This window comes from Pinus tabuliformis, chromosome 3_2 (genome assembly GCF_031772625.1).
Source record: "Pinus tabuliformis cultivar Carrire ecotype Pingquan chromosome 3_2, CPIR1, whole genome shotgun sequence".
In the NCBI taxonomy this organism is placed as follows: domain Eukaryota; kingdom Viridiplantae; phylum Streptophyta; class Pinopsida; order Pinales; family Pinaceae; genus Pinus; species Pinus tabuliformis.
Window position 1 is genome coordinate 889643745 of NC_142302.1, and position 72089 is coordinate 889715833.

The 72089-nt window shown below is 35.5% G+C and overlaps 1 protein-coding gene across 1 annotated transcript; it reads right to left on the minus strand.

Annotated features, from left to right (window-relative positions):
• Window positions 1–11840: 11840 nt before the first annotated feature.
• Window positions 11841–38755, minus strand: LOC149183478 (uncharacterized). Its single transcript, XM_089414958.1, has 3 exons — window positions 38472–38755; window positions 12750–13095; window positions 11841–12605 (listed from the first exon to the last, which is right to left on the minus strand). Exons 1-3 carry the CDS (start codon window positions 38753–38755, stop codon window positions 11841–11843), a joined length of 1395 nt encoding a protein of 464 aa, XP_089271084.1.
• Window positions 38756–72089: the final 33334 nt, after the last annotated feature.

Consider the following 72089-nt stretch of genomic DNA (forward strand, 5'->3'; position numbering starts at 1 on the left):
CATATATCCCGCCAATATCAGTCAAGGATTCCTAGGCCCAAACAAGAAACATACACTACCAGGATTTACTGCAATCCCACAATATACCAGAATAGGGATCACTAGGCCTATACAAGCATGGATGCCTCCATATCTCTCCACCAAAACCATGAGGAATTTGTTTGTCTCCACCCTCTAGGATTTACCGTATATCCCTCCATTTACCGATTGGGGATTCCTAGGCTCACAAGTGTACACACAACCATGCTTTACACAATCCCACCTTCGTCAATCCAGAGATTCCTAAGCCTTGCAATTTCTCCTTAGATCACCCTACTCAGTTTCGAAACCATTCGATGATCCAACTCAACCAAGTAAGAGAAACCCCATCACACCATGACTATCCGAAAATGGAAAGGCAAGGCTTAAAACCATTATCACACCTAGAAAAACCTATGCCAATGACAACAAGAGAACCAAAAACACACACATGCATGTACCATGCATGCCCAAACTAGCAATGAAATCATACATGTAACTCGATACCTTCAAGTAATCTCGTTGTAGTTGCTTGATCCCGCTCTTCCTTGCTTGATCTTTGCTTCCCTTTTCTTTCTTTTCCTTCCTTTGCCTTCCTTCCTCCAATGCTAGATTACTCCAAGAATGCTCTAAGTGTGCAAGAGTATGAGAGAGTAGAGAGAATAAAGAGAGAGCTCCAAAATTGAACTAACAAAAGGTTGTGAGTTGATCCTTAAAAACCTTTTTATTAGTAAGGCCTCTATTTTCTTCAATTTCCAATAGTTTTCCTTCATTTTCCTCCTCACATGCAACCTGTGACCTTTCACCTTTCTTTTCACCTATTTTTCATTATTTTCATAAATAAAATGCCAATTCATGCCTCTTTCATTTCCAAAGCCATTTCCATTGCCTTTACCAATTTCCTTAGCCATAATAAACCAAATGAACACCCACACTAGGATGTTTTTCTCGACATTCAACTTGGAATAAGTTCCCCATGACCTTGGTGTTATTTTTCCTTTATTAACTTTATTACATGGACATTTGACCTGGGGATGTTACAGGTATTTTTGTTGCAACCATTTTTGTGTAGTGTTTGCTAAGTGGACTACATTGTTAGGTTCCCTTGTGATATTTTTTATAGATTTTGTCATAGTGTTGCTTAAAATGGATGGTAGGGTTTGTGCATCAAGTATTATTGTGTTGATCTTTGTAGAGGAGTTGTTGCCTTTAGCCATATATAATTATGGAAGATGAGGGCTTATTGGACTATGGTAGAGGATCTTTTGAGTTGTATATTTTCGAAGTGCTTAATGAAAATTGTTGTTTATTTGTTTAAAAAATGCTAGTAATATTTTACTTTATGGTGAATGTGGTAGTTTTTTAGGATCATTAGGTTTTGGGTTTTTTGTTGCTTTGTCAATTGTGGTTTTACATTAGCGATTTCAACCACAAATAGACATATGTATGTCCTAATAAAATACTAGCCATGATTTTTCAATCACCAGGCTTGAAGCCAATTAAGGAAATATCGAGTGCTTTTGCTAGCTTGATAATTTTAATTAATGCAAATCATTTTGCATAATTGTTTGATGGAAACCCATGCTATGTGGAGGAAAAAACCTTCTTATTCACATTTTTTCCTCCATATTACTCCTCGCCCATCATACCTACTAGGTTTGAGTCTCTTCTTACTACATTCTAAGAGCACTTACATGGTTGTTATGGAATCACAGTCTCAGTTAAGCTGAGTAAGCATCAATACTACCACTTATAAGCAACAGGTGAATAGTGCTGACTTTCCCTAATCTAATCATAATTGAACATATCGTTTCTATCGTTCCTACTCTTTCCCACACCTGGCCTAACCTTGATATTCAATAAGTTGCCTTCCTTGCACTAGGAAGCGCAAGCCCCTCCGGGACCTTCACTCACACGCTCACACTCACAAACTAACGCTAGGTTCGGGAACAGCTAGTTTCGTAAACATAAAGCTAGTAAAGTATGGTGGGGCTAGTAAAGCCGAGAAGATCGGTATGAAACGCTAGGTTTGGATCCACTTTAATACTCTTACTACATTCTAAAAATTTATGATGTTGAAACAATGTTATTAGTGGTACATTAAATAATATCTCTAAGATATCTTTTTCAACCAAATAAAATTTCCTTATAATTTTATGGTTCCATTTAGCATATCTATATCATTAATATTTTGTTATATGAAATTCTTCCTACTATCTATTAATTATCACCATTAGAAAATGTATCATAATTAATCTTGATTAATACATTTATACATAACATATTTCCATTTATCTAGACTTTTGCAATATACAAGTAATGAGTGTAGTAATAGTAATTTGATGTTGCTATAAAAATAAGACAAAGATATCTTAGTTATTTAGACTTTTGCAATATACAAGTAATGAGTGTAGTAATAGTAATTTGATGTTGCTATAAAAATAAGACAAAGATATCTTAGAGTGTACTAGACCTTTTTCATTAGACATTTATCAATTAGCTATATGCATTAGATTGAAGCAAGCTCTCTAATTGTTCTTTCCAACAAGTAACTCTTTTTAAAGATGTTTTCAATTTACTAAGTTAATATTTGTGAGTGGAATTGTAATCACAAAAATAGTGTCTAAGGGATTTCCCTTTTAAAGTGAATTAATGTTTTGCTTGAACATTAAACTATATTGTTTTGAAGTATTGTAAAATGCTTTGTTCATATAGGTATTACACGTGCTTAGATGGGGTGTGACTTTTTGTTTCTGGTCAATATTAATAAGGTATTAAAACCAAGTGTTTCCGCGTCTCTTTAATGATCGTTTACACATTGACTTAGAAAAGTTAGGTTAATTGCAAATAAGGACCAAGTTTCTTTATGCATATTAGGTAGAATGTTTACATTTTACATATAATTGTTTATTGAGAAAGAATATTTTGTTTTTCCATCAGAACATTGAATGTATTGATTTTTGGTCAGTTAATTGGAGAATTAATTATATTGATCTAATTTATATGATTAGTCTGAATTATATGAAAAATAAAAATAAAAATATATAATATCATTTTAATTGTTTGATTATAAGAGAAATAGGTATCCATATCCATAAAATGTGCTTGAATCTCCAAACTCATATTTTCATTTGATGTGTTGGCGCTCAATTAAAGATTAATAATTAGTACATGAAATTATATCGAAATTTGTGGTCTAAAACACTGAATTTTATTGATTATGTTATAATTTGTATTCATTTTCGTTTATGTTACCATTTTTTTTATATTTTAATGCAATTTTAGTTTTACTAAATTTTCATTTATATGGTAGTTCAACGTATTTTTTTGAAGATTTTTTTGTCTGTGTAGTTGATTGTTTGTAAGTCATTGTATTTCTTTATATGATTGAATATTCAAAACACCAATTACAAAGACAAGAAAGGAATTTACCATGATAAGTTTAGGACAATGTATGAAGTACTAAGCATGTTATTGCTTAGTGCTATTGGTTTGGATGAAATTTAGGTATTGATTATAGATTTTTTATTTTATTTTATTTTAATTTTTTATTTGATTTTTTTAATAATTAATAGAAGAGTTTTTAATGAAAATATTTTATTGTTTATTTTCTCTTTGTTATTACATAAAAAATGATCACTTAGCTATAATTAATTAGGTGAATTATAATATGTTATTTATTATGGGTTTTTACACATTAAAACTCACTTTATAGCCTAAAGAACTATTTTTCCTAAGTTATATTTGTTAATTAATTTACTTACATGAGAATAACCTATAAGTTCATTAATTTTATGTTATTCTCATATTTTTACTTATTAAAGTGAAACAATTCAAAATATTTTTCACTCGCAATCTCTTTCCATAGGAATAATTCAATAAATTGTTTATTTATTGATTATTCCTTAATCTTTTATTGATTATTGATTAATTAAATCATTATTCATAAACTATTTCTAATGTATTTTACCATTTCACCTAAAAATGATTTAATAAACTGATTTGTTTATTAATTATCTCTTATCATTTTACCCATTTCTATTAATTAACTCAATAACTATTTTTTTGAGTTAGTTATCTAAATAAAGATTATTGGTCATTTATTTGATTTTTTCCTCTCACAAAAGATAATAAAATACCGAAATTGGTCAAATCTTGATTTGGTCCAACTAATATTTTATTATACCACATCAATTCTAACCCAACATTTTATTATAAATAGCGAGGTTTTCTCTTCTCATTCTACATGACCGTTATCATCGTCAAATCTTTGAACTTGTGAAATTTGAGTGTTCTCCACTAAACCTCACCATCATCTTTCCATTTTTCTATTGTGTGTGGATTGGTAAACCAACTTTTGGAGAGATGAAGTAATCATAGTTTTGTAAAGGATATTAAGAACCCTCCCAAGGAGGCGGCCCCTTCAGCCATCATAACAAGGAGCTTCTTCATAGGTATTATCATTGAATAAAAAATATTTTATCTTTGGGCAATGAAGTCTTGTAATCTTTATATGTTTTAGATCTATTGTTTGTTGTTTGGTTTATGTTATTTTTATTGTTTTATGCATATATGAGTATATCACATGAATGGTTACTACTTCTAGGGTTTAAACCCTCCCAATTATTGTTATCTTACTAGCCATCATAGGAAAAATTGTCTTTCCTAACCCTTATGCAGTAAAACTGCTAACAAATGGTGAATCCACTAGGGAGATAAACACTGGTGGCTTTTTGCAAGTTGTTTCTCCCCCTTTCTATTTTTAGTAACTTTCCATATGTGGTGATAGGTCACAAGTATCTAGAGTGCAACATATGGAAAACTACAAGTAGACCTCAAAAACAAAAACCCTAGGAAGTCAACCCAGGTTTTAAACTCAAACCTACATTATTCAACACATTATCTGCTCCATAACTATGTTAGTCAACACGTCTTTTTCCAATGTTGTTATGTAACCAAATCACAAAAAGATAGAAAAGATATATCAATGACTTCAAAATCAGCCTCTTCGAAGGGGAAACCTCCTTTACATTAAACAAATGAACAATTCTTGGATGATTCAAATGAAAAAACTCCTTTCTATATATAGGAGTCTAAGGGGTCATAATATAATCAGAGCCGACATAAAAATAATAATGTGAGGGCACAACAATAACAATAGTGGGCTTCTATGGGGCACAATAATAGCAATATGGAGACAACATGGGCAAAACAATAACAATAAGGGCTACAATGACAATAATAATATGGGAATACACTAGTATTATAGGGACCTAGCATGCCCCTCTCCAAAAAAGTGCTGTCCTCAATGCTTGAGTAGTTATGGATCCTTCTGTATAAAATTCTCATCCTCCCATGTGGAATCTTCAGCGGGTAAGTTCTTCCACTTGATGAGATACTCTGAAATTGATTGATTTTGTAGCTGTCGAGTTCTTGTTTTTGTGACTGCTTCAGAAACCAATATGATTTTTCCTTCCTCGTCAAGTTATGGCAATATTGATTGAACTAGGAGTTTGTCACCTATAACCTTCTTTAAGCATGAAACATGGAAAACTGGGTGCACTCAGGAAGATGCAAGAAGCTCCAATTTGTATGCCATAGTAACAATCTTTTGCAACACCTTGTACAGACCATAATACTTTGGTGATAATTTATTATCCTTCTTAGCTTGCTTGAGGGACATTTGTTTGTATGGTTGTAGTCATGGAAATACCCAGTCACCTAAATCAAAGCTTCTTTCACTGTGATGTTGATTTGCTTGTTGTTTCATTCTATTTTGTGACAAAATGAGGTTATCCTTTAAGAGTTGAAGAACTTCTTGTCGATGCTCGATATTATCTTCCATTGCTTAAACCTTATATTTTCTCTTAAAGATGATGTGATGGACGATGGATGATATCCATAAAGTTCCATAAATGGGGTCATTTTTGCTGCAGTATGGAAGTGTTATACCACCATTCAGCCAAAGGCAGCCACTTGACCCATTGTGTCTGGTTGCATATCAAATGTTATGCAACCAACTCACAAAAATATAGAAAAGATAGATGAATGACTTCAAAATAAGCCTCTTCGAGGGGGAAACCTCCTTTACATTACACAAATGAACAATTTTTGGATGATTCAAATGAAAAAAAAACCTCTTTTCTATATATAGGAGTCTAAGAGGTCACAATATAATTAGAGTCGACATAATAATAATAATGTAAGGGCACAACAATAACAATAATGAGCTTTTATGGGGCACAATAATAACAATATGGGGACAAAATTACTAATGGGGGAATACACTAGTATTATTGGGACCTAACAAATGCACTCCCATGTTCTTTTTCTGCATTGGCAAAAATTTTCAAAATGTATAGTTTTTTCTTGTTTTTTCCAACTTTTTCTTGGCTAGAGGGTTCTGGGTTCCCTCTTATTTATAATCAATTAGTAGACTTGATATATTAACCTTATAAACCCTAGGATGAAGAAATAAACCCCTTGATGCCTTCTAGTAATTCTCCACCAAATTGGGTTGGGGGTTTGAATTGGTAGTTTACTGTCATAAGCTTGAAAACCCCTCTATCACCACTATTATTACATATTTGAGGACTTGTTTCCTCATTAGATGTCGAGATTAAAATTCCCCTTGTTGACTAGTATTGATTTCCCATTGTTTAGCTCTCTTAAACCTCCATCTTTGGTAGATCTATTTAAGGCTTGTTTGTAGCCCTAAAACCTTTATTCCAAGCTATAACCTCTACATAAAGTTAGTTGGTACAAAAAATCTGATTTCACATTTATCCTTGATTTATTTTCCAACATTTAAATCATCCATTTTGCCCATTTTTAGCCTCTCTCTCTTTGCACTAAAGTCTCTAAAGAATATGTAGTGAATTTTTTTTAGTGAATCAATGGTTTCTGTTTTATTAAAATAATTTATTTACTGTTATTTCAATGCAAAGTCATTTACTTTCAAGTTGTATCACACATACACTTGCACACAACTAGACACCACTAAGTAAAAAATGCTCAGTTCAAGACCCCAAATTGAGCCTTTAGATCATTCAGGAACTTGATTTTTTGGAAGACCATCTTGAAATGTAGTTTAGGACTTGTTTGAGGTGTATTTGATCTTCTAGGATAGAGTCTTTTTCTTTGATAGGACAATATTACTTGAATTAGATTAGCATTAGATATTAGTTAGAAAGCCACATTACACCACTACATGTAGTTTTTTTCTTGTTGATTGTTGATTATATTCAATTTTTCATCCCGTTAACCTTTTAGATTCATACCTATCCTGACACCGTAGTGCTCATTTAGTGCCATTCATAGAGATTAAGAGGTTTTCACCCTCACTTTCCTCTAGGACACCCTCTTTTACATGTTAGACAAGTTAGGGTTCCTCAATCCACCTTCAGATTCCAACTCATTTGAGTCTTCTAGTAGTTCCTCTTCTTGTGAATCAATCCAACCCCCACCGACTACCATGGTTGCTACCAACCTCAGTGATAATGTTGATTCCGCCATGGGAGCCAATAGCAGAGGAAATTCCAGTACTAATATCGATTATAATGTGGTTCCTAATCCCATAACCAATAAAGGAGCATCTGCCGAAACAACTTTTGCTCAACCATTTCTCCCTTTGATGGCTAGCTTGAACCTACCAAATTTGAGCCATCTCATTAATGATCCTCTCATCCATGATTTTAAATCACCCCCAATTCTAACCAAACTTCCCTTTGATATCCCCAAGTTTGAGGGGAACTTAGGAGAAGATACTACCAACCATATCCGATTTTTCTACATGTGCTTCTCATCCAACTCCATAATGAAAGAATCGATCTACCTCCATCTGTTTCAATGTAAAATTATTAGTGTTACAGAAAAATGATATGTCAACCAACCCTGTGGTACTTATCGAGTGTTCACCACCATCTTAAATGCCTCCCTTTCTTATTTTCAATTACCTTTCCATTACGATACAAATATAGATATTTTAACTACATGTCACCAAATCACCACCACTAACATCACTAATCAAGATCAAGAGTGGTGTAAATGACGAAGCTTGTGAAAAGTTCTAGAGCACAAAGACTGCTTTTCATGGATTTATTTTTTAAAATCACTCCTTCCTCCCATTGCTAAGGATGTTGCTTCAACATTCCCTCGAACCAAGAAAGAGGCCATTCATAAGACCATGCAATATGACTTGATCTATTCCCATTCAAGATATTTATAACAAAGTTACAAATGAGTTTAGAACTTTGCTCCATCATCAAAGAAGACTAATCATGGTTTTCCTTAGTAGAACAATCCATAATTAGTCGTTCCACGAAAATACCTAAAAGCCCCATACTGTTTTCTAATGCTCCTTCCTTGGTTTTGAAATATATTTTATCAATACTCCCACTACATGTGTAGTTTTTATTCTGATACAAACCATTGTATACACCAAATTTTGGCCCCACTAGCATATGGAACATGGGATATGTCCTCTCCCCCTTCCTATGTTTTTGGACATTTATATGCAAATAACTTTAAACCTATAGGAATAGGGACATTTACTGTTTACTTTCCTACATATTAAACCTCTACAATATTTTTTTTAACAAAATCGACTTTTGTATTAAAATCTGGGAAAAAAAAAAAAAAACCGGGAACTTGAATTCCTGAGATACATGAAGAGATGAGGTGGCTCAAGATCAGAGGAGTTACAAAAAGAAATTTTCTCCTTAGTCTTGCTTGTTCTGACTTTGAGACAGTCTAAACTGAGATAAACTCTAACAAATTGAAACAATAAAAACTGACATTTGCATAGCATTTCTAAATTATGTTAACGAGAACGGGGAGGCAGTCCACATTGTGTGCCGCTGATTACAGAATGGGGCGACAGGGATCAGCAGCTGAGCTCGGGCGAAGGATGAGGTAATAGACACGTCCAGGTCACGTTGAAGCCAGGATCCTATGCGAAACAGAGACAAGAGGGATCGGTTCTGGAAAGGATGAATAGATTTAGTCAGAATGAGCAGAGTAATAAATGAAACGGATCTAAGCCACATCCCAGTGCTGATAATGATCCTGTTGCAAGCTTGGAAAATTTGAAACCATTTCCACTTGATAGGGTTGTTCGAATTGATGCTGAGTGAATTGGTTGGATTCATGGCAAAGGCTGCAGAGACTCCTCAGCATTGCAAAGCAGACTACCCATTGTCCTGTCGCAAGCCTTGTTGGCGTGCCTATCTGCTTACTTGTTGAAAGAGTGGAGGATGTGATGAAACTGCAGATTTCCCATTGTCTGATGCAAGAGTTGGCAGCGCTGAATGACCTGTTGTAGGAGAGCATTCGATGATATTTTCTTTTGAGCCATTAAACTAATTACTACCGAAGAATCTCCAAAGACTTTTGTTGATCTTATACCAAGTCAGATGAGTTGTTTTAGCCCTTGATATAGGGCCAACGCTTCTACCCTGTTGTTGGAGATATTCCCTAAACCCCATTCATAGTAGAGGATGCAGTCCCCATTGGCATTGGAGATCAAGCCTCCTGCTCTTGCGATTCCTGGGTTTGACTTGGATGCTCCATCGAAGAAAAGGTAGAAATTGTTGCATTTTTGTAGCCAAATTGTGAACTCCTCCTATTTGAACCTTATCTTCCAACTGTGGGTTTCCTGACTACGTTGTTCTCTCATTATATTGCCATTCTGAGTGCTATGGTTTTTGTCCAGGACATAGCTGATGAAGCTCCTTTCTTCAACATTGTACACAGTTGCATCAATGTTGCTATGTGTTTTGACAGAAATCGTTTCAAGGGCTAGAGTCTTTGCCTTGCTGCAGGAAAATCTTGAAGTCGAGTTCTTATCCTTAAAGATTTTTCGATTTCTAACTAGCCAGATACTCCATAACATGGTGTATGGGAGAGTGTTCCAGACCCTCTGCACTAAGTTGCTCTTCTTATTTTTCCAAGGACAGTTCTTTTTCCAATATTGTATCACTTCACCTATGGAATGCTGGGAAATCCAAGGGAAATTATCAATGGGGTACAATTCTTTCCAGCAGTCAATAGCAAAAGAACAGTCTACAAAGAGGTGTTGCATAGATTCTTCCGCAGCGTAGCAGTTGGGGCAGCGAGATGGACTGTTGATACCCCTCTTTTGTAAATTCTCTACTGTTAGGATTTTCCCTTTTAGCAGGGTCCAGATAAAAAATTTAATTTTTGGGAGAGCCTCTGACTTCCACACCATTCTCTAGTGATTCCATATTGGCATAGGGAAAGTGCAGTAGCAGATGTGCCGGTGGGCTACTTGAACTGTGTAATCTGAGCCAGTTGGGTCCCATCGAAAGCCATCCATCTCATTCTTTTTTACGGGAGCTTTGCTGTGGAGGAGAGACTGCAGAAAGGAAAGGCTAGGATTGAGAGCAATGGGAACATCAGGGAAAGACCATCCAAGCCAGAGGTGGGATAGAGGATCCCAGCTAGAAATTTGATCCAGATAATGGATACCCTTGCTGTTAAGAAAAGAGAGAATAGGAATGGTTTCTTCATGACTATTTATTGGTTGTTGTCCCAGAATTTTATCAGCTCCAATCTTAATACTGACTCCTCCCTTGGGCACTTTGGATATATTCTGGGCAATGAACGGAATAGCTTTTTTACATAAGCGCCAGATTTTTGAAGAATCTCTATTGGGTATAGCAAAATCTAGCAATTGTTGTCTCGGGCAGTTCAAATATTTGGTTTCCATAACCCTTTTCCACCATGTAGAAGAGCCAGTGATGAGCCTCCAAACAATCTTCCCTCCAAAGGCAAGGTTTAGAAATTTGGGGGATCTAACGCCGAGACCTCCTATGTCCTGGGTTTGAATGACTTGTTTCCAACTGACTAAATTGAATTTCTTTTTATCGATTTTCCCTCCTTGCCAAAGGAAGTGACGGAGGATTACTTCCATTTTGTTATGAAAGGAAGTTGGGGCTTGATATAGAGAGAATCGATAAAGGGGGAGAGAAGAAATACCAGATTTAAGGAGGATGAGACGGCCTGCTGGGTTGAGCCAAACTGAACCCCACTGTTGTACTTTCCGCTTCACCTTGTCAATGATGATATCCCAAGTTCTTGCCTTCAGAGGTCCTAGGCTCACAGGCATGCCCAAATAGGAGAAATGCGTCCACTCGAGGTTGCAAGGGACTCCAAAAATATTTGCGATATTATGGATGACCTGATTTGTTGCATTCCATCCAAATATACAACTTTTTAACTGGTTAACCAAACCTCCTGAGTACCCCATAAATTTGTCGAGAAGAGTCTTGAACCTCCTTGCTATAGTGGTGGAGGCTCCTCCAATTAGCAAGGTGTCATCAGTGAACTGAGAGTGATTGATATTCTTGACTCCATTCCCAAATTTGATTCCAGTGATGAGGCCCACTCTTCTGTTGTAGTCCAGAGCTTGACTAAAGGATTCAGCCATAAGGATAAATAGATACGGGGAAAGGGGGCAACCCTGTCTGAGACCCCGGGAGGACTGAAAGGCTTCACCTGGTCTACCATTAACCAAGGGGGAAATCCAAGGCCCAGAGATGCAAGCAGTGATGAGGCTAATGAAGGGCAACTCAAAACCCATCTTTTTTAAAACAGCTATAAGGAAAGAGTGTCTAACTCTGTCAAAGGCGTTGGCAAGGTCGAGTTTAAGGATAAACCCTTTCTCCTTCCTAGAGAGGCTCGAGTGAATGGCTTCTTGAACTAAAAGAATGGAGTCAGTAATTTGTCTGTTGGCCAAGAACCCTCCTTGGTTGTCCGAAATCAAAGAGGGGAGGAGGGGTTTGAGACAAGAGGCAAGGATTTTAGACAAAGTTGAGAGCCAGAAAAGTGGCATTGGTATATCCTCCTATTTTACCCTTTCTCTGAATCCATCTGATAAACTTATTCAAGTCCTTTTTGATTAAACCCCAAAAAGCCCTATAGAAACAAATGGGGAATCCATCAGGCCCGGGAGCCTTATCAGGATTCATAGTCCAGATCGTTCTTCTGATTTCCTCCTCTTCAATTTCCTTTATCAGGCTGTCGTTCATTTCTTTGGTGATTCCCTTGGGCAAGTATTGAAGAAAATCGACATAATCCTCTTCTCCTTTGGTTTCTGTTAGAAGTTCTCTGTAATATTCAGTGGCAGCTCTTCTGATGGCCTCTTGGGTGTTTTGCTGGTTGCCTTCATTGTCCAAAATTGAGCTAACATTGTTCCTGATTTTTCGTGCCATGGCCTGTTTGTGAAAAAAAGTTGTATTTTTGTCACCGCCTTGCAGCCAGAGCTGCCTTGACTTTAGTCTCCATTTTAACTCTTCTTCTCTGTTTATGTGACTCAGCTGTGCGTAGAGTACGCCTTCTTGCTCCTTATTCTGTTGAGAGAGGCCATGAACCTCTATCGTTCTTTGGATGCATTCAAGTTCATTTTTAATTTTCTTTTTGGTCTCTTCAGGTTCTTTGTAATTGGCTCTTGCCCACTCTTTGATGACCTGTTTGGTTCTTCTTAGTTTAGTTTCCCAAATGAAACCTGGTGAGCCTTCAACGTGCTGGTTCCAGGATCCCTGAACAATTTCTCTGACAGTCGGATCCTAATTCCAGAGAGGATTGTATTTAAACGAAATTGGCCCGAGAGGGCAGTGAGTTTCCAGCATGAGTATTATGGGGTAATGATCAGAGGCTGAGGTGGATAAAATGCTAGCGTACCCCACAGAAAAGGAGGAGAGGAACGATACATTAATTAAGAACATGTCCAACCTTTCCATTATGTTGCCAATGCCAAGCCTGCGGTTGCTCCAGGTGTACCTGCGATTTTTTGGTACAACGTCCACAAATTCATGGTCTCGAATGATAGCTTCCAAACGGCCTCTGAAGGGGTCAGGCGAAAAGCAACCTCCCCTTTTCTCATTGGCATGTAAGATCAGGTTAAAATCACCTACCACTATAATATTTGAAGTTGTTTCACCACCGATGCTAGCCTTCCAATCATCCCAACAACTTTCCTTTTCTCTGTAATGGTTGGGGGCGTAAACATTATAGATAACTACAGTTTGATTATCTATTTTATTATCCAGAACCGTTCTGATCCAATGCTGATGTAGATTTACTGATGTGCAGTTCCATTTGCTATGATCCCAAAGGGTGGCAATTCCTCCGGAAGCTCCTCTTGAGTCACTGGTACAGCCTTTGTATTGTTTCTGCTGATCTATTATTCCTCTTATTTCTTACTGCTCTAGCTTTGTCTCCTGAATCAAAATAATTTCTGGCTTTTCACTGTGTATAAGTTCTCTGAGGGCTAAAACTTTGGAGGGGTGCCCTAGACCCCTACTGTTCCAAGACAAAATTTTCATCATTGGGTGTTTGGTTTACGGAGAGGTGCTCGCCTCTCTTGAGTTGTCTCCTTCTCATGTTGCCCCAGGATGAAAGCTTCTATAGGAGTTTGAGTGCCCATGGCTATGTCTTTCTGAGCGTTCTCGTCTCTATGCTGCTTGGCCGATTTTCTACCAGGACCTGATTTCTTGTAAGAGTCGCAGGAGGATCCATGGTCTTTAGACAAGATTCTTGTAAGCCTAGGAAGAGGGGGATCAAGAGAAGCCTGCGAAGGGATGATTAGGGAGGGAGAAGGATCTGAAGGTTCGAAGGGGATCGGGGGCAGCAGAGAGGGATCCTCGGGAGGAGGATCGAGGGAAGATAAAACAAAAAAAGGGTTAGAAGAGGAAGGGAGAGGCAGCTCAGGAGGGGGTTGGGCAGAAAGGGGAGGGGAGGATGAGGAGGGACGCAGAGCAAAGGGAATAGGAGGGTCAGTTTCCAAAGGAGCTTTGGATGTCGGGGCAGGCTTCTTCTTTTTGACAGGTTCCCATTGGCCTTCTTTATCACCGCTCTCTGCATCAACAAGTTTAGAACATCGATTGGAAAAATGGTCGTATTCATGACATACCTTGCATTTAAAAGGAATTTGCTCGTAATCGAGCTGCTGGATATGGCTCCACTCGTCCACTTTCAGTTTTATCGCTTCAGGGAGTCCTTTGCCAAGATCCACTTCGACACAAATCCTCGCACAGGCCTACATGTTCTCTTTCGGTTCGCTACGATCGATGTATTTGCCTACTGCATTCCCGATGGCTCGTACAAATTCATCTCCCCAGCAGTGGAGTGGGAGATGGGGAAGACGAACCCAAACCGGAACAGCACTGGGGACGTCCAGTTCAGGGTCAAAATCTGGAGTCCATTTGTTGAGGTACAGGCCCCTGGAGTCCATGAAATAGGGCCCATTTCTGAAAATTAAATCCTTATCCTCTTTAGATTCGAAGTGGAATGTGAAGTATCCTTTCCCACAAAACCTTATGGAGATCTTCCCTTGAATTTTATCAGTCCAATTTCTTTCAACCCATCTTTGAACGGTTCTAGGAGAAGGCCAGAGGCCTGTGAATTGACCTATGAGGCCTTTTTCAGCCAGAGACAGAGCGGCCATGCGGGGCAAGATTGGGGGTAACTAAACCTCTTGGAGCCCATCCAACTTCTTCATAATTTTGAGAGGGCAGGCCTGGGGCATTGCGGAGGAAGCGGTTTCACCAGGTCTGAGAAAGTGCTTTGTGGATCCATCCCTTCTGAAGGGGGATCCGGAGGGTCCATGGCTGGGGTCGAGGCCCAGGCGGCCGCAAGTAGATCGCAGAGAGTTCAGAGGTGGGCGTGCGCGGGAGCCACATCGATTTTTCTTTTACATGAATTTTAATATACCTCGATTATTAAACCTCTACAATATTGTCTGAACATACTTCCTCTAATTTAACCAAATTTTTCTCTTTTCTCGATCTCTTTTAACTTACATGCCCAACATAAATTTTGTAGCACCGAGATCCAACATGTCAAATTTAGAGGAAAATTAAGCATTCACTTCCATGGTGATTTCCATGTCACTTCCAATCAACAACATATCATCCACATACAAGGCAAAATAATAACACAATCACCAAATAATTTGAAATATACACAATGATTTACTTTGCTCCTAGTGAAGCCAAGTCCTAGTATATAAGTATCAAATTGTTTATACCATATCCTTGGTGATTGGTTTAACCCATACAAGGAACTTTTCAGCCTGCGTACTATCTTTTTGTTTCCTTTCATAACAAAGCCTTATAGATGATTCATGTAGATTTCTTCTTTTAGATCCCTGGGTAGGAATATTTTCTTCGCATCCATCTACTCTACTTCAATATCAAAAGAAACAACAACAATAATAATAATAAAAATCAAATAGAATTTAACTTAGAAACAAGAGAAAATATATCACCAAAATAAATTCCCTCTATTCAAGAATAACCCTTTGCTTCTATCTGAGCTTTGTATTTCTCCATTATTCCTTATGCATTCAACTTGTTTTTAAACACCCATTTGTTTCCAATGGAATTTCTTCCATATAGTAGCTTCACTAAATCTCAAGCCACATTCTTATCTAAGGTTTCAATTTCTTCAACCATGGCCCTCTTCCATGGTATTTCATCCTCTGAATCCGCTATCTCCATAACAATTCTAGGATCATCATTAGTAATAAACAAAGATAATCTAAATGGAAATCAAGTGGAGCATACCTTTTCAGCTACCTTCTTTCGCAAATAATTCTCATCAATACTAGAATATGTGTTTCATTTTTTTATTCCTTTTCTCATGTAGTGTCCGATTCAAGTTCAAAATCTATCTTCTATGGTTCTTTCTCCCTTGGTAGGACTTCTTACTTGACAACATATCTAACTTCTCTAGATACCACATATTTAATATACACAACCTTGCTGTTTCTAGGTTCCAAAGCTTTTAACCTTACAGACCATATTTATATCGAATGAGGACACAATTTTCATCATTCTTATCCAACTTACACCTATTCCCCTTTGGAACATGTACATAAACATCACAACCAAATACCTAAAGATGTTTAAGAGAAGTATTTTTACCAATCCATGCCTTATGTGGAGTCTTGTCATACAAGGATGATGAGGGTGCTCTATTTACTAGATAACATGCAATGTCCACCATCTTTTCCCAGAATTCTCGTCCTAACTTCACACCATTGAGCATGCTCCTTGCTTTCTCCATTAGTGTCTTATTCATCCTTTTTACAACTCCGTTCTTTTACGGTGTGTATGGATTATTCTTCTTCCTTACTATACCGATCTTCTTACATAATTCTTTGAATTCATTCCCACGCAATTCCTCCCCATTTCATGTCCTTGAAAAAATAATTTTATTCTCTGCCCGATTTCCACAAGATCCTCAAAAGATTCAAACTTGTTAGATATTTCAAAGTTCTTCCTGAGGATATAAATCCATGTATTCTCGAGAAGGCATCTATAAATGAGTCATAATACACACATTTTCATAGTGATGAAACCTATGTAGGCCTAATACATCATAGTGTCCCAACTATAATATTTCCTTTGACCTTGTAGAATTGTAGGATAATCTTACCCAATTTTGCTTCCCATATAAATAATGTTCACATAAATCAAAATCCAGAGAGAAAATAGACTACCTTCTACCATAACATTATTATGCAGTACCTGAAGTCCATTCTCTTTGATATGTCCCAGTCGTTGATGCGACAACATGGTCTTTTCTCTAGAAGCTACAAGAGTTTTTCCTTTAACTGCTCCACTCTTAGGAACAATGGAACTATTGCACCCATCACTAATAGTGTTTCCTAACATCTTATACAGAGTCCCAATTCAAACTCCCCTTAGCAATGCCATTTCTCCTTGAAGCATCCTATGTGTATCTTTTGCAAACATTGTTTTTACACATGTATCGCTCATATTGCTTACAAAATTCAAATTTCTAGCTAATCATAGGATATGAAAATTATATACAATTAAGAGACAATGATAAAAATACAACTGCAAACTATATACAACTAAGAGACAATGATAAAAGTAAAGGAGTGTCTATGTATATTAATGAAAGGCCAAAAGCATCGAGTAATATTGTGGGGTTTATAAACAGTACACAACTTGAGGCAACAAATAAACAACCCAATTGCATATTTGAGGGATGTCGAAGGAAATCATGTGTTCGTATGTGCAATAAAATCAATAGTTGCAAGAGAAGAGTTGTTGATCAATTAAAACTTGAATCGAATAGATATAACCATTGATATTATGGGGGCGGTACATAACCTCTCATTAATGATTCTTATGTTTTATGTTTATCATTCAGAAGACAAGAAAGGGCCATTTTTTTTTAGATTTATATAGGCTTTGAGACAACAACTACCTAGTGGTAGCAAATTCAAATATGGTTAATGTATTTCAAATTAAACTTAAATATATAACTTCAGGTTATTCATGGCATGTGGATATTTTCCTCCAAAAATGAGAGGCATGGACCACTTCTTAGCTCCAGCTATGATTAAATATATGAGTTAATGTCTAATGATAACACAAAGGGAAATTTACATGATTCTTTTAGAACTAGTGCTTTGAAGATTTTCATAATATCAGTAGGCATTCTACATTATGGTTGTTTTCACCAAAATCTAATGATACATTTCTTGGTAAGATCATCATTTTTCATTGGTTAAATTTCATTTGAAGGCATAAATGGGTCTAAGTTCCTGAAAATACTATATAGACTCAACAATTCAAATCTTCCATCCCAACAATTTCTGCCCAAGTTTCGAGCTAAACGGTTTGGAAAATACGCCAGGGAAAAGACCAGAACATAGAAAGTTTAGATTAAGCAATATTATTATATTGATAAAATTTTCCTTATGTATCCCCTCCTTTTTCTTATATCCAATTCTCATAGGTTCTAATTCAATAAGCCAAGGATAGTTTTATTCAATTCCTTTATAAATTGCTCCTAAACAAAATGGATTCCCTTTAAAAGGTATTTGATCTCTAGTTTGTATATATCAAACTTGAATTTCTCATCATTGATATAATACTCCACCACCAAATATTTCATTTCATAATCCTTGTTACCCATTATCAAAAGGGGGAGATTAAATATTAGAGTCCCTAAAAAGTACCAATCTCCCCCAAGCCCTGTATATTATATGTTCATTAGGAATTATTCAAACTTTCACATCATTAAGAACTTTATGGTGATTTAGAATTAAAATTAAGCAAAGAGGAAATACAAAAAAAAAAAAATATTTTGTGTAGCGAAGGTATGGAACTTGCAGAGGAAAAAAAAAAAAATCCAAATTTCTCATATAGGATTGAGTACATCTAAAGGCTATCACCAATGAATCAAGATGGATATGGTAAAGAAGAATCATAGATAAGAAAATGAAGATATAGATGTTTTAGAAAGAAACTTTATGTGAAAGTAATACAAGTTATGCACTTCTATGATAGGACTAGCTTCCTTCATGGGCTTGTTTTCTCTATTAGGTATGGAAGATCATGAGAAGATCAAGTAATTATTACATGAATATTCAAAGAAAAGATACTTAAGTGTGAAAAAGGGCATAAGTATCCAAAAATATAAGTATCTCCAAGTGATGAATAGAGGAACCATTCAGTCCAACATTAAGAACATAGCCCTTTAGATCGTTAGCTAATGTTAGAGATAATGGTATTTGGAAGTCACTAAGAACATAATACAAGGCTCTAATAAGTTGGCTAGAATGTTTTCAAAAAATTATCATGTTCATATCTATTTGATTTGATCCATATGCAAAGTGCATAGTTACTTCTACATTTTTCAAGATTTAGTTTCATTTCACTATTAAACCAACAATAATTCATGGATTTGCAGCAAGAAAAAACATGGCATTGGTTGTGAGCAATTTTTTGTTGCATATTTCATGCACTAAAGGCAATTTTTTTCCATATGTACATTGATATAAGAAATTATCTACAAATACTGAAAGTTAGGTTTTAAATGCAATTGAAAATCAACTTTCGGGAGGAAAGGTTCAATGTTATTTAATTTTTTGTTTGAGAAATTGCAAATATTCAAACAATGTGTGAAATAGACTTGTAACATACCCCCTACTATCCCTAGCCTATACCAAAGGTAGAAGGAGGCAATTACTATGTTGAACCAACTCCTAATGTTTTGTGATGGGAATGGGGTCTGAAATTTTTTTCCCCTTTTCCAACTCTCTAGAACCTTAAACAAACATCAACATTGTATTTGTCTCATCGAGACCTTTTTAGTGGTATAAAATTTTGCCTTAATTAGGTTTCAGAGACACAAGTTGTGGCCTCTCAAAGGTTTAATTGTAAACCCCTATTGACTCATCCTAGTCAAATTTGCTTGAAAATCGACCCTACTGAATCATTGTTGTCAACTTCGCTTGACAACTGACCCTGTCAACTCATTTTGGTTGACTTCGCTCGATGACCGGCTCTACCAACTCATCCTGGTCAACTTACCTTGATTAAAACGACCAGCCAAATGACCCAAACTAGTTGACTTATCTCGACTAATAAGACCATTCAAACAACCCAAACCAATCAAATTACCTTGACTAACAAGACTAGTCGAACAACCCAAACCAGTCAACTTGCCTCAACTAAATAAGACGAGTTGAACCAGTTGAATTACCTAGACTAAGCAAGACCAATCAAAATGACTCAAACTAGCCATGTGGTCTACACGTGATGCCCATGTGTCATTCTACACCATCACCATTACATAGTAAAGGGTATTCCAACCGAGTGGTACGTTGATGTGGCATGTAATGTTGCCATCTACCTATGCGATATATATAGGTGTATGCATTAATATGGTTAGGGTCCCCTATTCTAACACTAACCATAATATAATATGGTTCACATATTTAATTTAACATGGGTCCCCACCCCACTCAATCCAACGGTGGAGGTGTATGTTGCATATCAATGGCAAGGGCGCAATGCAGACCCTCCCCCCTTCTTGGTTTTGGAACATGGTTTCATTTTCTACATTCGACGACTTCCATATTCATGATGTCACCTTGATAAATTCATCAATATAGGTTTAGTGAGTACCTCCCCCTCCTCTCCACAGACATCACGGGCGGATTTGGATTTCATATGCATCGTGAGATAACTAGCCCATCGCAATCATCGATGCACACCAATGTCGGGGGTCCTAGCCCCTAGTCCCAACTCTTGGCATTAGTGCTTGGTTATATCACTTCATTATATTGGTTATGGGCTTATAAATGGGCCTCCTCTCTTAGTGCTCGGTTATAGCATTCCACCATATGGTTATGGACCGTGGGTTGTGGGCTTAATCCCATTCTTCAAAATTTCCATTTTCTAGTTGCATGATGTCTATATGTATGGAGACACACACACACACAAATATAATAGTTAGTTGTGGTGCCAAACCCCAATGTCTCTCTGGTGCTTAATGAATGACAAGAATTTCACTCATATGCATATAATTCTATCTATAAAACCCTACACACTCATATATATCTATATCTATATATATATATATATAATGCTACCTCTGCTCTCGTGGAACCACCACCCCTCTAGGGGTCCACCTTGATATGATGCTACCGTGGCTAATGCCACATCACTAGAGAAAAGGGCCCCACATTGAGAGAGAGAGAGAGAGAGTTGATTTCATCCCTCACCATGAGGAAACACCTTGTGCACATAGCTACAGTCCTAGATTCCCAATCTTTGACCTCGAATGGACCCGACCTCTCTGATCTTTCTTGGGTCTCGACAAGGTGATCCCAACCAACTTTGCTATTGGGCATAAACCCTATGATGAGCCTCCAAAATAGGTATAATTGAAGGTCCATTTAACAATCATTTTTCATATTTAACCTTTTCTTTTGCACTTGATAATGTATTTTTCAATTTTAATACGTTCTTAGGAGGGTTAAGCGATAATTTATATATCTTGTGTACCTAATGCATTAAATGTGGAGGAAGATTTATTTACTGACTATGCAGAAGCTCACCTGAATCTTTCTGAACTTGGGTATTGTTTGTTAAAATTCCATCCACTTGACTTAATTCCTTATATTTCCACTGTTAATATTCTAACTTCTTTGCTTTATTTTCTCTCGATTTGATGATGCATAGATCCATACCTATGGGAGAGACAAATCCTTGCATGATAACTTTGTTTTGTATTTGATCTAATATTTTTTTATCATAAAGTCACATAGAAGTTAGTGTTATGCGCCCTAGTAATACTTGAACCTATATATTTTTGAAAGCATCGATGTTATTTTCAGTGAACATTGAATACATCACTTTGGAATCTAGTTATGTTCTATCATGCACATATTTTAATCGAATGCTTCATTCCTGTTAAAAACTGTAGCCCAAAGCTTAGCATGTGAAAATCAATATAATTGTATTGTGTTTTTCTTTCATTTTTGAATTTAAAATGTTGTTTGATTGAAACTTATATATATTAAATTTCAAACAATTAATGTATTTTAAATGATGCCCTATAGACCCCTTGAAGGAATAATTTTCTCTCATAAGTGTCTAACTCCCTTTGTTGTTTGAATAAAAATGACTTTAGACTGATAATCGATTATCTATTGGGCGATGAAATTCTAGAGTTTCATTGCTTCTTTTTCTTTTCACCTTTTAGGACATTTTGTGTACAAACTCTTATAAAGTTACGTGCCTTGCACAGGGAAATAATTTCCCTAATAAGCATGACTTGGGATCTTGGTCAAACTCTTTTGATTCCTAATGAACAAATGGAAATTTTAGACCTATAAACAATTGGTTGATATTCAACAACCTATAAACTATCACATTACTTGTAGCGGGAAGGAGGTAATAAATTAGGAAAGTATTCCCCCTTCCAAATTTTTTCCTCTCCATTTCTAGAGTCCACACTATACCATGTTACCTATCTTTGAATATGTTTTCTTCAAGTGACAATTTTGGTGCCTATAATTTAGAGTTAAAATTATTAAAAACTCACATTTTACTATCATTCATATTTTTTAGATTGACTTTCCATTTCATCTCTAATCTCTTCGCTAAGTAGATTTGCATATGCCCTATATGTTGAAAATTGTAACTAGGTTCGGTCTTCATAATTATCTTTTTACTTGTAGCAATGTATATTTCATGAAAAACAAAAAAGGAAGAAAAAGAAAAAATATTATTATTATTATTATTTTGGTCAAGCATGTTCTTCATGTTTTTAGGGTTTATTGAGTCGAGAAGAATTTTTTTCATGTGTCAAATTTCCATTTGGACAATTTGTAACAAAAGAAAAGTATTATTTTTTCATCTAGAAAAGTCTTTTTGCCCCCAAGACCAAGTCGGCCCTTCCAAGGAGAAATCGACCTAGAAGAGTCCTAATTCGACCACCTGCATGGCTATATAAAGGAAGAGATTTCATATTCATTTGCACACTTGACACACAAGTTCGATCTCTGAGCGAGAGAAGTAAAAAGAAGTGTGTTGAGGAAGAGAGAGAAAGCCAAGCAAGAAAGGAAAATTCTGAATTTTTTATTTTTTCTTCTCACTCGTGTGAGTTTCTGGGGTAAATGTATGAACTGCAGGTCTAGAAATTATAGGGCTAAATTTTAGATATGAGTTACAAGGTCGAAATTTTGAGTTGGACCAGATTTGGTGAAGTTTGACTATTGTTGACGTTGTAGAATTTGACTTGTTTGAGGAAGGTTTTGTTCGAGGGATGACTTGGTGCTTGAGGAGGTCTTGGTCTTGGTCTTGGTCTTTGGGTATCAAATGTCTCACTTTGATCTAATTCTATAAGAGAGAATAATTTACTAGATTTTCCCCTTGGAGGGGTTTTGCCCTGGCTTGGAGCCTATATCTTGTGTTCTTTGTGTTCTTGTGATCTTCATGCATTTTATGTTTTGATAATTGTTTGATGAAGAAAATATAATTAAGTAATAAAAGGCCAATAAAATCTCACAAGTGATTATCAAGTAAGAGGAATCAACCCTAATCTACAACTACTTTGATTTCTCAACACTATATTTGTTCGATGCCTTTCTTCTAGGATGATTTTCAATTATGGTAAAGGTAGATATATAGTACTTAGAAATGGAAGTTAGGTTAATTACTTGTTTAGAATGGAGATCTTAGAAGTTAGGGTTGATAGGGTGTTGTTCTCAATTCCTAATTAATTAATTGGGGTCTTGCGATTTCATCATAATCAATCTTCTTGTCAATCTGGTGATTTACAATCAAGTTGCCAGGACTTTCGAAAAACAAGATAGATCATTTCTCCATTACCTTTTTTTTAAATAATCCTACTCATATGTTTTAAGATGACAAAGGTATGAGTATATTGATGCTCACTGTTTTTGGTCTCACAATGATAGGAAGCATCCAACCATTGAAAGAAAAGCATGGTGGGTATGGAAAGTTCATTGAAGGACATTCAATTTCATCAGTTAATCAGGGCCCAATTTCTTCGGTCTTACGATGATAGGTAATTTCAAACCATCTAACGGAAAGTATGGCGAGCATGGAAAGTTCATCAAAGGATGTTTGGTAGCATCAGTCAATCGATGTACCATTTTTTTGGTCTTGCAACACCTAGAGACCTTCCTTCCATTGGTATTGCGACAATATGGAATGACAATTATTAGCGTTGAAAATCCAACAGATGCTTGTGTCAGGAAACACATTTTGTCTCTAATGACACATGTCCATAACCGTCGTCAGAATTTTGACAATTGTAAAAATGTTTATGGCATGATTGTACCTGAAACAATGTTTAGTGATACCTCCTTTTATCATTATAATGACGAAACTTTGTCGCAATAACGACAAATGGTCATCGAAAATTGGCTCAATTTTTACTAGTGTGGAACAATTATTTTCACAAAATGTTAAAAATCCAATATTATTGATGTCAATAGATCTCCATAATTTTTTCAACAATCATCCCAAGGTATTTGGATTAATTCCTAAGGGTATTCCACCTCATCAAGGTCATGAATATGCTATTCAGTTCCAGTTGAGAAGTGTACCAAAGATAAATGAAGAAGGGAAAATCATACTAGAAGCAAAAACAATCCTTGAAACAATAATTAAGTAGTTGAGTAACCTAATCATTTTAGAGTCTAACATTAAACAAAAGAATCTACCAATAGAAGAGATGATGGCATGGGATGATCACTGATTTGCAGAATCATCGACATTTAATCAAGTGTTGAGTACAACACTTGTTTGAATTGGAGGTTCATGTCAAGTGTTATATAAGCCCCATGCTAACCCTAAAACCCCTCATTAAGCCCTAGATATTGAGTTATTACATTTTTATTGGAATCTTTTTATGTATGCTAGAACCCCTCATGGTCCCATTTATTATAATTGTACCCATTTTCTCCCATATATACACTAGGGAAACATAGTCTTATAATCATCAAATATGGCATTGTACATTACATTCATAAAGGATATTTAACCTTCGAAGAGAACTATAATTATTGATTTCTTATCATTTTTAATACATGAGGTTCATAACAACTTATCTCCTCGAGGGGGAAATCTCCTAATGATATAAGCTTGAGTTAAAATGATATTCCACAAATATCATAATAATATTTCCATGTTTAGTAATAATCATTAAGATAACTCTAATTATGCCAGGCGAGGGTAACTCCAGACTTGGCAGAAAAAACTGATTGATATATTTCATTAGGTAACTATTGTTTATATACATGAATGTGATTGATCAGTTCATCTTCTTGATGACTGTTCACATTCCGGGTACACCCAACCGCCGAGGATTAGGTGTCAACAATTCCCCCCCTTAATCTGAAGGGATGTTGGTGAGTCCAAGCATCGTTCTGAATCTTTCAAGCTTTTCTCTTCCAAGCGCTTTGGTGAAGATGTCTGCAATTTGCTCATTTGTGGAACAATGACGGAGATGGATTGTTTTGGCCTCAACATGATGTCGGATCAGATGATATTTAGTATTGATGTGCTTAGTACGATCATGGAACTTTGGGTTCTTGGCCAACTTTATTGCAGAGGTGTTATCAATCATGAGTGGAGTTGATTGTACTTGTTTTACCTGCAAATCTTCAAGAATTTTCCTGAGCCACACAATTTCTTTCGTTGCTTCAGCTGCTGCCACGTATTCTGCTTCTGTTGTGGAATCTGCTGGAACTGATTGTTTGCGTGATCTCCAGGAGACAGCTCCTGATCCAAGACTCATAGCATATCCTGAAGTAGATACCCTAGTTTCTTTGTCTCCATCGAAGTCTGAATCAGAGTATCCAATCAAGCTGAAGTCGTCCACCTGTGTATACTTGATTCCAAGGTCTTGAGTTCCCTTCAAGTACCTTAGAACTCTTTTTGCAGCAGACCAATGTCCCTCACAAGGCTTTTGCATAAACCTGGAGAGGATTCCAACAACAAATGAAATGTCTGGTCTGGTAGTAGTGAGGTAGATGAGACTTCCTACAAGCTGTCTATACTTTGTTGCATCCTCAAATTCCTTTCCTTCAATAGATGTGAGCTTTAAGTTTTGTTCCATTGGAGTAGAAAGAGGATTGCACTCTGTCATGCCAAATCTGTTTAACAAATCTCCAATGTATTTCTTTTGAGAAAGAAATACGGATTTTGGATGTTGGGTTACTTCAATGCCAAGATAATAATGAACATAGCCCAAATCAGTCATTTCAAAACTTTTTCCTAATTCTTTCTTTATGGATGCAATATAGCTTTCATTGTTCCCTGTCATTAAAAGATCATCTACATATACCACAAGATATACAACTGTTTTGCCAACTTTCTTGACAAATAAAGTTGCATCATCAAGATCAAAATGATTGAAGTTGAGTTTCAGAAGATGCTCTGTTAGTTTTTCATACCAGGCTCGTGGTGCTTGTTTGAGGCCATACAAGGACTTCACAAGTTTGCATACTTTATGTTCATGTCCTTTCACAGCAAATCCTTCAGGCTGGGACATAAAAACATTCTCTTTTAGATCTCCATTCAAGAATGCAGTTTTTACATCCATTTGATGGACTTTCCAACCGTTCTGAGCAGCTAGTGCAAAGAGTGTCCGGATGGTGGCCCATTTCGCTGTGGGGGAAAAAGTTTCCTCATAATCGACCCCTTCCTTCTGTGCAAAACCTTTTGCCACAAGCCTAGCTTTGTGCTTGTCAAGTGAGCCATCAGCTTTGTATTTGTTCTTGTAGACCCACTTGCAGCCAATTGGTTTGGTTCCAAATGGAGGATCAACCAGCTTCCAAGTGCCATTCTTTATGAGGGCATCATACTCCTTTTGCATCGCTTCTTTCCATTCATCATGAGAAGCAGCTTCTTTGAAGAAGGTTGGTTCAAAATCTGTAGACAAGTTCAATTCACAATCATAAGTAACATCTATATCAACAGGTGAATTAGAGTCATCTACATCACCTCCATTTTGTCGGTTTGAATTTCTGGTTCCTGTTTTTCCAATTTCATCAGCATGAACACTTTCAAGTGTCTTTGTCAGCCACTTTGGGGGACCTTTCTGAGATGGTCCAGGCTGCTCTGTTGATTGAGTTGGGACTGAATCAAGATTGAGTCTCCCAATTCTATCAATTACATCACTTAAAGGATCATCCGGTGTTGGATTTTCATGCAGGGGAGATTGTTCTTCAGAAGAAGATTCCACATGTTGATCTAGTACAGGAATCCCCCCTTCAAGATGTGGAATCTGATTATCAAACTCTTGAAATGATTTCGTTTTTGTGAATCTATCCAAGCGATCAAGTTGCCGCTCAACAACACTATCAGATTTGGATGATTCAAGGAAAATGACATCTCTAGATACAACAAACTTTTTATTTACTTCATCATAGAGACGGTATGCTTTAGAGGTGTTTGAATACCCCAGGAAGATACACTTATGACTTCTAGCACCAAGTTTGTTTCTATGTACCTTTGGTATTAAAGCATAACAGGTGGAACCAAAGATCCTGAGATGTTTTACCGAAGGAACATGTCCATACCACAATTCATAAGGAGTCTTGTTTCTTATAGCACTAGATGGACATCTATTCTTTATATATGCAGCACATAGAACAGCATCAGCCCAAAACATTATCTTTACATTTTTGAAGAAAAGCATGGATCATACCATATTCAAGATTGTTCTATTCATTCTTTCTGCTACACCATTCTGTTGGGGATTATAAGGTACAGTTGTTTGATGTTTGATTCCATGTTGGCGAAGATAGTTGTCAAATTCATTTGATGTATATTATTTTCCATTATCAGTGCGAATAGACCCAATATGAGATTGTGCATCATTTTCAATCCATTTATGAAAATTCTTGAATGTTTGAAAAGCATCAGATTTGTTCTTCAATAAATAAACCCAACACATTCTGGTGTAATCATCAATAAATGTCATGATATATTTATTTCCATTTGCAGAAGGAACAGGCATTGGACCACATAAATCTGAATGAATGAGTTCAAGCTTCCTATGTGCTCTTGAATGTGAATCATGAAAAGACTGTTTGCTATGCTTTCCTAGAATGCAAGCATCACATTGCTTATGTTTTCTAGGAATTGTAGGCAAACCAGCAACACCATTTTTCTTCAATAAGCGGAGACTGTCATAGTTTGAATGTCCAAATCTAGCATGCCATAATAAACTTGATGGAAGTGTACCTTCTTCATGATGAGAAATATATGAGAAATGTTGTGCATGAGCAGAGGTTCCTTGCAGTTTGAGAAGTCTTTCTTCTTCTATTCCCCTCATGACAAGTGAGTGGTCAGATGTTTTTCTTACCTCAAGCTTGCCATCAAACATATGAATGGAGTGACCTTGCTGACGGATGTGGACCAAGGACAACAAGTTTTTCTTGAGCTGTGGGAGATATAGAACATGATCCAGAAGAAAGTCTGGAAGACCAGGCAGTTTAAGCCTGATTGTGCCAAGCCCTGATGGCTTGATTTTTGACTGATCTGCAAAGTATACTGCTCCATCAACATTGTCAGTGAAATCTTCAAAAAAATCTTTCCTATGAGTCATATGACAGGTTGCTCCTGAATCAAGCAACCAATCATTTTTCGAAGAAGCAAGTGAGGCATTAAACAAATCTTCATTTACTCCAATGTTACATTGTGCCTCAATATAGTGAGCGGATTCAGGTGCTTTACCTTTGTCTGTATCATCAGTTTTACCTTTCTGCTGGTTTCTTCTCTGCTCAATTTTGTCCCATGGTAGCTTGCATGTAGAAGCATCATGTGATCCATTTCGTTTGCAACGAATGCAATGCAGATCTGCCTTTTCTCCTTGAGAATGTCTGCCCCCCCTGCCTCTGAAATATCTTCCTCTTCCTCTTCGTCCACCTCTTCCTCTTGTAAAGTCTTGAGTAGGATGCTTTTCTTTATGAGCAAGGCACACAGTCTCTTCAGAAGATTCAGGAACTGTCTTCTTTCCAAAGGCTTTTTCTCTTTCAGCAAACTTTTTCACAAGAGAGTCAAAGGTTATATCTTTAAGATTTCCATTTGCTTGTAAAGACTCAAGATAATTGGAGTAGGTAGGATAGAGTGCCTTGAGAAAAGCAATAAGAGGGATATCCAGCACAACCTTAGTGGATTTAATATCATGCATTATAGACTTTACTTCAGATGCAAGAGCAAGAGGATCATTATTTTTCAGTTCAAGAGTGAAGAGTTTAATCATGAGCTGAACAACTTCAAGTGCAGAATGTGAGTCATAGAGTTCTTTCAGCTTTTGTAAAGCTTCAAAGGCAGTTGAATAAGATGAAATATCACGACTTACTTCTTCATTTACAGATGCTGCGATCAATGCATAGGCTTTGATGTTCTTGTTTTCCCAAATGACAAGCTCCTTATCTGATGTAGGCTGCACAGGGTCTTTGTCTTCTTCTCCGACACATACTCCTTTCCACAACTCATTGTAGATGAGGGTGTGTTTTACCATCCGGGACCATTCAGGATAGTTCTCCTTGCCAGTGAGAACTATTCCTACCATAGAAATGATTGAATGCATTCTGTAAAAAATTACTTCTGCTGATAAAAAAATTTCCTTACGTTACAGCCTTCAAATCCCTCTAATGTTTGCTAGAAGCATCAGCATTTCATTGTACATATCACTTCAATATATCATGCAATACTACTATGTTTTGAAAAAAATGCGCAAGGGATCACTTCAATATATCACTTCAATGTATTAATATATCACTTCAATATATCAATATATCATGCAATACTACTTTGAAAGCAGCGCAATATATAAACGCTTTGAATGATATAAATGTTTTGAATGATACTGCACAATACTCAACACTATGAACAAACGTTTTGAATGGTATACACTGCGCACAGCCTTGATTGCTTTGAAAGACTGCTTATGCAATACTTTGACTCACAGCATTACCATTCGGACATTCGCTTGGCTCTAGGCTCCACGACTTTCACGCCGCCTCTTCGGCTCTGCGAAGTGGATCAAATGCTCCACAACTTTATGACGCAGAAAATCGCAGGACAGATTCAATTGTAGAAGAAACGCACGGCCTCCACCGTGGCTATCCACGGTGATTTCTGACGATGAAGATGCAACTTCATTGATCTGATGGGTTTCCACCTCCAGAAAACGATCTGGCTCCTCTCCTTCGGAAAATGGACTGCAAGACTGGCAATCGTTCCTTCAGAAAGTAGACAATGTTATTCACGAAATTTCTTGAGTCCGACTGCTAAACAGTCTTGAATCTTGATGTCTCTCACACCCGCCATACCCTTCAAAAGCTTGCATTTCCGAAGGAGGGTCCTCTCAGACAGCAGTCGCTTTCCCTTCAACCGCCACAACGGATCTTTGGCATCAAAAGCTCAGTGGACAGATGCGTTAGTGGACAGAGCCCAGAGACGCTGGAACGGTTTTGGATTCTGGGTGAATTCAGGGCAGCGCAGGTGTGGCAGAATGACGGAGCCGTTTGAGGACAGAGCGCTGGCAGAGGCAGATTATTAAGAACAGAAGGGAATAAGGCAGAGGCGTTAACCAACGGATGCAATTACACTAAAACCAGCAGGCAGAAGAAGGGACCTGCGCTCTGATACCATGTCAGGCCAGGGTAACTCCAGACTTGGCAGAAAAAACTGATTGATATATTTCATTAGGTAACTATTGTTTATATACATGAATGTGACTGATCAGTTCATCTTCTTGATGACTGTTCACATTCCGGGTACACCCAACCGCTGAGGATTAGGTGTCAACAAATTATAACAAAATCCTAACTATTATAGGACCTTATGTAGAAATTTCACCTGTAGAACAAACCGATATATGCAGTGTCCTAATCCAATTCATGAGCAACATCAAGTAGGAACATGCATAACTGATCAAGAGAAATAATCACACATAACACAAGATATATCCAGGGGAAAGCACTAGCATAAAACCCCAACCCTGTATTATCAATCAAGTGGAAATCCTCTTCAACATACAAAAAGAATCAGCTCAATAGCTATCCTGCTCTCTCTGTACTCTGATGATCTTCAATCAGAAGATGAAAATCATGGACTACCTAGGCCTCAATATATAGGCCTAAAGTCCTCCAATCTCCTATAATAGATCCTTCTCCATGCAAGGAATACTTACTAGAAATATCCAAGCATCTGATAGTACATTGTCCCACATCTGATCTCAACTGGGTCTCTGACAGAGCTGACATGCAATAGTTATCCATGAGTGAATCCTCAGTTATCTACAATAATAGGTGTCACATGCATGCAAGCATTAACAAACTATTTTTCACTAATTTAACAACTTGCTAAATTAGTCTAACTGGACTTGATTAGTTTAAACTAAGTCAACTGATCCTCTCAATGTAGAACTGAACCTTATCTCCTTTAATCAAGGAATAAATTCCTAAATCAAGAGAGAAAATAAGTGCATGATCTCACAAAGACTTCTAGTTTAATTTTCCATAACTAATTAACTCATGGAGATTAATTAATTAATATTTTAAACTGCTATTAAGACCAAATTCGTTTTTACTTCCTATAGTTAGACCAGGGACTGCTATAAATAGGAAGGGACCCAAAAATGCTATTTTTAGAACTTACTATTTTTAGTAGTTTCACCTCTCACCCAATGTGGCCAATGACCTCACTGGCCAAACTGCTATTTTTAGACATGCTATTTTTAATAGATCTATTTTTAGCACTTTCTAAATTTAGCATTTCTTGTTGCACATTTTTCAACACTCCCTCTCAACAAGAAACGCTTTCTCTCGAACCCGATCTTGTAACTCTGGAATGTTCTGCATGCAACACATCTACCCGGTCCACTTGCTCCAACAACACTTGGAACAAAAACACTCCCAACTGACCACTCTGTTGGGCTAGGAACATACTCTAATGTTGAAGCTCTACTTGCTGCTGACAAGTGCTCCCTCTCTGACATCTGCGCTACTGCAACATCTCCATGCATTTCGCACCATTGCACACCTCTCTGTTCCACCTAGCACAGTGCAAAACACTTGTGCCTCTCGCATTGCTGCAGCCTGCTAGCTATGCGCTGTCCTAGGATTCCCTGCACTATCACTCTCTCTGCCGCTCCATCCGCATCTGTCTCTACCCAATCAGTCAGTTCCTTCTACTCCACATCGGGGCTCTCGTAGCAAGGTCTCATCCAAGAGGTTGGGTACCTCAAGGATCCTACCCCTCCTCCTTGGGACGATCACTCTATATCGCCCCACCTCCTACTAGGAGGTATGGTTGCATGTGATCCCTCTGCCCACCTGGCTCGAGGTTTCCCCCTACTGGAGGTCTCTGCATGAGTAGATGCCTCTACTTGGTCTCCTCTCAGCTTCCCCTGTTGTGGCTTCTCCACAACCTCCTGAAGTTGCTGCACCAATCGTGGCTCCTCCACAATCGTCTGAGACTTCTTCTGGCTCTGCATGTTGAGAGGTAATATACCCTCCCTCTCAACCACCAAGTCTCTAACCTTTGCCTTGCTCCTCAAGGCTTTGCATGCATCTTGTACCTCAAGTGCATACAGGTTCTTGGCTAGCACACCAATCTATTTCCACTTTCCCGCCGTCACGAAATTTTCTAGAAAAGGAGCTGATTTTAAATCAGCAATATCTCCCTCATCTGAACTCTGATTCAGTTGATTTTTTTTTTTTTGGGTATTTTTCCGCAAGGAATCCAAATCTGCTATTTATTTATGAAAATTTTGTACATAAATTTTCAGATCTTCTCTGCAAACTCTCGGCCCAAAACTCAAAACTTTGAAATCTCCTCTCAGTATATTGTTCTTGCTTGATCACCTGTGCTTTGATACCATGTAGAAATTTCACCTATAGAACAAACCAATGTATGCAATGTCCTAAAGCATAATACTTGTTCTACTTCTACAAAACATTAAGCGGAATCGTAATCGAATTCATGAGCAACATCAAGTAGAAACATGCATAACTGATCAAGAGAAATAATCACACATAACACAAGATATATCCAGGGGAAAGCACCAGCATAGAACCCCAACCCTGTATTATCAATCAAGTGGAAATCCTCTTCAACATACAAAAAGAATCAACTCAATAGCTATCATGCTCTCTCTGTACTCTGATGATCTTCAATCAGAAGATGAAAATCATGGACTACCTAGGCCTCAATATATAGGCCAAAAGTCCTCCAATCTCCTATAATAGATCCTTCTCCATGCAAGGAATACTTACTAGAAATATCCAAGCATCTGATAATACATTGTCCCACATCTGATCTCAACTGGGTCTCTGACAGAGCTGACATGCAACAATTATCCATGAGTGAATCCTCAGTTATCTAAAATAATAGTTGTCACATGCATGCAAGCATTAACAAACTATTTTTCACTAATTCAACAACTTGTTAAATTAGTCTAACTGGACTTGATTAGTTTAAACTAAGTCAACTGATCCTCTCAATATAGAACTGAAGCTTATCTCCTTTAATCAAGGAATAAATTCCTAAATCAAGAGAGAAAATAATTGCATGATCTCACAAAGACTTCTAGTTTAATTTTCCATAACAAATTAACTCATGCAGATTAATTAATTAATATTTTAAACTGTTGTTAAGACCAAACTCGTTTTTACTTCCTATAGTTAGACCAGGGACTGCTATAAATAGGAAGGGACCTAGAAATGCTATTTTTAGAACTTTCTATTTTTAGCAATTTCACCTCTCACCCAATGTGGCCAATGACCTCACTGGCCAAACTGCTATTTTTAGACATGTTGTTTTTAGTAGATCTATTTTTATCACTTTCTAAATTTAGCATTTCTTGTTGCACATTTTTCAACACCTTATTTAATAAGGTGCCATTACATTTATTCAAAACTAACTACCATAGAGGTCCTTTTTTAATAATATAGCTGACTTCATCCAACTTACATTGAATGGCCTCCATTATTATTACTCTACTATGGGTCCTTTGATCCCCCATTACACCCCTATGGAGGATCCAACCATTCTTCCTCACTTTGTCCTAGAAATTCCTCTAATACCTATTTTTATGTACCTTAGATATGAAAATATAATAGCATACAAAATATAAAGGATAAGATGGAAAATTCACTCCTTGTTGATATGAAAACCCTTGAGAGAGGGAAACACCTTACAATTAATGTTTAATGGAAGTAATACATACATATTCATTTGTCTCTTTAAGAGGGAAATCTCATAATGAGCTAAACTCCAATTATAATAATCTCCCACAAAACTCATAAGGAGTCCTCCATTCTTATTTATAATTATCAAGATTACTCTAATCGTAAAACCTCATAACTATCTAGTGGACCTTCTCTAATAAGGTTCCATTACATTTAATGAATAGTAACTACCTAAAGGGCCACATTTAATAATATAGTGGACCTAGTCTACCTTAGATTGAATGGCCTCCACTAATATTACTATATTATAGGCCCTTTGGCCACCCATTACACCCCCAAGGAGGATCCCAACATTCCACCCCCCTTAGAAAATAGTTTCCCTTAATTATTTTTCTGAGAAGGTACAACCATATACTAGGGTCCCATGGATGAGAATTGACCACAATGCCTAAGTAAGCAAGAGAACCAAGGCTCCATGTATGAGTGCTAGACACCATGTTGAAGTAGTTCAATAAATTCCGCTTTAAACATAGGTCCCATGTCCAAGTGCTAATGTTGTATTCCCTTTGAATATACCTAAAATCAATGGACAACTAAAATTCAATTCCAAATGTCTATCCTTGTCACGTGGATCCAAATATATAGATCCATCCATATCTAAAAAATCATCCACATAACACACTACCACTGATGAATAAGCAAGTTGAAAACTCATAATCATTGTAAACTCTTGACTTCCCTCCATGATGTTCGGGTGGAGTAGAGTCATAAACTAGAATATGAAAGTAGTTGTCATCCTAGAAGTGACAACAATCCATATATGAATCATCACAAGAATCCTCGAGATCATACTAGGAATATCTTTCTTGATTATATTCTTCCTTGATGCAAGGGTATGTGGACCCAATAATACATGTCTCCTAACATTTAGTGATGATCACTTTCATATATTTGATGTTATAAGACTAATCATAGATATCCTTTTGCAAAAAGATTAGCATATTTCCATTCTTCATGTCCATTAGGGTTATAGAGAAATCTTGTGATGGTTGTAGCAAACTGAGTAATCTAAGGAACCTGTCAAAAGATATGAGTTTTTAGTCCACACATCCCTCACAAAATAAACTAAAAGAATTGATTTTGAATCAACGTTATCTTCACTTCCTGAACTCAAATTCAAATGTATTTTTTATTTTGAACTTGGATTTTTTCTATTAGGAATTCAAGTATTTAGCTTTTTTCTTCAAATTTTACATAGAAGGATATAATAATTGATTTAAGTCTCGTAAACCTCATTTTTTGTTTGAAAACCTGCAAAATAGGTTAAAAAAATGTTCTCCATTTTTTGACACAAGAAAGTGCTTTTATACCAATTATTAAGTACCTTAGATTTAAAAATAGAACTAGAAACAAAACATTCGAGAATAAGATAGAGACTCTCTACACTTTATTAATATGAAAACCCTTAGGGTAGGGTAACACCTTACGATTGATCCATTTATGCAAGGAATCCAATCTTTTGCACTTGTCTCTTTGAGAGGGAATCCTTCTAATGAGCTAAGATTAAATTATAATTATCTTCCACTTATATCATAAGGATTTCTCTATCCTTATTTCTAATTATCAAGGAAATATAATCATAATAAAATCCTAACTCCCTAGTGGACATTTTTTAACGAAGCCCTGCTACATTTATTCAATACCAACTATCACGGTGGGCCTTATTTAGTAATATAGTGGACCTAGTCCACCTTACTTTGATTTCATCAACTTTTATCACTCTTATGGACCCTTTGGCCACCCATTACACCCATAGGGAGGATCCCAAAAAGACCAACATATGGTCCAAGAAGTGCAAACCTAGTGGAAATACATGCAAATAGAAGACGCAATATGAGAACTGACAATGATTTTGCTACAATATACTCACATTTAACCTCGATGACAATCATGTTTCTTTTTAAGAGGGAGGGAAAGTTATCGGCCTACCATAACCTTCCTACTTTAGGCTAACTAGGTGTTTTTTAATTAATATATGTGGCCAAGTTCTTTGAATAAGGTCCATTACATAGTACTAGATAATTAATTAATGCCAAAATAATCCTCCTTATTAAATATGGACCACTAGGTAGTTGGTACTCATTAATTATGGGACCACAAGTAGTTAGGGTTTTACTATTTGAGTATCTATTTGAAGAGTTGGGATGCTATGGATTTTTTTGTCGAGTGTAGTTGTGTTTTGATCTTTTCTCAGTGTTAGGTACCACCACCTTAAGAGTCAAGTGAACAATGTTTTTTTCATTTAAAATATCATTAATACAAGGATTCAATAAGCATATTTTATCTCACTTTTTCTTATATATGATTTTCTACACTTATTATATCTATAAAGATGTGTGTTTCAAGTTGAAGGATTAAGAAACACTACACAAAATGATGATAAATATAAAAATAGCCAAAACCATTGAACACTAGCACAAATTAATTAGAATTATGAAACCCACCCTACTAGTAAATTTACTATTAGATATAATATAAACATACAAATAGTTTTCTTAGCTAAATCCGTGACTAAAAAAAGTAGGAAGGTGTAGAATAATAGTAGGTATTGGTGGAAAAGTAGTAGGTAATAGAACAGTTCCAATACATTAGATGTGAACCCATGAGGATACCAAAGGTTGGAAAGTAGGGTTTGTTCTCCAGTTTAAAGCTTTAAAGTTCCATAGGCATCTCTTGTGACATGGCATATTAGTTGGAGCTATATTAATAACAACATAGAATACGGATGGAAAAAGGACTTTTCCCACACAAAGCACCATTCGTTCGCTCCCACATCTTTCACTAGCACAAAATATTTATTAGTCTTTGGTTTAACCCATTGGCATAGATAGCCATAACACATGATACATGAATTATAGGTTCGTTAAGTTGGCAAACAATTATGACTCTCTTGCCCCATGTTCCTTGTAAATGTACACACTACTATTGTGTGTTTTTGATATTTACAAAGCTAAACCTATACATGTATTCTATTGAAAACTTCTCCATATAACCAATTTTTTCCTCCAAAGACATACACACTTGGAGGACATATCAACTACCAATTTGTTCCCTCAAATGAAACCAACAATTGAAGTAAACATGAGCTACAAGTAAGTAATAGGTGTCTAGCTATATTGAATCATGTGATGGCTAGACACTAACCACACAAATATTGCATCTATTATATCTAGCAATTATAGTCAATGTATTTTAACTATTCTACATTTTTTCTCTTTTCTAGGCATATTTTCTAGTCATTTTTTCCATAAATCCGATAGGGAATTGTTGGAAATGCAAGTTTGAGTTGTGTAGTCTACATAATTCAAGTTCCCCAAGGGCTTTTCAAGGCATTGCATTCATTTATAAATTAAAAATGCAATTTAAACAATGAAAAATTGCAATATCACTAAAATGTGTATCACCAATTCTATCAAAAAAGACATAAATGTAGAACCATTGGACTATGCCATTCTAAATAGGAAAACTTTTGATGCGCCTCACAATTTTTCTCTCTACTAAAGTAATATTTTATGCCATGAGTGGCCTTCATTGACATATCATATTAGTTCTCACATATAATGTTTAGGAGAGAAACAATTATCTATCAAACCTATGATGAATCTTTCAGCACAAAGATAATCATTATCATAAATGTCATAGGGGATAGGTCTCTCTACCCATCACAATTCTCTAATATATAGAAATATATCTTAGATGTTTCCCTAGTCAATTGAAATGCCAATAGTCAAAATATTGAGATAGATAAGATTTGTAGCCTTTAAATTTTTGTTGAGTGACTCTTTAGGTTGTTTGTCTCAAGTGGGGGACTTTCATTTCTTGAATTCATTGACAACCTTTTTCTCTACTCCATGAATAATTACTTCCATCTAATTCAAATATGTGAGAACCAAGAGAATTTCCTTGGCTTTTGTTTGAAGCAAAGGCATTTATTTTCCTAAGGTTGAAATACATGGGCAATTTTGTTTCCAACAGAGCGAGCTTAAGGTTAGCCCAATCAATGCTCAACCATATTCTAGAAACATAGAGTGGTCCAATATCCATGTGCACATGCACTAGTGGTACAAACCTAAAGTAGAAGGAAAATCTATTGAGAAAATGTTTTCCCTTCCCCACCTCCTTTCCATTCATTCACGAGTTGAGGAGGGAAAGGACATTTTTGTAATAATTTTGAGGTATTCCTTTGATATTGCTTCCTTTTTTGTCTTGTTTGAAGCTTTATTGAAGGTAATGTGGCATCATAGGTGAGTATGTTACAACAACAATATCCATATGTTACTTAAATATAAAATAATGTATAGAAATATCCCTCTTTGTAGCTTCAGTGTTATACTCCTCATGTCAGATCAACCACTAACGCCATAAGGGGATGACATAATGCTCTCTAAGTTCTCATTCATTTTTCTCATAATTATTCATGCTTTACTAAAAGTAAATTGATCTCTTGGCATATTATTTATGTTGACACCTAATCCTCAATGGATGGGTGAACTGGAACGTGAACAGTCATCAAGAAGATAAACTGTTCCGTCTCCTTTTTGTATATAAACAATAGTTCTCTAATGAAATAATATATCAGTTTTTCTTCTGCTTATTCTGGAGTTACCCTGGCCTGACATGGTATTAGAGCGCAGGTCCTAGATTCCTTGTAACTCCCATCTCTGTTCTGAGCGCTCCTCTGTCCTGAGCGCTGCATCCGTCCAGAGTATTATTAATTCTCTGCGCATCATTGATTGTCTGCGCCTCATTGATTCTCTGCGCATCATTGATTGTCTGCGCCTCATTGATTCTCTGCGCATCATTGATTGTCTGCGCCTCATTGATTCTCTGCGCATCCGTTTTACCGCCTCTCGATTACCGTTCAATTCTCGACAGCCTGAGAAGCTTGATTTCCCTGAGCGTTCTCCTCGCATCGGTCTGGTTCTCGAATGCATTGATGATCTTCTCAATGGCAATTTTCTCGTTGGTCTCTGCGTTTCTGGCCGAGCAAACAATTCCTATAGACCTCTGCCCACAGATCTGGTGTCCCACTGCGTAAACAATTCCATAGGCGGCCTTCCCAATAGGTTTGTTGCGCCACATCGAATAGTAGCGTTTCCCCTCCACAAAAACTCCGTTAGGCAGATTTTCTTCCGTGGCCATCCTTCCGAATCTGAAACAAATAATCGAATAGCAGACCGAGCAGATGAATCGATACTCGACGTGTATGTGCCTAAAACGGGAGCCGAGGGTCTAATTACTCGATGTGTGTGTCGAGTATAAGGGCTGTGCACGGGAGGATGCTGCAGTAGCAGCAGCCGCAGGGCAATGAAGGTGGACTCGCTCATCTTAAATGTGGGTAGAGCTCCATTATCAGAGGCTATTGTGCTAGCACAAGGCATTGGGCACACTTGCGCCTTTTGAGGGCGATTGTACTTCTATGCCAGTTTCCAAATAAAAGTCATTCGATTGAGCACAGCCTGAGATGGCTTTAGCACCTTGATTCATCTCAACGTGGAGAGGTATTCTTTTTCAAAACTTGTATTCATTGGTTAGTGAAAGGAAGATCGATTCATATCTTCACGTCAGTTTCCAATTAGAATTCATTCAAACCAGGGAGATTCATTTCAATAGGGAGATGTATTCTTTCTCAAGGCATGGTCCTCCTGATGGATTGAAGTCGCTCTGTAATCTGTGAGTCCCTTAAGTTTGAGAATGCCGATATATGACAAGAGAGATGATTTTAATGGCGACTCTGGTATAATGTTATGCTGTTGATTTTTAAATATAAATTTATGATGGTGGTTTTGGTATAGCGTTGAGCAGTTTGTTTACTTCATGATATTACACAGTTTAAATTCTTCAAAGTGTTTATATATATCATTCAAGGCAGTTTTCAAAGCATTCAAAGTTATATCAGTCAGAGTGTTTTATAGTGTTGCATGATAAATTGATATATTGAAGTGATATATTAATACATTGAAGTGATATATTGAAGTGATCCCTTGCGCATTTTTTCAAAACATAGTAGTATTGCAGTGATATGTACAATGAAATGCTGATGCTTTTAGCAAATATCAGAAGGATTTGAAGGCTGTAACGTAAGGATTTTTTTAGCAGAAGTAATTTTTTACAGAATGCATTCAATCATCTCTATGGTAGGAATAGTTCTCACTGGCAAGGAGAACTATTCTGAATGGTATCGAATGGTAAAACAAACCCTCATCTACAATGAGTTGTGGAAAGGAGTGTGTGTCGGAGAAGAAGACAAAGACCATGTGTAGCCTACATCAGATAAAGAACTTGTCATTTGGGAAAACAAGAACAGCAAAGCCTATGCATTGATCGCAGCATCTGTAAATGAAGAAGTAAGTCGTCATATTTCATCCTATTCCACTGCCTTTGAAGCTTTACAAAAGCTGAAAGAACTCTGTGATTCACATTCTGCACTTGAAGTTGTTCAGCTCATGATTAAACTCTTCACTCTTGAACTGAAAAATAATGATCCCCTTGCTCTTGCATCTGAAATAAAGTCTATAATGCATGATATTAAATCCACTAAGGTTGAGCTGGATATCTCTCTTATTGCCTTTCTCAAAGCACTCTATCCTACCTACTCCAATTATCTTGAGTCTTTACAAGAAAATGGAAATCTTAAAGACATAACCTTTGAGTCTCTTGTGAAAAAGTTTGCTGAAAGAGAGAAAGCCTTTGGAAAGAAAACAGTCCCTGAATCTTCTGAAGAGACTGTTTGCCTTGCTCATAAAGAAAAGCATCCTGCTCAAGATTCTACAAGAGGAAGAGGTGGACGAAGAGGAAGAGGAAGATACTTCAAAAGCAGGGGGGGCAGACATTCTCAAGCAGAAAAGGCAGATCTGCATTGCATTCGCTGCAAACGAAATGGATCACATGATGCTTCTACATGCAAGCTACCATGGGACAAAATTGAACAGAGAAGAAACCAGCAGAAAGGTAAAACTGATGACACAGACAAAGGTAAAGAACCTGAATCCGCTCACTATATTGAGGCACAATGTAACATTGGAGTAAATGAAGATTTTTTTAATGCTTCACTTGCTTCTTCGAAAAATGATTGGTTGCTTGATTCAGGAGCAACCTGTCATATGACTCATAGGAAAGATTTTTTTGAAGATTTCACTAACAATGTTGATGGAGCAGTATACTTTGCAGATCATTCAAAAATCAAGCCATCAGGGCTTGGCACAATCAGGCTTAAACTGCCTGGTCTTCCAGACTTTCTTCTAGATCATGTTCTATATCTCCCACAGCTCAAAAGAAACTTGTTGTCCCTGGTCCACATCCGCCAGCAAGGTCACTCCATTCATATGTTTGATGGCAAGCTTGAGGTAAGAAAGGCATCTGACCACTCACTTGTCATGAGGGGTATAGAAGAAGAAAGACTTCTTAAACTGCAAGGAACCTCTGCTCATGCACAACATTTCTCATATATTTCTCATCATGAAGAAGGTACACTTCCGTCAAGTTTATTATGGCATGCTAGATTTGGACATTTAGACTATGATAGTCTCCGCTTGTTGAAGAAAAATGGTGTTGTTGGTTTGCCTACAATTCCTAGAAAACATAAGCAATGTGATGCTTGCATTCTAGGAAAGCATAGCAAACAGTCTTTTCATGATTCACATTCAAGAGCACATAGGAAGCTTGAACTCATTCATTCAGATTTATGTGGTCCAATGCCTGTTCCTTCTGCAAATGGAAATAAATATATCATGACATTTATTGATGATTACACCAGAATGTGGTGGGTTTATTTATTGAAGAACAAATCTGATGCTTTTCAAACATTCAAGAATTTTCATAAGTGGATTGAAAATGATGCACAATCTCATATTGGGTCTATTCGCACTGATAATGGAAAATAATATACATCAAATGAATTTGAAAACTATCTTCGCCAACATGGGATCAAACATCAAACAACTGTACCTTATAATCCCCAACAGAATGGTGTAGCAGAAAGAATGAATAGAACAATCTTGAATATGGTACGATCCATGCTTTTCTTCAAAAATGTAAAGATAATGTTTTGGGCTGATGCTGTTCTATGTGCTGCATATATAAAGAATAGATGTCCATCTAGTGCTATAAGAAACAAGACTCCTTATGAATTTTGGTATGGACATGTTCCTTCGGTAAAACATCTCAGGATTTTTGGTTCCACCTGTTATGCTTTAATACCAAAGGTACATAGAAACAAACTTGGTGCCAGAAGTCGTAAGTGTATCTTCTTGGGGTATTCAAACACCTCTAAAGCATATCGTCTCTATGATGAAGTAAATAAAATGTTTGTTGTATCTAGAGATGTCATTTTTCTTGAATCATCCAAATCTGACAGTGTTGTTGAGCGGCAACTTGATCGCTTGGATAGATTCACAAAAACAAAATCATTTCAAGAGTTTGATAATCAGATTCCACATCTTGAAGGGGGGATTCCTATACTAGATCAACATATGGAATCTTCTTCTGAAGAACAATCTCCCTTGCATGAAACTCCAACACCGGATGATCCTTTAAGTGATGTAATTGATAGAATTGGGAGACTCAATCTTGATTCAGTCCCAACTCAATCAACAGAGCAGCTTGGACCATCTCAGAAAGGTCCCCCAAAGTGGCTGACAAAGACACTTGAAAGTGTTCATCCTGATGAAATTGGAAAAATAGGAACCAGAAATACAAACCGACAAGATGGAGGTGATGTAGATAACTCTAATTCACCTGTTGATATGGATGTTACTTATGATTGTGAATTGAACTTGTCTACAGATTTTGAACCAACTTCCTTCAAAGAAGCTTCTTCTCATGATGAATGGAAAGAAGCGATGCAGAAGGAGTATGATGCCCTCATAAAGAATGGCACTTGGAAGCTGGTTGATCCTCCATTTGGAACCAAACCAATTGGCTGCAAGTGGGTCTACAAGAACAAGTACAAAGCTGATGGCTCACTTGACAAGCACAAAGCTAGGCTTGTGGCAAAAGGTTTTGCACAGAAGGAAGGGGTCGATTATGAGGAAACTTTTGCCCCCACAGCGAAATGGGCCACCATCTGGACACTCTTTGCACTAGCAGCTCAGAACGGTTGGAAAGTCCATCAAATGGATGTAAAAACTGCATTCTTGAATGGAGATCTAAAAGAGAATGTTTTTATGTCCCATCCTGAAGGATTTGCTGTGAAAGGACATGAACACAAAGTATGCAAACTTGTGAAGTCCTTGTATGGCCTCAAACAAGCACCACGAGCCTGGTATGAAAAACTAACTGAGCATCTTCTGAAACTCAACTTCAAACATTTTGATCTTGATGATGCAACTTTATTTGTCAAGAAAGTTGGCAAAACAGTTGTATATCTTGTGGTATACGTAGATGATCTTTTAATGACAGGGAACAATGAAAGCTATATTGCATCCATAAAGAAAGAATTAGGAAAAAGTTTTGAAATGACTGATTTGGGCTATGTTCATTACTATCTTGGCATTGAAGTAACCCAACATCCAAAATCCATATTTCTTTCTCAAAAGAAATACATTGGAGATTTGTTAAACAGATTTGGCATGACAAAGTGCAATCCTCTTTCTACTCCAATGGAACAAAACTTGAAGCTCACATCTATTGAAGGAAAGGAATTTGAGGATGCAACAAAGTATAGACAGCTTGTAGGAAGTCTCATCTACCTCACTACTACCAGACCAGACATTTCATTTGCTGTTGGAATCCTCTCCAGGTTTATGCAAAAGCCTTGTGAGGGACATTGGTCTGCTGCAAAAAGAGTTCTAAGGTACTTGAAGGGAACTCAAGACCTTGGAATCAAGTATACACAGGTGGACGACTTCAACTTGATTGGATACTCTGATTCAGACTTTGATGGACACAAAGAAACTGGGGTATCTACTTCAGGATATGCTATGAGTCTTGGATCAGGAGCTGTCTCCTGGAGATCACGCAAACAATCAGTACCAGCAGATTCCACAACAGAAGCAGAATACGTGGCAGCAGCTGAAGCAACGAAAGAAATTGTGTGGCTCAGGAAAAGTCTTGAAGATTTGCAGGTAAAACAAATACAATCAACTCCACTCATGATTGATAACACCTCTGCAATAAAGTTGGCCAAGAACCCAAAGTTCCATGATCGTACTAAGCACATCAATACTAAATATCATCTGATCCGACATCATGTTGAGGCCAAAACAATCCATCTCCGTCATTGTTCCACAAACGAGCAAATTGCAGACATCTTCACCAAAGCGCTTGGAAGAGAAAAGCTTGAAAGATTCAGAACGATGCTTGGACTCACCAACATCCCTTCAGATTAAGGGGGGGAATGTTGACACCTAATCCTCAACGGATGGGTGAACTGGAACGTGAACAGTCATCAAGAAGATGAACTGTTCCGTCTCCTTTTTGTATATAAACAATAGTTCTCTAATGAAATAATATATCAGTTTTTCTTCTGCTTATTCTGGAGTTACCCTGGCCTGACAATTTATTAAAGGGGCATGTGAGAGCAGTAAAGCTATTCTTTAGGTTTATTGGGAGGAGCTATATAAAGGACTATGCAAAACCCTTCCTATAATGAAAAGTGTTTAGGTCCAAAGGTGTATAGGGGTTAAGCAATATATTGAGAACACTTAGATATGCCAATTTTTCTCATGTACAAAAGTTGATTGGATATGCTAGTTTTTCTTCATTCTCATATAGTGGTAACCCTAAGAAATATGGATTCTAATTCTGGTAGGTCATAAAACAAAAGTATTACTATATTGGGATCTAATGCTCAAATGAAAAGGTAATGGATTATCATCTATCTCTAAAGAATTCAAATGTGTATCAAATAGGAAGCATCATTCTTTTGAAAGAAGATAAAAACTTCTCCATCATCATAAACAACAATTGATATAATAGATCTAAAAGCATGGTAGGTAACACACAAACATTGGTTAGACAAAATTGAACGAAAAGGCCCTTTAACATGGAGTACATTAGAAGTATTATAAGTTTTTACTTAATATAGCGAATTGAGATATGATTTCTAATTTTATTTTTTTAAGACAAATTTCTTGCAATTAACTAGCAACCTAGTTATATAGTTAATTTATATGTTACTTATAAAATTGTTGTACAAAGTAAAAGTAATAAACACTACACAAAACACTAATATAACCTAATTATTTTTCGCATTCTAAAGATGCATCTATTCCGACTAATAATTTTAACGTTATGATTTGTTTTTTTGAATAACTTAACATTGCTTTATTATGAATTTAAATTCTAGTAAGAAAATTACCTAATAAACACTTCAAGCAATAAGGATCTCAAAATTGGTGTCTCACATAAACCTTACATCTTTGAGTTCATCCTCTAAAAAATTACTCTCATAATTCTTCTTAAGTGTTGTTTTAAAAGTGGTCAGACAAATACATATTTTTATCAAAGAAAACAAAACAACGTATCTCAACGCAATAGAACTTATATCTTCAGCTACACTTAATTAAGATACGTGTATGCTACAACTTTTAACCGTGCCTTATAAGGTCAATGTACCATCGTTGCGGGGTTAGTTTCCAATTAACTTATGTATGTTATGTATCTAGGTATGGAAAAACCTATGAAGTAACTTATCGAAGTCTCTAAAAATATTTGATGTAAACACCATTTTTTTATATAAATAAATATAATTGAAAATAAAGTTTCTATTGATTTTTTGTGATGTTTAATTGTTAATTTGGAGAGGAAATGGGAGTTACCCAAAAAAAAATTGTGAATGTGATTTTGAGTGTAATTTATGGCAAGTATGACCTAGTAGGTTTTTCATGTTTTTTTTAAATAGTGAAATTATCGGTTCATTATTTATAAATAGTTATTTGTAATATATAGTTTGTTATGGATTTCAAGTATGTCCTAAAACTGTTTATGTTTGGGTAAGAGCTAGTTTTCCTCGGACGTAAAGAAACGGGTTAATGGCCCAAGACCCAAAGGCATAGGACCACCAATAGGTAGCTAGCTTGCTAGAGATGGTTGTCCTCCATGCTAGTTTGACAACTAAGTTACATTAGATTTTCCCACCTATATATATATATATATATATATATATATATATATAGTTTTGGATGTGGCAAAAATATTAAATGGTCTTTGAAATGTTAAATGTTATAACTATTTTAAGTAAATAAAGAATGGTAAACATATTTAGTGACCATAAATATATAAATTTGAAAATATAAAGAAATTAATTTTAAAAATTCTATCTATTATGGAAATTGCAATATTAACTTGACAACTAAGTTATGTTAGATTTTCCCACCTATATTATATATATATATATATATATATATATTATTTTGGACGTGACAAATGTTGAAGATAATGAAGAATATCCTAGAATAAGTAGAGTTGGTTCACGAAACCTCAGGATAGGAATTAGTTTCTATTTCTTAGGATGTTGTTCTAACTTCCCTAAAACCGTGTTTTCTATTTAATGTGTAATGTGCATGAACAATGTAGAGCGTTTTGTAGAGCCAGACTCTCATTCGTAGAGTTGACCAATGGGTTTTATTTTAATACAAACATTGCCATTTTTATCATGGTATCAGAGCATCAGGGTTGAGGAACCTATACGTTGGCTGGTGGGTGGTTCTTTGAACCGAGATCATAGCAGTTGCGAGGAGGATAGCTACGACAACACCGAGATCATCGTCGGTTTTAAGTGTACCTCTGCGACGATGGCATTGTAGCTCCTTCGCGAATATTTTATTCTTTTTTCGTAGCAGGAATTTCGTGTATAGCTGCGATGACGTCGCAGAAGAGACAGGCATATCTGCGACGATCGTGGAAGCCAACAACACCGATGTGGCTGCGTGCGAAAGCCAAGGCTGTAGCTGTCAGAAAAGCTGCGTGGGGAAGCCAAGAACAAGGCTGGAAGCTGACAATAGAAGGTTGTTTGGAGGCTGAGAAGGAAGCCACGGTGATCAGCGAGTGTGCTGCGAGATCAAACAACATTAAGAATAGTGATCTGTCTCTGTCACAGATTTGAGGTAAATTTAACATCTTTTACCTATCAAATTTTTTTTCTTATAAATCGCCAAGATGAATAACAATATATTTAAAGCATGCATGAACAAGCATAACAAGCTCGATGGTTCCAATCATGCAATTTGGAAGTTCAAGATGCAGACTCAGCTAGAAGCGCAGAGTGCTTGGACGATTGTGAATGGGGATGAGCCGAATCCCACAGCTGGATCAACATCGATCCCAGATTGGGAGAAACGAGAAAGTAGAGCAAGGACAATGTTAAAGATGTCAATGACAGACTACATTATACCGCACATCAGAGAAGGTAAGTCTGCTAACGAGATATGGGGAATTCTGAAGGAATTGTACAAGATCATGAATTCAAATCGTCTTATGTTCCTCAAGAGTAAGATCCTATCCCTGAAGATGGAGGAGAATGAAACAATTGCTTCATTCGTAGCAAGGATCAAGGATCTGAAGAACAAATTGTCAGACATTAGTCATACGGTTGATGATACAGATCCTGTAACCATTACAATGAATGGTGTCACTGATGATTATCAAATGTTCATCACTGGGATAAATGCCAGAGAGAGGATCCCACATTTTGAAGAGCTGACAGGAATACTGATGCAGGAAGAATAAAGAAGATCGTCCCTGAAGCACCAGAGTGCCGATCTCGCATTGATGGCAAAGAAAAACTTGTACAAAGGGAAAGGAGGTCCATAATGGCAAAACAGAGCAAGTTCACAAAAACGGCCAATTCAGACTCAAGGTATGCATCCCGATAGAAACTACTCTGAAACTAAATGTTTTTATTGCGGAAAATTAGGTCATATTACCAGGGAGTGTAGGAAAAAGAAATATCATGAAGAACAACAGAAGCCAAAAAGACATGCAAGTCATCTTGCGAATGGTGATCAGGTGCAGAATTTCAGATTGTTCATGGCAGATCGTGATGAAAATGTTGATGCAGACATCTGGTATGTAGATTCAGGAGCATCAACACACATGACAGGGAATAAGCACTGGCTCGAGGATTTTAAAGAAATCAACGAAGGCGCATAGATTTACCTAGGTGATGACAGAAGTCATCAAATCAAAGGGTGTGGGAAAGTTTATATCATTCTACCTAATGGTAAAATCAAACAAATTTATAATGTTATGTATGTGCCTGGCATAACAAAGAACTTGATTTTTGTATCTATGATTACAGATCAAGATTTGAAAGTTGAATTTTTAAAATCTAACTGTTATATTAAAGATCTGCTAGATGGCATGAAGACAATTGCTACAGGAATCCGAACAGGAGGACTGTACAAGTTGGATGTGAGACCTGCACCAGTTCGAGCATTGACAACAGCAAGCCTGACTACAGAAGAGCTTTGGCATCAAAGATTCGGCCACATCAACTACAATGATTTGTTGTTACTACAAAAGAAGGAAATGGTAAGAGATCTTCCTATGCTAAAGCAAGTACATAATGATTGTGATGCCTGCACATTAGGAAAAATGCATAGAGAAGAATTCCCTGTTCGAGTAGAAAAGAAACATAGGGATATACTTGAATTAGTGCACATAGACCTTTGTGGACCCATGCAGAAAAAATCATTAGGATGTGCACTATATTTTCTACTGTTTATTGATGATTGTACGAAGTTTTCTTGGGTGTATTTCTTAAGTAAGAAGAGCCATACATTCGAATACTTTAAGCAGTTTAAAAATATGATTGAAAGACAAACAGGGAAACAGATAAAAATTCTCCACTCTGATCAAGGGGGAGAATACAGGAAGGATGAGCTTATCAGATATTGTGAAGATCATGGAATTTTGTAGCAGTTTACAGTACCCCATACTCCACAACAGAATGGAGTAACAGAAAGAAAGAATAGAACACTGGTGGAATGTGTTAGAAGTATGCTTAAAGGTAAGAATCTTTCGAATGGTTTTTGGGCTGAAGCAGTGAATACTGCAGTTTATTTGAAAAATAGGAGTCCTACAAAAAGTCTTGAGTCTAAAACTCCTTTTGAAGCATTATATGGATATAAGCCTGCAGTAAAACACTTAAGAATATTTGGATCTAAAGCATTTGCCCACATTCCAAAGGAAGATAGAAGAAAATTAGACTCAAAAGCCATCAGATGTACTTTTATAGGGTATTGTTCATCATATAAAGCATACAGATTATTTAATCCCTCTACTCACAAGATTTTTGTTAGTAGAGATGTTAAATTCCATGAGCAGGATAATGAAGAACCTGATGAGCACTATGAGGAATGGGACATTCCGTACTTTGTGGAAGAAGAAGCAGAGAACAATCAGGGTCAGCAGCAGACAAAGGCAGAGGATAAAGAACGACAGCAACAACAATAGAAGTAGCAACAGGAAGAAATAAATGATGATCAAATAAGGTTTGAAACTACCACCCCACCACTCAAGAGATCAGGTAAGAAAGCTCAAATGCCTGCAAGATATAGGGAAAATGCTTTTATAACTAGTATGATGAATGTGGTTGAACCGTCTAGTTATAAAGAAGAAAATGAATGTAGTGAATGGAAAACAGCCATGGAACATGAATATGATTCAATAATCAGAAATAACACTTGGGATTTGGTTGAACTTCCTAGAGGAAAATAGGCCATAGGTTGTAAATGGTTATATAAACCAAAAATTAATGCAGATGGAACTATAGAAAAACTGAAAGCTAGGTTGGTAGCAAAGGGGTACTCACAAAAAGAAGGGATAGACTATGAAGAAACCTTCACCCCTGTAGCTAAATTGAACACCATCAGAATGTTAATCGCTTTAGCTACTAAGAAACATTGGATGATGCACCAACTAGATGTAAAGTCTGCATTTTTTAATGAAGAACTAAAAGAATAGGTTTATTTAGAGCAACCGGAAGGGTTTGTCCAGAAAGGAAAAGAACATTTAGTTTGTAGATTGAAGAAAGCACTTTATGGACTAAAACAAGCTCCCAAGTCATGGTATGAAAAGATTGATTCATTTTTTCAGCAAGTTGGCTACAATAGACGTAAGAATGACCCTAATCTTTACACCATGAAAGATGAACAAGGGTGCGTAGTGTTGATTTCATTATATGTAGATAATTTGATAATTACAGGTGATGCTACATATCTAATTGATGAAATCAAGCAACAGATGTCACAAATGTTTGAAATGAAGCACCTCGGTGAACTCAGATACTGTTTAGGTCTTGAGATCTGGAGAGATTCAGGTCAAACATTTTTGTCCCAAGCAAAGTATGCCAAAGGCCTGTTAGAAAAGTTTAGGATGGATCAATGTAAGCTTGCACCGGTACCATTGTAGCAGAACATCAAATTGCAATGTGAGGATGGCTCAAAAGCGACGGATGCAACTTGCCATTTTTATCAACAAAAATATTATATGATCTATCTATTATGGAGATTGCAAAATCAACTTACGAAATTATTATTAGACATTTTTCATCTGACTTATAATACGTGTAAATGACATATGTATAATAATAAGCTTTTCATTTCCTATTCAATTTTAATCGAGAATAATATTGCATAATTGTGCAAGTTACATGATCTTGCAATGCAAATATCTAGTCAATGTAAAACTCAATGCAACATATATTCTTTATGGCAACTGGTATAATGAAGTTAGAAAATTAAAATTTATAATAAATTTATTACCATGTAAAACTAATTTTGATAAATTAATTAATTTTAAATATTATTAGAAACCAATTATAAAAATGGTAAGCATCATTTCTTTTGTACAATAAATATATGCTTCGATACCAATTTAAAATTAGATTAATACGAATTAAAAAGTATGTATATTTAATTATTATAAAATAAATTTTGATATAAAATATATTTACACTTTGTTAAATTAAAAAAAAATCTTAACTAAATTAATTAACAATCAACAAATCCCATGCATAATACTCACTTAAAAAGAATAAAACCATGAATAGTAAAACACACACTAAACTTTATACAAACAATAAAAAGTCAACTAACACACCAAATACGAGTATTTAGCCAGTACAATAAAAATGCAAACGTATTTATGACCGACACACCAAAGCCAAATATTTAGTACACCCAAAATCAAATTTATTTCTTTATTTTGTTTGACACTTCCATTGAAAATAGTGTCCATCATTCGATCTACAAAGTGAGAGAGAATCGTCAAAAACACACCACATGACACCTTTAAGAAGCCATATGGCAGGTACATCATGTTTCTCGTTTTTTTCAGCATTTAGGATAAGTGCATCTCTTCTCAAATTCGTTCTATTATTGTGCTGTAAATATGTTTAGGTTACAATATTAATGTTTTGTTTTTATTTTATTTTTATTGTTTGGATAGTTAAAAGTGATTGGAATTTGGGCAAAAAAATGGCTGGAAACTGAATAATTTTTTTTTAAGAAATCTTACAATAGCAGTGTTTGAATTAGGCAGGATTTCGGGCAAAAATTTTCAAGAAATCTTGTAGTAGCAGTGTTTAAATCATGTTTTTTTATGGTGGAAATGGATTCAGCACCATCAAAAACCTTTGGGGCACCCAACATCTTGAAATTTGCCATCTGTAACCTATCCCTGCCGGATTTTATCATAAACCTTGCCAAAATTTCCATTATTTTCAAGGCAAAAAAAACAGTGTGATTAGACTACGCCCCTTTTTTTTAATATACTTTTGATGAAGTCTAATTTCAAAAACAAAATCTTATAATACCTACATACTATTGGCTTGTTATTTGAGATATTGGACAATGACATGTCCAAATTAACGACCAATTTAATGAAAGATAAATACAAAAAAAATAAATTGCAGAAAATAAATAAATAAATTTTGAAGTTACACTTTGTAAAATTGAAGAAAAATATTTGTCATATTTAAAATACAATACATATAAAAATATTTGTCATATTTAAAATACAATACATATGATATGATAGGCAAACTTTTTATTAAATTTAATACCATGGTATTTTATTTTTTTATCTTTTAATTTATTTATTATTTTCAAAATTAATATTATAATTATATTATTTTTTAAATCTATGCATAATTAAAAAAAAAAAAAAACTAATTTTATATACAATTAAAATTAATTATATCATAAATAAATAACACCACAATGCATCCAGATTCCAAACCTTGTGTTTTCATTGCACATTAAAGAACTGCCCCATTTCATCCACAAAGGCACCTCTCAACTTAGAAAAAAGCCAAGATAAAATCTACTGGAAATTCATTCCAGCGCTAACTTGGAAATCTTGTTCATTGACAACAAATAGAATTCATTTCAGCCCCAATATGGAAATGTTGTTCATTGACAACATAGTAATGTATTATGAATATTGCAGTTCCTATCTTGAATGCATATAATTCTATCTATAAAACGCCACACACACACACATACATATATATCTAATGCTACCTCCGCTCTCGTGGCAACATCACCCTTCTAGGGGTCCACCTTGATATGATGCTACCGTGGCTAACACCACATCACTAGATCCAAGGGCTCCACATTGAGAGAGAGAGATTTGAGTTCATCTCTCGCCATGAGGAAACACCTTGCACACATAGCTATGGTCATAGCTTCCCAATCTATGACCTCAAATGGGCCCGACCTCTTTGACCTTGCTTAGGACTCGACCAGGTGATCCCAACCAACTTTGCTATTGAGCCTAAACCCTGTGATGGGCCTCCAAAATAGGTATAATTAAAAGGCCATCTAACAATCCTTTGTCATATTTAACCTTTTCTTCTGCACTTCATAATGTATTTTTCAACTTTAATATGTTCTTAGGAGGGTTAATAGCTAATTTTTATATCGTGTGTGCCTAATGCATTAAATGTAGAGGAAGATTTCTTTCTTGACTATGCAAAGGGTCACCTGAATCTTTCTGAACTTGGGTATTGTTTGTTAAATTTTCATCCACTTGACTTAATTCCTTATATAATTTTCCATAGGTAATATTCTAACTTCTTTTCTTTACTTTCTCTTGGTTCGATGATGCGTAGATCATACCTACGGGAGAGACAATTCCTTGCCTGATAAATTCGTTTTGTATTTGATCTAATCTTTTTTATAATAAAGTCACATATAAGTTAGTGTTATGCGCCCTAGTAATACTTGAACCTACCTATATTTGGAAAGCATCGATGTTATTTTCAATGAACATTGAATACATCATTTTGGAATCTGGTTATGTTCTATCATGTACATATTTTAATCGAATGCTTCATTCTTGTTAAAAATTGTAGCCCAAATCTTAGTATGTGAAAATGTTTTTCTTTCATTTGTGAATTTGAAATGTTGTTTGGTTGATAATTATATATGTTAAATTGGAAACAAGTAAGGTATTTAAAATGATGCCCTAAAGACCCCCTAAGGAATAATTTCTCTCGTAAGTGTCTAACTCCCTTTGTTGTTTGAATAAAAATAACTTTAGACTAATAATCGATTATCTATTGGGTGGTTCCTAATGAACAAATGGAAATCATAGACCTATAAACAATTGGTTGATATTCAACCTCTTATTATCACATTACTTGCAGTGGGAAGGAGGTAAATAAATTAGGAAAATCTCCCCCCTTCCAAATTTTTCCCTTTCCATTTCTAGACTCCACACTATACCATGTTATCTGCCTTTGAATATGTTTTATTCAAGTGACAATTTTGGTGCCTATAATTTAGAGTTAAAATTCTCAAAAATTCACATTTTATTATCATTCATATTTTTTAGATTGACTTTCCATTTCATCTCTAATCTCTTCACTAAGTAGATTTGCATTTGCGCTATATGTTGAAAATTGTAACTACGTTCGGTCTTCATAATTACCTTTGTACTTGTATAAATGTATATTTCATGAAAAAACAAAAAGGAAGAAAAAGAAAATTTTATATTATTATTATTCTAGTCAAGCATGTTCTTCATGCTTTTAGGGTTTATTGAGTCAAGAAGAAATTTTTTCATGTGTCAAAGTCGCATTTGGACAATTTATAACAAAAGAAAAATATTATTTTTGCGTCTAGAAAATTCTTTTTGACCCCTAATACCAAGTCAACCCTTCCAAGGAGAAATCACCCTAGAATAGTCCTAATTCAACCACCTACATGGTTATATAAAGTAACAGACTTCATCCTCATTTGCATACTTGACACACAAGTTCGATCTCTGAGCAAGAGAGGAAGAAAAGAAGCATGAAGGTTGAGGAAGAGAGAGAAAGCCAAGCAAGAAAGGAAATTTTGAATTTTTTTATTTTTTCTTCTCACTCTTGTGAGTTTTTGGGGTTAATGTATGAACTGAAGGGCTGAAAATTGCAAGGCTAAATTTTAGATCTTAGTTGTAGGGTCGAAATTTTGAATTGGACCAGATTTGGTGAAGTTTGACTATCGTTGACGTTGTAGACTTTGACTTGTTTGAGGAATATTTTTTTGGAGGGATGTCTTGGTGCTTGAGGAGGTCTTGGTCTTGGTCTTTGGGTCTTAGATGTCTCACTTTGATCTAATTCTATAAGAAAATAATAATTTTATTACGTTTTCCCCTTGGAGGGATTTTTCCCTGGCTTGGAGAGTATATCTTGTGTTCTTTATGTTCTTGTGATCTTCATGCATTTTATGTTTTGATAATTGCTTGACGAAGAAAATATAATAAAGTAATAAAAGGCCAACGAAATCTTACTAGTAATTATCAATTCATTCCCACGCAATTCCTCCCCATTTCATGTCCTTGAAAAATTAATTTTATTCTCTGCCCGATTTCCACAAGATCCTTAAACTATTCAAACTTGTTAGATATTTAAAACTTCTTCCTAAGGATATAAATCCATGTATTTCTCGAGAAGGAATCTATAAATGAGTCATAATACACACATTTTCATAGTGATGAAACCTATGTAGGCCTAATACATCATAGTTTCCCAACTATAATATTTCCTTGGACCTTGTAGAATTGTAGGATAATCTTACCCAATTTTGCTTCCCATATAAATAATGTTCACATCAATCAAAATCCAGAGAGAAAATAGACTACCTTCTACCATAACATTACTATGCAGTACCTGAAGTCCATTCTCTTCGATATGTCCCAGTCGTTGATGCGACAACATGTTCTTTTCTCTAGAAGCTACAAGAGTTTTTCCTTTAACTGCTCCACTCTTAGGAACAATGGAACTATTGCACCCATCACTAATAGTGTTTCCTAACATCTTATACAGAGTCCCAATTCAAAATCCCCTTAGCAATGCCATTTCTCCTTGAACCATCCTATGTGTATCTTTTGCAAACATTGTTTTTACACATGTATCGCTCATATTGCTTACAAAATTCAAATTTCTAGCTAATCATAGGATATGAAAATTATATACAATTAAGAGACAATGATAAAAATACAACTGCAAACTATATACAACTAAGAGACAATGATAAAAATAAAGGAGTGTCTATGTATATTAATGAAAGGCCAAAAGCATCGAGTAATATTGTGGGGTTTATAAACAGTACACAACTTGAGGCAACAAATAAACAACCCAATTGCATATTTGAGGGATGTCGAAGGAAATCATGTGTTCGTATGTGCAATAAAATCAATAGTTGCAAGAGAAGAGTTGTTGATCAATTAAAACTTGAATCGAATAGATATAACCATTGATATTATGGGGGCGGTACATAACCTCTCATTAATGATTCTTATGTTTTATGTTTATCATTCAGAAGACAAGAAAGGGCCATTTTTTTTAGATTTATATAGGCTTTGAGACAACAACTACCTAGTGGTAGCAAATTCAAATATGGTTAATATATTTCAAATTAAACTTAAATATATAACTTCAGGTTATTCACGGCATGTGGATATTTTCCTCCAAAAATGAGAGGCCTAAGTAACAACAAAATTGGGAGGCATGGACCACTTCTTAACTCCAACTATGATTAAATATATGAGTTAATGTCTAATGATAACACAAAGGGAAATTTACATGATTCTTTTAGAACTAGTGCTTTGAAGATTTTCATAATATCAGTAGGCATTCTACATTGTGGTTGTTTTCACCAAAATCTAATCATACAATTCTTGGTAAGATCATAATTTTTCATTGGTTAAATTGCATTTGAAGGCATAAATGGGTCTAAGTTCCTGAAAATACTATATAGACTCAACAATTCAAATCTTCCATCCCAACAATTTCTGCCCAAGTTTCGAGCTAAACGGTTTGGAAAATACGCCAGGGAAAAGACTAGAACATAGAAAGTTTAGATTAAGCAATATTAATATATTGATAAACTTTTCCTTATGTATCCCCTCCTTTTTCTTATATCCAATTCTCATAGGTTCTAATTCAAGAAGCCAAGGATAGTTTTATTCAATTCCTTTATAAATTGCTCCTAAACAAAATGGATTCCCTTTAAAAGGTATTTGATCTCTAGTTTGTATATATCAAACTTGAATTTCTCATCATTGATATAATACTCCACCACCAAATATTTCATTTCATAATCCTTGTTACCCATTATTAGAAGGGGGGAGATTAAATATTAGAGTCCCTAAAAAGTACCAATCTCCCCCAAGCCCTGTATATTATATGTTCATTAGGAATTATTCAAACTTTCACATCATTAAGAATTTTATGGTGATTTAGCTTTAAAATTAAGCAAAGAGGAAATACAAAAAAAGAAATATCTTGTGTAGCGAAGGTATGGAACTTGCAGAGGGAAAAAAAAAAAAAAAAAATCCAAATTTCTCATATAGGATTGAGTACATCTAAAGGTTATAACCAATGAATCAAGATGGATATGGTAAAGGAGAATCATAGATAAGAAAATGAAGATATAGATGTTTTAGAAAGAAACTTTATGTGAAAGTAATACAAGTTATGCACTTCTATGATAGGACTAGCTTCCTTCATGGGTTTGTTTTTCTCTATTAGGTATGGAAGATCATGAGAAGATCAAGTAATTATTACATGAATATTCAAAGAAAAGATACTTAAGTGTGAAAAAGGGCATAAGTATCCAAAAATATAAGTATCTCCAAGTGATGAATAGAGGAACCATTCAGTCCAACATTAAGAACGTTAGCCCTTTAGATCGTTAGCTAATGCTAGAGATAATGGTATTTGGAAGTCACTAAGAACATAATACAAGGCTCTAATAAGTTGGCTAGAATGTTTTCAAAAAATTATCATGTTCATATCTATTTGATTTGATCCATATGCAAAGTGCATAGTTACTTCTACATTTTTCAAGATTTAGTTTAATTTCACTATTAAACCAACAATAATTCATGGAATTGCAGCAAGAAAAAACATGGCATTGGTTGTGAGCAATTTTTTGTTGCATATTTCATGCACTAAAGGAAATTTTTTTCCATATGTACATTGATATAATAAATTATCTACAAATACTGAAAGTTAGGTTTTAAATGCAATTGAAAATCAGCTTTCGGGAGGAAAGGTTCAATGTTATTTAATTTTTTGTTTGAGAGATTGCAACTATTCAAACAATGTGTGAAATAGACTTGTAACATACCCCCTACTATCCCTAGCCCATACCAAAGGTAGAAGGAGGCAATTACTATGTTGAACCAACTCCTAATGTTTTGTGATGGGAATGGGGTCTGAAATTTTTTTACCCTTTTCCAACTCTCTAGAACCTTAAACAAACATCAACATTGTATTTGTCTCATCGAGACCTTTTTAGTGGTATAAAATTTTGCCTTAATTAGGTTTCAGAGACACAAGTTGTGGCCTCTCAAAGGTTTAATTGTAAACCCCTATCGACTCATCCTAGTCAAATTTGCTTGAAAATTGACCCTACTGAATCATTGTTGTCAACTTCGCTTGACAACTGACCCTGTCAACTCATTTTGGTTGACTTCACTCGATGACCGGCTCTACCAACTCATCCTGGTCAACTTACCTTGATTAAAACGACCAGCCAAATGACCCAAACTAGTTGACTTATCTCGACTAATAAGACCATTCAAACAACCCAAACCAATCAAATTACCTTGACTAACAAGACTAGTCGAACAACCCAAACCAGTCAACTTGCCTCAACTAAATAAGACGAGTTGAACCAGTTGAATTACCTAGAATAAGCAAGACCAATCAAACTCAAACTAGCCATGTGGTCCACACGTGATGCCCATGTGTCATTCTACACCATCACCATTACATAGTAAAGGTTATTCCAACCGAGTGGTATGTTGATGTGGCATGTAATGTTGCCATCTACCTATGCAATATATATAGGTGTATGCATTAATATGGTTAGGGTCCCCTATTCTAACACGAACCATAATATAATATGGTTCACATATTTAATTTAACATGGGTCCCCACCCCACTCAATCCAACGGTGGAGGTGTATGTTGCATATCAATGGCAAGGGCGCAATGCAGACCCTCCCCCCTTCTTGGTTTTGGAACATGGTTTCATTTTCTACATTCGACGACTTCCATATTCATGATGTCACCTTGATAAATTCATCAATATAGGTTTAGTGAGTACCTCCCCCTCCTCTCCACTGACATCACGGGCGGATTTGGATTTCATATGCATCGTGTGATAACTAGCCCATCGCAATCATCAATGTACACCAATGTCGGGGGTCCTAGCCCCTAGTCCCAACTCTTAGCATTAGTGCTTGGTTATATCACTTCATTATATTGGTTATGGGCTTATAAATGGGCCTCCTCTCTTAGTGCTCGGTTATAGCATTCCTCGATATGTATGGAGACACACACACACACACACATATAATAGTTAGTTGTGGTGCCAAACCCCAATGTCTCTCTGGTGCTTAATGAATGACAAGACTTTCACTCATATGCATATAATTCTATCTATAAAACCCTACACACTCATATATATCTCTCTCTCTATATATATATATATATATATATATATATATATATATATAGATATATATATATATATATATAGATATATATATATATATATATATATATATATATATATATATATATATAGATATAGATATAGATATAGATATAGATAATGCTACCTCTGCTCTCGTGGAACCACCACCCCTCTAGGGGTCCACCTCGATATGATGCTACCGTGGCTAATGCCACATCACTAGAGAAAAGGGCCCCACATTGAGAGAGAGAGAGAGAGAGAGAGAGAGAGAGAGAGAGAGAGAGAGTTGATTTCATCCCTCACCATGAGGAAACACCTTGTGCACATAGCTACAGTCCTAGATTCCCAATCTCTGACCTCGAATGGACCCAACCTCTCTAATCTTTCTTGGGACCCGACAAGGTGATCCCAACCAACTTTGCTATTGGGCATAAACCCTATGATGAGCCTCCAAAATAGGTATAATTGAAGGTCCATTTAACAATCATTTTTCATATTTAACCTTTTCTCTGCACTTGATAATGTATTTTTCAATTTTAATACGTTCTTAGGAGGGTTAAGCGATAATTTATATATCTTGTGTACCTAATGCATTAAATGTGGAGGAAGATTTATTTATTGACTATGCAGAAGCTCACCTGAATCTTTCTGAACTTGGGTATTGTTTGTTAAAATTCCATCCACTTGACTTAATGCCTTATATTTCCACTGTTAATATTCTAACTTCTTTGCTTTATTTTCTCTCGGTTCGATGATGCATAGATCCATACCTACGGGAGAGACAATTCCTTGCATGATAACTTTGTTTTGTATTTGATCTAATATTTTTTTATCATAAAGTCACATAGAAGTTAGTGTTATGCGCCCTAGTAATACTTGAACCTACATATTTTTGAAAGCATCGATGTTATTTTCAGTGAACATTGAATACATCACTTTGGAATCTAGTTATGTTCTATCATACACATATTTTAATTGAATGCTTCATTCCTGTTAAAAATTGTAGCCCAAAGCTTAGCATGTGAAAATCAATATAATTGTATTGTGTTTTTCTTTCATTTTTGAATTTAAAATGTTGTTTGATTGAAACTTATATATATTAAATTTCAAACAATTAATGTATTTTAAATGATGACCTATAGACCCCTTGAAGGAATAATTTTCTCTCGTAAGTGTCTAACTCCCTTTGTCGTTTGAATAAAAATGACTTTAGACTGATAATCGATTATCTATTGGGCGATGAAATTCTAGAGTTTCATTGCTTCTTTTCCTTTTCACCTTTTAGGACATTTTGTGTACAAACTCTTATAAAGTTACGTGCCTTGCACAGGGAAATAATTTCCCTAATAAGCATGACTTGGGATCTTGGTAAAACTCTTTTGATTCCTAATGAACAAATGAAAATTTTAGACCTATAAACAATTGGTTGATATTCAACAACCTATAAACTATCACATTACTTGTAGTGGGAAGGAGGTAATAAATTAGGAAAATATTCCCCCTTCCAAATTTTTTCCTCTCCATTTCTAGAGTCCACACTATACCATGTTACCTATCTTTGAATATGTTTTCTTCAAGTGACAATTTTGGTGCCTATAATTTAGAGTTAAAATTATTAAAAACTCACATTTTACTATCATTCATATTTTTTAGATTGACTTTCCATTTCATCTCTAATCTCTTCGCTAAGTAGATTTGCATATTCCCTATATGTTGAAAATTGTAACTAGGTTCGGTCTTCATAATTATCTTTGTACTTGTATCAATGTATATTTCATGAAAAACAAAAAAAGAAGAAAAAGAAAAAATATTATTATTATTATTATTCTGGTCAAGCATGTTCTTCATGTTTTTAGGGTTTATTGAGTCGAGAAGAATTTTTTTCATGTGTCAAAGTTCCATTTGGACAATTTGTAACAAAAGAAAAGTATTATTTTTGCATCTAGAAAAGTCTTTTTGACCCCCAAGACCAAGTCGGCCCTTCCAAGGAGAAATCAACCTAGAAGAGTCCTAATTTGACCACCTGCATGGCTATATAAAGGAAGAGATTTTATACTCATTTGCACACTTGACACACAAGTTCGATCTCTGAGCGAGAGAAGGAAAAAGAAGTGTGTTGAGGAAGAGAGAGAAAGCCAAGCAAGAAAGGAAAATTCTGAATTTTTTATTTTTTCTTCTCACTCGTGTGAGTTTCTGGGGTAAATGTATGAACTGCAGGTCTAGAAATTATAGGGCTAAATTTTAGATATGAGTTGCAGGGTCAAAATTTTTAGTTGGACCAGATTTGGTGAAGTTTGACTATTGTTGACGTTGTAGAATTTGACTTGTTTGAGGAAGGTTTTGTTGGAGGGATGACTTGGTGCTTGAGGAGGTCTTGGTCTTGGTCTTGGTCTTTGGGTATTAAATGTCTCACTTTGATCTAATTCTATAAGAAGAGAATAATTTACTAGGTTTTCCCCTTGGAGGGGTTTTGCCCTGGCTTGGAGCCTATATCTTGTGTTCTTTGTGTTCTTGTGATCTTCATGCATTTTATGTTTTGATAATTGCTTGATGAAGAAAATATAATTAAGTAATAAAAGGCCAATAAAATCTCACAAGTGATTATCAAGTAAGAGGCATCAACCCTAATCTACAACTACTTTGATTTCTCAACACTATATTTGTTTGATGCCTTTCTTCTAGGATGATTTTCAATTATGGTAAAGGTGGATATATAGTACTTAGAAATGGAAGCTAGGTTAATTATTTGTTTAGAATGGAGATCTTAGAAGTTGGGGTTGACAGGGTGTTGTTCTCAATTCCTAATTAATTAATTGGGGTCTTGGGATTTCATCATAATCAATCTTCTTGTCAATCTGGTGGTTTACAATCAAGTTGTCAGGACTTTCGAAAAACAAGATAGATCATTTCTCCATTACTTTTTTTTTAAATAATCCTACTCATATGATTTAAGATGAAAAAGGTATGAGTATATTGATGCTCATTGTTTTTGGTCTCACGATGATAGGAAGCATCCAACCATTGAAAGAAAAGCATGGTGGGTATGGAAAGTTCATCGAAGGACATTCAATTTCATCAGTTAATCAGGGCCCCATTTCTTCGGTCTTACGATGATAGGTATTGTCAAACCATCAAACGGAAAGTATGGCGAGCATGGAAAGTTCATCAAAGGATGTTTGGTAGCATCAGTCAACCGATGTACCATTTTTTTGGTCTTGCAACACCTAGAGACCTTCCTTCCATTGCTATTGCGACAATATGGAATGACAATTATTAGCGTCGAAAATCCAACGGACGCTTGTGTCAGGAAGCACATTTTTTCTCTAATGACACATGTCCATAACCATCGTCAGAATTTTGACAATTGTAAAAATGTTTATGGCATGATTGTACCTGAAACAATGTTTAGTGATACCTCCTTTTATCATTATAATGACGAAACTTTGTCGCAATAACAACAAATGGTCATCGAAAATTGGCTCAATTTTTACTAGTGTGGAACAATTATTTTCACAAAATGTTCAAAATCCAATATTATTGATGTCAATAGATCTCCATAATTTTTTCAACAATCATCCCAAGGTATTTGGATTAATTCCTAAGGGTATTCCACCTCATCAAGGTCATGACTATGCTATTCAGTTCCAGTTGAGAAGTGTACCAAAGATAAATGAAGAAGGGAAAATCATACTAGAAGTAGAAACAATCCTTGAAACAATAATTAAGTAGTCGAGTAACCTAATCATTTTCGAGTCTAACATTAAACAAAAGAATCTACCAATAGAAGAGATGATGGCATGGGATGATCACTGATTTGCAGAATCATCGACATTTAATCAATTGTTGAGTACAACACTTGTTTGAATTGGAGGTTCATGTCAAGTGTTATATAAGCCCCATGCTAACCCTAAAACCCCTCATTAAGCCCTAGATATTGAGTGATTACATTTTTATTGGAATATTTTTATGTATGCTAGAACCCCTCATGGTCCCATTTTATTATAATTGTACCCATTTTCTCCCATATATACACTAGGGAAACATAGTCTTATAATCATCAAATATGGCATTGTACATTACATTCATAAAGGATATTTAACCTTCGAAGAGAACTATAATTATTGATTTCTTATCATTTTTAATACATGAGGTTCATAACAACTTATCTCCTCGAGGGGGAAATCTCCTAATGATATAAGCTCGAGTTAAAATGATATTCCACATATATCATAATAATATTTCCATGTTTAGTAATAATCATTAAGATAACTCTAATTATAACAAAATCCTAACTATTATAGGACCTTATGTAGAAATTTCACTTGTAGAACAAACCGATATATGCAATGTCCTAATCGAATTCATGAGCAACATCAAGTAGAAACATGCATAACTGATCAAGAGAAATAATCACACATAACACAAGATATATCCAGGGGAAAGCACTAGCATAAAACCCCAACCCTGTATTATCAATCAAGTGGAAATCCTCTTCAACATACAAAAAGAATAAGCTCAATAGCTATCCTGCTCTCTCTGTACTCTGATGATCTTCAATCAAAAGATGAAAATCATGGAGTACCTAGGCCTCAATATATAGGCCACAAGTCCTCCAATCTCCTATAATAGATCCTTCTCCATGCAAGGAATACTTACTAGAAATATCCAAGCATCTGATAGTACATTGTCCCACATCTGATCTCAACTGGGTCTCTGACAGAACTGACATGCAATAGTTATCCATGAGTGAATCCTCAGTTATCTAAAATAATAGGTGTCACATGCATGCAAGCATTAACAAACTATTTTTCACTAATTTAAAAACTTGTTAAATTAGTCTAACTGGACTTGATTAGTTTAAACTAAGTCAACTGATCCTCTCAATATAGAACTGAACCTTATCTCCTTTAATCAAGGAATAAATTCCTAAATCAAGAGAGAAAATAAGTGCATGATCTCACAAAGACTTCTAGTTTAATTTTCCATAACTAATTAACTCATGGAGATTAATTAATTAATATTTTAAACTGCTATTAAGACCAAATTCGTTTTTACTTCCTATAGTTAGACCAGGGACTGCTATAAATAGGAAGGGACCCAGAAATGCTATTTTTAGAACTTATTATTTTTAGTAGTTTCACCTCTCACCCAATGTGGCCAATGACCTCACTGGCCAAACTGCTATTTTTAGACATGCTATTTTTAATAGATATATTTTTAGCACTTTCTAAATTTAGCATTTCTTGTTGCACATTTTTCAACACTCCCTCTCAACAAGAAAGGTTTTCTCTCAAACCCGATCCTGTAACTCTGGAATGTTCTGCATGCAACACATCTACCCGGTCCACTTGCTCCAACAACACTTGGAACAAAAACACTCCCAACTGACCACTCTGTTGGGCTAGGAACATACTCTGATGTTGAAGCTCTACCTGCTGCTGACAAGTGCTCCCTCTCTGACATCTGCGCTACTGCAACATCTCCATGCATTTCGCACCATTGCACACCTCTCTGTGCCACCTAGCACTATGCAAAACACTTGTGCCTCTCGCATTGCTGCAACCTGCTAGCTATGCACTGTCCTGGGATTCCCTGCACTATCACTCTCTCTACCGCTCCATCTGCATCTGTCTCTACCCAATCAGTCAGTTCCTTCTACTCCACATCGGGGCTCCCGTAGCAAGGTCTCATCCAAGAGGTTGGGTACCTCAAGGATCCTACCCCTCCTCCTTGGGACGATCACTCTATATCGCCCCACCTCCTACCTGGAGGTATGGTTGCATGTGATCCCTCTGCCCACCTAGCTCGAGGTTTCCCCATACTGGAGGTCTCTGCATGAGTAGATGCCTCTACTTGATCTCCTCTCAGCTTCCCCTGTTGTGGCTGCTCCACAACCTCCTGAAGTTGCTGCACCAATCGTGGCTCCTCCACAATCATTTGAGACTTCTTCTGGCTCTGCATGTTGAGAGGTAATATACCCTCCCTCTCAACCACCAAGTCTCTAACCTTTGCCTTGCTCCTCAAGGCTTTGCATGCATCTTGTACCTCAAGTGCATACAGGTTCTTGGCTAGCACACCAATCTATTTCCACTTTCCCGCCGTCACGAAATTTTCTAGAAAAGGAGCTGATTTCAAATCAGCAATATCTCCCTCATCTGAACTCTGATTCAGTTGATTTTTTTTTTTGGGTATTTTTCCGCAAGGAATCCAAATCTGCTATTTATTTATGAAAATTTTGTACATAAATTTTCAGATCTGCTCTGCAAACTCTCGACCCAAAACTCAAAACTTTGAAATCTCCTCTCAATATACTGTTCTTGCTTGATCACCTGTGCTCTGATACCATATAGAAATTTCACCTGTAGAACAAACCGATGTATGCAATGTCCTAAAGCATAATACTTGTTCTACTTCTACAAAACATTAAGCGGAATCGTAATCGAATTCATGAACAACATCAAGTAGAAACATGCATAACTGATCAAGAGAAATAATCACACATAACACAAGATATATCCAAGGGAAAGCACCAGCATAAAACCTCAACCCTGTATTATCAATCAAGTGGAAATCCTCTTCAACATACAAAAAGAATCAGCTCAATAGCTATCATGCTCTCTCTGTACTCTGATGATCTTCAATCAGAAGATGAAAATCATGGACTACCTAGGCCTCAATATATAGGCCAAAAGTCCTCCAATCTCCTATAATAGATCCTTCTCCATGTAAGGAATACTTACTAGAAATATCCAAGCATCTGATAATACATTGTCCCACATCTGATCTCAACTGGGTCTCTGACAGAACTGACATGCAACAGTTATCCATGAGTGAATCCTCAGTTATCTAAAATAATAGTTGTCACATGCATGCAAGCATTAACAAACTATTTTTCACTAATTTAACAACTTGTTAAATTAGTCTAACTGGACTTGACTAGTTTAAACTAAGTCAACTAATCCTCTCAATATAGAACTGAACCTTATCTCCTTTAATCAAGGAATAAATTCCTAAATCAAGAGAGAAAATAATTGCATGATCTCACAAAGACTTCTAGTTTAATTTTCCATAACTAATTAACTCATGCAGATTAATTAATTAATATTTTAATTTGTTGTTAAGACCAAATTCGTTATTACTTCCTATAGTTAGACCAGGGACTGCTATAAATAGGAAGGGACCTAGAAATGCTATTTTTAGAACTTTCTATTTTTAGCAGTTTCACCTCTCACCCAATGTGGCCAATGACCTCACTGGCCAAACTGCTATTTTTAGACATGTTGTTTTTAGTAGATATATTTTTAGCACTTTCTAAATTTAGCATTTCTTGTTGCACATTTTTCAACACCTTATTTAATAAGGTGCCATTACATTTATTCAAAACTAACTACCATAGAGGTCCTTTTTTAATAATATAGTTGACTTCGTCCAACTTACATTGAATGGCCTCCATTATTATTACTCTACTATGGGTCCTTTGATCCCCCATTACACCCCTATGGAGGATCCAACCATTCTTCCTCACTTTGTCCTAGAAATTCCTCTAATACCTATTTTTATGTACCTTAGATATGAAAATATAATAGCATACAAAATATAAAGGATAAGATGGAAAATTCACTCCTTGTTGATATGAAAACCCTTGAGAGAGGGAAACACCTTACAATTAATGTTTAATGGAAGTAATACATACATATTCATTTGTCTCTTTAAGAGGGAAATCTCATAATGAGCTAAACTCCAATTATAATAATCTCCCACAAAACTCATAAGGAGTCCTCCATTCTTATTTATAATTATCAAGATTACTCTAATCGTAAAACCTCATAACTATCTAGTGGACCTTCTCTAATAAGGTTCCATTACATTTAATGAATAGTAACTAGCTAAAGGGCCACATTTAATAATATAGTGGACCTAGTCTACCTTAGATTGAATGGCCTCCACTAATATTACTATATTATAGGCCCTTTGGCCACCCATTACACCCCCAAGGAGGATCCCAACATTCCACCCCCCTTAGAAAATTGTTTCCCTTAATGCTTTTTCTGAGAAGGTACAACCATATACTAGGGTCCCATGGATGAGAATTGACCACAATGCCTAAGTAAGCAAGAGAACCAAGGCTCCATGTATGAGTGCTAGACACCATGTTGAAGTAGTTCAATAAATTCCGCTTTAAACATAGGTCCCATGTCCAAGTGCTAATGTTGTATTCCCTTTGAATATACCTAAAATCAATGGACAACTAAAATTCAATTCCAAATGTCTATCCTTGTCACATGGATCCAAATATATAGATCCATCCATATCTAAAAAATCATCCACATAACACACTACTACTGATGAATAAGCAAGTTGAAAACTCATAATCATTGTAAACTCTTGACTTCCCTCCATGATGTTTGGGTGGAGTAGAGTCATAAACTAGAATATGAAAGTAGTTGTCATCCTAGAAGTGACAACAATCCATATATGAATCATCACAAGAATCCTCGAGATCATACTAGGAATATCTTTCTTGATTATATTCTTCCTTGATGCAAGGGTATGTGGACCCAATAATACATGTCTCCTAACATTTAGTGATGATCACTTTCATATATTTGATGTTCTAAGACTAATCATAGATATCCTTTTGCAAAAAGATTAGCATATTTCCATTCTTCATGTCCATTAGGGTTATAGAGAAATCTTGTGATGGTTGTAGCAAACTGAGTAATCTAAGGAACCTGTCAAAAGATATGAGTTTTTAGTCCACACATCCCTCACAAAATAAACTAAAAGAATTGATTTTGAATCAACGTTATCTTCACTTCCTGAACTCAGATTCAAATGTATTTTTTATTTTGAACTTGGATTTTTTCTATTAGGAATTCAAGTATTTAACTTTTTTCTTCAAATTTGACATAGAAGGATATAATAATTGATTTAAGTGTCGTAAACCTCATTTTTTGTTTGAAAACCTGCAAAATAGGTTAAAAAAATGTTCTCCATTTTTTGACCCAAGAAAGTGCTTTTATACCAATTATTAAGTACCTTAGATTTGAAAATAGAACTAGAAACAAAACATTCGAGAATAAGATAGAGACTCTCTACACTTTATTAATATGAAAACCCTTAGGGTAGGGTAACACCTTACGATTGATCCATTTATGCAAGGAATCCAATATTTTGCACTTGTCTCTTTGAGAGGGAAACCTTCTAATGAGCTAAGATTAAATTATAATTATCTTCCACTTATATCATAAGGATTTCTCTATCCTTATTTATAATTATCAAGGAAATATAATCATAATAAAATCCTAACTCCCTAGTGGACAATTTTTAACGAAGCCCTGCTACATTTATTCAATACCAACAATCATGGTGGGCCTTATTTAGTAATATAGTGGACCTAGTCCACCTTACTTTGATTTCATCGACTTTTATCACTCTTATGGACCCTTTAGCCACCCATTACACCCATAGGGAGGATCCCAAAAACACCAACATATGGTCCAAGAAGTGCAAACCTAGTGGAAATACATGCAAATAGAAGACGCAATATGAGAACTAACAATGATTTTGCTACAATATACTCACATTTAACCTCGATGACAATCATGATTCTTTTGAAGAGGGAGGGAAAGTTATCGGCCTACCATAACCTTCCTACTTTAGGCTAACTAGGTGTTTTTTAATTAATATATGTGGCCAAGTTCTTTGAATAAGGTCCATTACATAGTACTAGATAATTAATTAATGCCAAAATAATCCTCCTTATTAAATATGGACCACTAGGTAGTTGGTACTCATTAATTATGGGACCACAAGTAGTTAGGGTTTTACTATTTGAGTATCTATTTGAAGAGTTGGGATGCTATGGATTTTTTGTCGAGTGTAGTTGTGTTTTGATCTTTTCTTAGTGTTAGGTACCACCACCTTAAGAGTCAAGTGAACAATGTTTTTTTTCATTTAAAATATCATTAATACAAGGATTCATTAAGCATATTTTATCTCACTTTTTCTTATATATGATTTTCTACACTTATTATATCTATATAGATGTGTGTTTCAAGTTGAAGGATTAAGAAACACTACACGAAATGATGATAAATATAAAAATAGCCAAAACCATTGAACACTAGCACAAATTAATTAGAATTATGAAACCCACCCTACTAGTAAATTTACTATTAGATATAATATAAACATACAAATAGTTTTCTTAGCTAAATCCGTGACTAAAAAAAGTAGGAAGGTGTAGAATAATAGTAGGTATTGGTGGAAAAGTAGTAGGTAATAGAACAATTCCAATACATTAGGTGTGAACCCATGAGGATACCAAAGGTTGGAAAGTAGGGTTTGTTCTCCAATTTAAAGCTTTAAAGTTCCATAGGCATCTCTTGTGACATGGCATATTAGTTGGAGCTATATTAATAACAACATAGAATAAGGATGGAAAAAGGACATTTCCCACACAAAGCACCATTCCTTCTCTCCCACATCTTTCACTAGCACAAAATATTTATTAGTCTTTGGTTTAACCCATTGGCATAGATAGCCATAACACATGATACATGAATTGTAGGTTCGTTAAGTTGACAAACAATTATGACTCTCTTTCCCCATGTTCCTTGTAAATGTACACACTACTATTGTGTGTTTTTTATATTTACAAAGCTAAACCTATACATGTATTCTATTGAAAACTTCTCCATATAACCAATTTTTTCCTCCAAAGACATACACACTTGGAGGACATATCAACTACCAATTTGTTCCCTCAAATGAAACCAACAATTGAAGTAAACATGAGCTACAAGTAAGTAATAGGTGTCTAGCTATATTGAATCATGTGATGGCTAGACACTAACCACACAAATAGTGCATCTATTAAATCTAGCAATTATAGTCAATGTATTCTAACTATTCTACATTTTTTCTCTTTTCTAGGCATATTTTCTAGTCATTTTTTCCATAAATCCGATAGGGAATTGTTGGAAATGCAAGTTTGAGCTGTGTAGTCTACATAATTCAAGTTCCCCAAGGGCTTTTCAAGGCATTGCATTCATTTATAAATTAAAAATGCAATTTAAACAATGAAAAATTGCAATATCACTAAAATGTGTATCACCAATTCTATCAAAAAAGACATAAATGTAGAACCATTGGACTATGCCATTCTAAACAGGAAAACTTTTGATGCGCCTCACAATTTTTCTCTCTACTAAAGTAATATTTTATGCCATGAGTGGCCTTCATTGACAGATCATATTAGTTCTCACATATAATGTTTAGGAGAGAAACAATTATCTATCAAACCTATGATGAATCTTTCAGCACAAAGATAATCATTATCATAAATGTCATAGGGGATAGGTCTCTCTACCCATCACAATTCTCTAATATATACAAATATATCTTAGATGTTTCCCTAGTCAATTGAAATGCCAATAGTCAAAATATTGAGATAGATAAGATTTGTAGCCTTTAAATTTTTGTTAAGTGACTCTTTAGGTTGTTTGTCTCAAGTGGGGGACTTTCATTTCTTGAATTCATTGACAACCTTTTTCTCTACTCCATGAATAATTACTTCCATCTAATTCAAATATGTGAGAACCAAGAGAATTTCCTTGGCTTTTGTTTGAAGCAAAGGCATTTATTTTCCTAAGGTTGAAATACATGGGCAATTTTGTTTCCAACAGAGCGAGCTTAAGGTTAGCCCAATCAATGCTCAACCATATTCTAGAAACATAGAGTGGTCCAATATCCATGTGCGCATGCACTAGTGGTACAAACCTAAAGTAGAAGGAAAGTTTATTGAGAAAATGTTTTCCCTTCCCCACCTCCTTTCCATTCATTCACGAGTTGAGGAGGGAAAGGACATTTTTGTAAGAATTTTGAGGTATTCCTTTGATATTGCTTCCTTTTTTGTCTTGTTTGAAGCTTTATTGAAGATAGTGTGGCATCACAGGTGAGTATGTTACAACAACAATATCCATATGTTACTTAAATATAAAATAATGTATAGAAATATCCCTCTTTGTAGCTTCAGTGTTATACTCCTCATGTCAGATCAACCACTGATGCCATAAGGGGATGACATAATGCTCTCTAAGTTCTCATTCATTTTTCTCATAATTATTCATGCTTTACTAAAAGTAAACTGATCTCTTGGCATATTATTTATTAAAGGGGCATGTGAGGGCAGTAAAGCTATTCTTTAGGTTTATTGGGAGGAGCTATATAAAGGACTATGCAAAACCCTTCCTATAATGAAAAGTGTTTAGGTCCAAAGGTGTATAGGGGTTAAGCAATATATTGAGAACACTTAGATATGCCAATTTTTCTCATGTACAAAATTTGATTCGATATGCTAGTTTTTCTTCATTCTCATGTAGTGATAACCCTAAGAAATATGGATTCTAATTCTGGTAGGTCATAAAACAAAAGTATTACTATATTGGGATCTAATGCTCAAATGAAAAGGTAATGGATTATCGTCTATCTGTAAAGAATTCAAATGTATATCAAATAGGAAGCATCATTCTTTTGAAAGAAGATAAAAACTTCTCCATCATCATAAACAACAATTGATATAATAGATCTAAAAGCATGATAGGTACCACACAAACATTGGTGAGACAAAATTGAACGAAAAGGCCCTTTAACATGGAGTACATTAGAAGTATTATAAGTTTTTTACTTAATATAGCGAATTGAGGTATGATTTCTATTTTTTTTTAAAAGACAAATTTCTTGCGATTGACTAGTAACCTAGTTATATAGTTAATTTGTATGCTACTTATAAATTTGTTGTACAAAGTAAAAGTAATAAACACAGCACAAAACACTAATATAACCTAATTATTTGTCGCATTTTAAAGATGCATCTATTCCGGCTAATAATTTTAACATTATGATTTGTTTTAATAAACACAACACAAAACACTAATATAACCTAATTATTTATCACATTTTAAAGATGCATCTATTCCGACTAATAATTTTAACATTATGATTTGTTTTTTTGAATGACTTAGCATTGGTTAATTATGAATTTAAATTCTAGTAACAAAATTACCTAATAAACGCTTCAAGCAATAAGGATCTCAAAATTGGTGTCTCACATAAACCTTACATCTTTGAGTTCATCCTCTAAAAAATTACTCTCATAATTCTGCTTAAGTGTTGTTTTAAAAGTGGTCACACAAATACATATTTTTATCAAAGAAAACAAAACAACGTATCTCAACGCAATAGAACTTATATCTTCAGCTACACTTAATTAAAATACGTGTATGCTACAACTTTTAACCGTGCCTTATAAGGTCAATGTACCATCGTTGCGGGGTTAGTTTGCAATTAACTTATGTATGTTATGTATCTAGGTATGGAAAAACCTATGAAGTAACTTATCGAAGTCTCTAAAAATATTTGATGTAAACACCATTTTTTTTATATAAATAAATATAATTGAAAATAAAGTTTCTATTGATTTTTTGTGATGTTTAATTGTTAATTTGGAGAGGGAATGGGAGTTACAAAAAAAATTTGAATGTGATTTGGAGT

What these genes read in the sequence shown, in the direction of transcription:
- LOC149183478 (XM_089414958.1), bottom strand. Translation starts at nt 38,755, where the DNA reads ATGGCCACGGAAGAAAATCTGCCTAACGGAGTTTTTGTGGAGGGGAAA. An exon ending in AGGCTGTCGAGAATTGAACG is followed by an intron (nt 13,096 to 38,471) that starts GTAATCGAGAGG and finishes GCATTGGATCAG; the next exon opens with AACGGTTCTGGATAATAAAA. An exon ending in TGGACATGTTCTTAATTAAT is followed by an intron (nt 12,606 to 12,749) that starts GTATCGTTCCTC and finishes CTCTGGAATTAG; the next exon opens with GATCCGACTGTCAGAGAAAT.